General features: G+C 45.4%; 1 protein-coding gene across 8 annotated transcripts; it reads right to left on the reverse strand.

Moving 5' to 3' along the window:
- Positions 1-5,529: 5,529 nt before the first annotated feature.
- Rubcnl (rubicon like autophagy enhancer) lies at positions 5,530-55,534 on the reverse strand. 8 transcript variants are annotated; one of them, XM_052190943.1, is made up of 16 exons: positions 55,475-55,534; positions 51,835-51,948; positions 37,012-37,138; positions 32,260-32,895; positions 28,699-28,778; positions 28,011-28,212; positions 26,151-26,252; positions 25,693-25,753; positions 19,596-19,728; positions 16,538-16,716; positions 14,488-14,552; positions 10,828-11,066; positions 10,415-10,476; positions 8,323-8,476; positions 7,834-7,924; positions 5,530-6,037 (listed from the first exon to the last, which is right to left on the reverse strand). In XM_052190943.1, the coding sequence occupies exons 4-16, from the start codon at positions 32,861-32,863 to the stop codon at positions 5,925-5,927; spliced, it is 2,085 nt and encodes a 694-aa protein (XP_052046903.1). In that variant the 5' UTR covers positions 32,864-32,895; positions 37,012-37,138; positions 51,835-51,948; positions 55,475-55,534; the 3' UTR covers positions 5,530-5,924. The 8 variants fall into 8 exon arrangements, with proteins under 8 accessions (XP_052046903.1, XP_052046905.1, XP_052046902.1 ...); XM_052190945.1 differs by lacking the exon at positions 55,475-55,534 and having other exon boundaries at positions 37,012-37,111; positions 51,835-52,014; XM_052190942.1 differs by lacking the exon at positions 55,475-55,534 and having other exon boundaries at positions 51,835-52,014.
- Between the last annotated feature and the right edge of the window lie 16,555 nt (positions 55,535-72,089).

The raw sequence follows: 72,089 nt of genomic DNA on the forward strand, positions 1-72,089 counted from the left end.
GACCTCAGCACACACGTGAGGTGTGCACAGAGGTGTGCACCTGCCATCCCACACGGGAGGGGGCCGCTTGATCTTACTGTCTGGCCAGTCTAGTTAATTAATGAGCTCCAGGTTCTGTGGCAGTGCCTCTCTTACAAAGCAAAATAGAAAGCATTTGGGAAGATGCCTGATATCAACCTCTGGCCTCTACATGCAAACACATATGTGTACGTATGCAACTACTACAACACACAGGCTTGCATCATGCACATATACACACGGGCATAAATTACACACACACAGACACACACAAAATAATGTGTGTTCAGTAAGAGAAGACATGCCGTCAAGAGTATGGTCCCACTGTGTGTACGATGTATCTTAGTATGACCGGTGTCAGAGGTGGGGAGCAGGGAACGTGACAGAAAAAGCCAGGGGTGACAGGGTGCTAAGCACACGCCCCGGTGCCCTAATCCTTCCGACTAGGATCTCGCCTCTTGCGGTTCCTGCTCCACACATAGCAGCACTATCATCGAGGTGTTCAGGCTCTGTGCCCACAGGAATACTTCACTTTCAAGTCACAACAGAGGTGACCTCCCCAGAGCCTTCAGAGGTAAGGGGGTGAACTGTAATGTCACAGTTCTGGGGACCATAATGAACAAAGAGAAAAGGGAAATGGTTTAGCTCCAATACCTGGTGGCTACAGTCAAGCCCTTCCCCCAAATGTGTCTTCAAGTGCCCTGCAATAGTACTTGCTCAATAAACTTTGTTAGTTTCTTTTTGATGTTAAAATGTTCTTTAGGTAAGTGGGACTAGGAACCAATAAAATGATAATAAATGATAATAAATAGACATGGTGGCAGAAGGGACACTTTCCTCTTAAAAACAAAAACAAAAAACAAAAAAACAAACAAACAAAACATCTGGAGACTTCTCTGCCTTGGTCCAGGAATGTGGCTGGGAAGTTACAAGGTGAAGACTCATCTGTATGCTTGGTGAGTTAATGCATCCCTTAGCCTCACCCGGGGCCCCAGCTTCCTGTTCCGGCTGAAGAGGTCCTTGTGGGCCTATCTGCAGGCATGTAGGATGTTAGTCCCTGCCCTTAGGTCTAAGCCTGTCCTGCCTGACATCCCTCGACTGCCGCTCACGAACTCAGCTCGCTCACAAAGGGGGACAAGGCAGAGAAACGCTTTCTCGCTGGCACCGTCCCTCGTGAAGGGTGCTTCCCTGAAACAGACATTTGAAGACCCTGTCTTGAGAAGTAATTTCTTAACTGGTTTGAAAAGGGGAAACCCTAGTTCCCTTTTCTCATCCCCTAACAACTAACATGGTTCTATTCTGAATGCTGCTGCGGCAAACAGACTCAAACAGAAATCGGAACTCTGGCGTGCAGAGGAGACCTATGGTCTCGCATCCTTGAGTGTATGGGCAGCAATCCTAGCCATCGGGCATCAGTCACATAACTGAAGTGCATGAGGCAGCACTGACTCGTTTTCAGGTCTCTCTGCCTGCCTCTAGCCTTCTGTCATCCCGAAGTCTCATGCTCCTGCCTCAGCCCACTAGTTTCCTGCCGCTATGGTCTGTCCACGTTAGCCAGTGACCAGGCTTTTCCTGTGAGCCAGGAGGCTGATGTCTTCGCTAGGGCCTTTCTCCTGCTATCGGGGAGACAGGCTATGGGGCCACGCTCTCCACAACTCCACTCGCCTTTAGAATGAAGCTGTGCGTACCTGGGAACCCAGAAGTTCCTGGAATATGGTTCCAAGGGGGATTCTGAGATAAAACCAAATTATCACGGGGAGGGGCCACCACGGTCCCAAGAAGAGCAGGAGACTTTGAGATGCAGAGCTGCTCTCTCTCGGGTGCCAGTGAAGGGATGGTCATAAGGTAGGAGAAGGCTTCCATTTCACACATACGGTCTGTGTGAGCCCGTGTTGGTACTTTTTAAAAAGGTTTATTTTTACGGGGGCTTGGAGAGATGGCCCCGCACATAAGAACACTTCCTGTTCTTGCAGAGCCTGGGTTGAGCTCTCAGAGCGTACCCACTTGGGTGGCTCGCAACCATCCTTTAACCCATCCCAGGGGACCCAATGCACCAAACACGTACCTGGTACACTTGTGTTCAGGTAAGCGAGGTAGTTTGGCTCCGCCTTCCCAGTAAAGATACTTAAGTGTGCACAAGGAGTTTAGGGACTGAGCTATCTCCCTGACCCCTGACATCACTTTTTAAAACACCATTGAAGTGTGGCTTGTCGCTTTGGGGAGTCCCTTCAACTTTATACTAACAGACCCTGGTTCTTCCTGCCTCTCCAAGGGTCTCCTGCCCTCCCTTTCTTCTGTGGCTGCCCTAGCACATGTAGGCCTTCCTATGTCAACCAGGGAGCCTCCGTCTGTCCTCAATGAACCCAGCACCCAACCCCTGCTCCGTCTTCCTGGAACAGAGGCCCAGGTGTGTCCCCCGGGATCCTTCTTAGCATTGAGCTATGAGGACTGCAAACACCTTCCTGTCAGTGTGCTACATGTCATTGTCACAGTGCTGCATGCTGTGGCCTCGACTTTGCAGCTCCAACCCCCACTAAATTTTTCTATTTCCCCCCCCCCTTGTTTTTTGGCAAAGCCTCCTGATGCTCCCGCCTCAATGCATCTGGGCTGTCGGTCCTCTCAGAGAGCTGCCCCTCTTCCCTACCCTTCAATATGGAGTCTGATTAGCCTTTGGGGACCCTCCTCCAGCTGCAAGAGGAAGCCATCTTGCATTTTGACAGCACCTCAGTGTTAGTGAATCTGCAGCCCCCTCAGCCCTATCATTCTTCCATCCGCTCACTAGAAAACCCCAAGGGCCCTGGAGCAGAGCCTGCACCTTACTGTCACCCAGGACTGGACAGCAGCCTTGTGCTAGCCACAAGCTAACCTTCAGCCCTTCTCCTGACCCTCACTGACATCTGGTTCACTCCACACCCAGCCTCTGACTCAGATCTGCCCTCACAGTGTGTTCTGTCTCTCCCTCCATTTGTTAGATATCCCAGTCATGCCTCAGACTTGATTGAAAAACAGTTTTCTTTTAAACTGACTTATTTCCCAGGGCCACACAGAACACACCATGGCTGTATCTCTATCCCACGTCCACAGAGTGGCCTGCGCAATACTGTTGACGGGCAGTGATCTCTTCTCTTTTATCCCCATCCCCTACCTCCCATGCGAGGCTAGGAAGGAAAGTGTGGTCTCTCACAGACTGTCCTCCAGAGTTCACTATGAGGCAGCTCAGGAAAGCCCTTGGCTTTTAATGCCTTCTCCAGAAGGCCTATGGAAATGTAGCTGCTGTTGTTGCCAGTACTGAGGAAGGACTGGAGGGGCCAGTGTTAGCCTGCAAGCCCGCTTGCCCAAGGACAAGATAATTTCCTGGAATGCTAGAGGCAATAGTTCTTGGGAAGTAAGTCACATGTTTTCACTCCCCTAAACAGTCTGTTTGAACTAACTACACCAGATGTGCTTGATCACACGTAGGCAGGGCAGGAAATATGTCAGGACGTGTGCTGGTCCCCGATTGGACCTGATTAGAAAGGGGGTGAATTATGGGTTTTGTCTTTTTAAGCGTCTTCAAAATGTGACTGGTTCTCTGGTTCATGGGTGGACCTGACCGGATTCCATCTTCTTGGTTAGTATTTAATTAAAGCTTGCTTCAAATGTGGCTCAAAATTGTGGAACTGGTTTTTCATCAGTGAATCTTAATATTCACAGGACCTCTGAGAGGGATTTAAGTCATGAGGTCTCTGTTTCAGGAAGGGACTTATTCTACTGAGAGGGAAGGAGTTAGGTCGACTCTCTGGTAGGTAAACAGGGAGAGGACATTGATAGAGGTGAATCTCCAAGGTGGCGAATCCCCAAGATGGCTGCTTCGCCCTCACCATCTTGACTTGAGACAAAAGCCTAGCAGCTTCTGTCTCCCACCAACAGGCTCCCTTGCTGACTGACTGGCTTAGCAAGCTCAAGGCCCCAACAACCATCCTAGCTGTTTTCAAACTGACTAACCCTAAAGGAGGGGAGAAAAATTCTTCAGAAGTTTTAGGAAGGCCCCAGGCCTTGAGAAAAGATTGGGTTTTCTGCTTTCAGAGTCTTTCTCTGTGTGTCTGATGTGTACATGTTTCCTCTTGTCACTCTGTCCACACTCAGGCCACACCAGGCTTGGTAATCACATACACCCCATCCCACCCCCTGAAGCATATAACAGAAACAGTTGACAGAATGTCCAGACAGAAGCCAGATGGAAGCTTCAGTCTGTTCAAGATTATCTCACTGAAAGTCAGCCTCCTCCTCCTCCTCCTCCCCCTCTTCCCCTGCCCCAACACAGACAGTAAGAGACACTGGTGGGTGGGGCTGGGAACATCTGTAGCACAATATCGACTGCCTTTGTTGGGCATGAGTGCCAGGCAATGTGATACCCACGTATTACTGAGAACTGGTCAGCCTGAAGATATTCCAGGAAGGGATTTGGCACTAAGTCTCCTCAAATAGGAGAAAATAGGCAGGAAGTTTCATGATCCACTGAACTCGGTTTCTGTGCAGAGTGCCCCCATGTTCACACGAGGTTCTTGTGTTTCAATACTTGCTCTTTACCTGGGAGAGTTGGAACCTTTGGGGCCAGCTTATCATTGGGGTGGGCCTCTGGAGGTCTAGCCCAACCTTCACTCTGGGCTAGCTCTCTGCTTCCTGCCTGTTTTGTGTGAAGGAGTGTGTACCATTTTCTCTTCCTTAAATTTTACTGTTCCTTCCCTGTTCCAGCAGAGCTGAAACTATTAGATTCCAATCAGGTTTTTCTCCCTGACATCGGCTCTGATGGGTATTTTATCACAGTTGTGAAAAAAGCCGCCCCTATGCATCTTAAGGAATGCCTCCGTTTTGAAGTGATGACTGAGAGCACGCTGTTTGTTGAGAGCGCTTTCTTGCTAGGGGTAGTGACGGTACACCTCTAGTCCTAGCACTCGGGACACAGAGACTGGAGACAAGTTCCAGGTCAGCCAGGGATTCATAAGACCCTGTCCCACAAAACAAAAACTGAACAAAAGAAAAAATATTTTATCCAAATTTACTTGTTTTTAAAATTCTACTCTTTTTCAGATCAAAAAAAAAAAGTACAGGTTGCATGTGATTTTCTATGTTCATATAGAAAGTCTTAATCTTTGCCTCTGCTTCCTAAATGTGGGGATTACAGGTGCACGCCGCACCATACTCTACTTTCAGAGTCTCTAGGCTCATATATATATATATGCCCATGAAACTAGATCATGAAGGACTAGAATGGAGTTGTCCACTCTGGCTCCCTTGGTTTTAGCAGGGGCTATCAGGACTAGAGGAGGAGGTTGGGAGGTACGCTTGTAGGGGATAGCAAAGTGGCTGAACCTGCTCTCACAAAACAGTGCCATCTAGAGGCAACTGTCCCACATGACAGTTCACCGGAACCTTCGTGGGCAGCTGAACCCATCAACTAGAAAGGAATGTAAGGGCAGAGTTGGGACGTACTCTACCCAAACCATGGAATGAATAAAACAGGAAACTGACCCAGTCACAAAACAATATTCAATAGTAGTCTTTAACAAAAACTCAGCCAATCCATTTCACAAACAACATGTTACCTTGTCAGTTACAGTTCATAAAAAAAATAGGTTCTGTATTTAGCTTAAAAAAACTATCCCAGTGCAACTTAAGTGAAAAAAGACTTCTTTACAAAACAGCCAGTAGCAGCAAAACAATGTCAAACATTTGTAAACAAACCCTTATCAATAACCCTATACCCAAAACAAAACTTCCACACTCCTTAAAAGCATTGAACACATACAAGAGGGGGATTTTGGTCGTCTTTTTCTTACTACAAAATACTTAGTATCTGAAACAATGTTACCAGGAGCAGACACAATTTGGTAACATCATGAGAGGTTTAGAACAACTTTGGGCCATCATGTCGCTGCAGGGGACAAACTCTCCAAATGTTGTCTCCGTGCTGTGATCCTGGCACAGCGGGGGCATCTGGAAGACTGGAAGCACTGTTTGTGGAAGCAGGCCCTGCACCCTGCAAGCGAGAAGATCGGTAGTCAGCAAATGCACTCCTTAATTTCTCACATACATATGGATGCTCGTTCCCATCCTGAGGAGGGAGGAAACCTGAGTCCAGAACCCTGAGGCTTACAGAAAGAAATCAACCAAGCCAACACTCTCAGGACCATCAGTTACCCAACAGCTCTTGGCTGTGAGCTCAGGAGCCCAGTGGAGGTGGTTGATACTGCACGCTTCCAGATCGGCCGGAGCACTTAACTTGATGGCTCATGGCTCTTACAAGGTGGCATTGCTTCTCTAGAAATGGCTCTAAATGGGCAAAGCTGCCTCATCCAAGGTCATGCACTTTTCCCGGCACCAGCCTGTATCCAGAGGCTGGTTGCTGTGGGCTTGGAACAGTGCTGAGATGCTGCCTACACTGCTGGCTGGAGCTCAGTGAGTAACCCAGGGCTTCTTGTAGACACAGCACCATTGACTATCTCCCACTGTCTAGGTCAGCTGCCTCCCATCTCCATGGTGCTCAGTTACTTCTGGCCTGGAATTGACTGGTTAAGTTCTCTTTTCTGGGACCCCTGTCCTGCAAGACTAGGGTATCCTAAAAAGAATCATGTTCACACAAAAGATGAGGACAGGGCCCCCCACCCAAACCCTTCCCATGCAACACAATCAGCGATCACGGATTCTCTTCGCAGTCCCAGTTGTAAAGAGACAAAGAATTGGTCCTAGGGGAGGGCTCAGTCGGTAAAGTGTTTGCCACATGAACATGAGGGCGTGAATTCAATCCCCCAGAACCCATCTAAGACACATACGTATGACCATGTGTGTCTGTAACTCAGTCAGAGACTGAAGGATCACAGAGATTGGGGGCCAGATTAACCTAGTTCATGAGTTCTAGGCCAGTGGGAGATTCTGTCTCAAATATCAACATGGGTTGTAACAAAGAAATGACACCCAAGGTAGATAGATCTCTGGCCTCCACACAAATGCACATTGGCATGTGCACACAAACACACACACACACACACACACACACACACACACACACACACACGAGTCAGTAGCAAATGTTTGGACTTTGGTAGCCATATGGTCTCTGTAACAGCAAGCCCACCCCACCACTATGGTTTAAAAATAGAGATAACTCTTCGGTGTTAGATGGGATAGTAATGTAGTTGAGCCCAGTGGAACCATTAGCTCCACCCAAACCCTGAGAGATTTCATTCTTTATCCCAGTCCTGCAAACTATTTCTCACTGTGGGCCCCAGGCTGCACTGTCTCCAGTCTACCTTCAAGTACACACTGCATCCCTGCCCTTTAAAGACATAACTGTACTGGAGTGACTCACTGTGCTGGTTTGAATGAAAACAGCCTCTAAGGGCCCTAAGGGAGTGGCACTATTAGGAAGGGTGGCCTGGTTGAAGCAGGTGTGGCCTTGTTGGAAGAAGCATATCATTGGAGTGGGCTTTGAGGTTTCAGATGCTCAAGCCACGCCCAGTATCCCTCTTTTCCTATATCCAGATATAGAACTCTCAGCTACCTCTCCCAGACCATGTCTGCCTACACAGCACCATGTCGTGATGATAATAGACTCAACCTCTAACCTGAAAGCCAACCCCAGCTAAATGTTTGCTGTCCTTTATAAAAGTTACAGTGGCCACAGTGTCTATTTATTTATAGCAATAAAACCCTGACTGAGACACCGAGATATTCTTCAGTTTAAGTTAGCATTGTGATTAAGCTATTAAACTTAAATTAACTTTGCAATTAAGTAAAGTAATTATGAAGCTGATGTTATTAAAGTCATTTCAGTACCTGCACATCTTCTGCAAGTCATGGTCTGAAATGGGAAGATGACAGTCTTGCTCTGGCAAAACTCACAAATGAAGCCCTTCCCCTGGCACAGCTGCAAAAGAAGGCATCTATGGTCACAAGGTGGCACTGCTCCATGTGCTGGGGAAACTGGGCTGCCATTTACACAGAACCGTGGAAGCACCTGTTTTTCAATGTCTATGATTTTAGCCTTTAGAAGGATGGATTAGAACAATCACAATAACAATAGAAACCACACTTCAAAATGGCTGCTTCGGGGCAGAATGGCTTTCTACAGGGTATGGGCTTTCAAACCAAGAAGCTACAGGGTCCCATCTTGAGTCCCAGTGGGATGTCTTCAACTAGTTAACTCGGGGCTATGAGTCAATGCTCTCCATGCTCAGGGCTAAATGTGATCAAGAGTCACGTGAGAAGAAACTCCTCCCTCTCTGTATCCTGGCACTAGGAGGGGAACCTATGGGGAACCCTTACCTCACAGCTGTCCACATGGGCAAGAGAAGCTCTCAGGATGTCCTTGAGCACAGGTGCCAACAATCCTTTCTTGGTCCTGAGGAAGTCTTCCATGGAGAATATGTGGCACTCATCAGTCAAGTGGCTGGGAACCTGCTCAAACTCCTTCAGCACACTGCCAGAGAGGAGACAGTTCCCTGAGGTCACCTACACTCCGCCCCCCTCCCCAACCCCCCCCTCCCCGGGTTAAAAAGCTCTCTTGGGGCTGGGGTGATGGCTGAGTCAGTAAAGTGTTTGTGGTACAAGAAGAGAATATGAGTCCAGATCTGCAGCATCCCCACAAAAACCTGGGCACTGCAGTGCATGCCTGCAGTTCCAGTGCTGGGAGAGACAGGAGGGTCCCCCACTGGAGCTAGCCAGTTGGTGAGTGAACTCCAGGCCAAGTGAGAGACTGTATCTCAAAAAAATAAGGATGAAAGCAATTAAAGAGACACCCAACGTCAACATCTGGCCTCCACACGTACAGAAACAGTGCACACACATGCACACAAGTACATATATAAAACTGTATCTACAAACTTGTATTTGATAATGTATATATGATGTAAATTTAGCTACTATCCTATTACTGAATACTTTGTAGATTTCTATGTTATTTCTTGTTTTAAACGTATATCTTAAGTCAATTTCTTCCCATAAGAACCCTTATCCCCAGAGTAAGCTTTGGGACGTCATTTCTGGAAGCCATATTTCTTAGATGCATACACTTAGTGTGCATCCTGCCTCTGCATGAGGCCATGGGAATCCTCACAACAGCACTATTCACAGGAGACAGAGGCAGCCCCTTTCCTTCAATTGGCAGATTTAAAAAAAAAATCAATATGCACACACAGTGGATATTACTGAACTGCGAGAAGGAAGGGGGGGGGGGGGTCCTGACACATGCTGCAATGTGGATAGACCTTAGGAAAATTTTAAGTAAAATAATCCAATGATAAAAGACACACAGTCTATGATTTATATCCACGAGGCACTGAGAGTGATCAAATCGATGGGGAAAGAAAGTGGGTTGCCAAGAAGTACACATGGCTCCAGCTGCATATGGAACAGAGGATGGCCTTGTCGGGCATCAATGGGAGGAGAGGTCCTTGTTCCTATAAAGGCTCCATAGATGTCCCAGTATAGGGGAATTGAGGGTAGGGACTTGGGAGTGGGTGGGTGGGTGGGTGGGTGGGTGGGTGGGTGGGTGAAGGAACACCTCATAGAAGCAGGGGGAGAAGGGATGGGTTTCCAGAAGTTGGGGGAAACAAGGAAAGAGGATAACGTTTGAAATGTAAATAAAGAAAATATCCAAGCTGGGTGGTGGTGGTGCATGTCTTTAATCCCAGCACTTGGGAGGCAGAGGCAGGCGGATTTCTGAATTCAAGGCCAGCCTGGTCTACAGAGTGAGTTCCAGGACAGCCAGGGCTATACAGAGAAACCCTGTCTCAAAAAAACCAAAAAAAGAAAAAAGAAAAGGAAGGAAGGAAGGAAGGAAGGAAGGAAGGAAGGAAGGAAGGAAGGAAGGAAGGAAGAAAATATCCAATTAACAACAAAAAAATAAAATGGGTTGCCAGGGACTGAGATGCAGAAGGAAGGAAAGGGAAGGGAAGATGGCTAGAGATTGGATTCTGCAAGAGATGGAAGTTCTGTAGATGAACAACAGTGGTGGCAATACAAGGAACCCCTTTCCATGTCCATGAGCTTAAAGTGGGTGCAAGAATAAAACTGTTATATGTGTTCATCACACTCTATCGCATTTACTATATTTACATTGTATCTACACTATAGCCACTGGCTAAGGTATTGTATTTATTATATTTACATTGTATCTATACTATAGCCACTGGCTAAGGTATTATATTTATTATATTTACATTGTATCTATACTGTAGCCCCTGGCTGAGGGATTGACTTTTATTCTTGTCCAATCCCTCCTATTAACTCGCTTTTGTTTCTTTTAGTGTTGGAGGCCAAGAATAAAACATTCTGAAAAGCCAGAGATACTTTTTGAGCCAGGATCAGGAAGAATATTCCAGGCAGGGGCACAGAGCATCCCCACTGGGAATCATACCTGTCAGCAAACCTGCAAGTCTTCAACAGCTTCTTGATATGAAAAAGTTGCTCCTGGATGTCCTAAGGCAAGAAGCCAATCATCAGGATTGAGATGTGTGGCCACTGACAATGTGCACAGCAAACCTTAAAGTCATTCGAAACACTGTGCTGGAGAGCAAAAGCAACTTCCAAGCAAACAACCCCTTCAGCAAGGGCTCATAACTGAATCCTTTGAGACATGAGTCCTGAACAGACACAGGTTTAGTTGGGCCTTGGAACGGAGCCTACACAGGTGAGAGGTCCTGGGATCATTCACCCCTCAGTCTGTCTGCCTTGTGAAGGGCCTGGGGACACCCTGAAACCAGAGAGGCATGCATTTCCTACCATGGGACGCCTAACCTCCTGGACCTATCCATGAAAGTCTCAGCTCACCTTCACCCTATCCAGTTCCTTAGCTTTTGCATAGAGGCTGTGATGCCCGCCTGACAGGTTGAAGACAGGCTGATGCCATATGCTGTCCAGCAGCCATTTTGAGAAATCGCTGACTTGGTACTTCCTGAAGTCCCACGCCATCAGGATCCGAGCAGGGATACAGGACTCTGCGGATGAGTGGCAGCTGTCACAGAAGTACTTCCCGAGATATTCACAGTACCGGAGCCGCTTCACAAACTCTGTAGAGGGCAGGAGGGTGACACCATGTTCACGATGCTAAGATCTGCCCTAGGCTGCCGCCCCATTCCTATGCAAGGTTCACACTCAGATGAATGTGAACTGTGCTAAAGACAGATTCTATGGTCAGGCAGCACAGCTCTGGTATTGAGACTTGAGGATTTCACCTGTGGCCATTTGTGGTGTGCTGTGATAAGACAGATCCCAAAGAAAGAGAATCCTCCCAAACACTCTTGGATATCGAAGATGGGCACAGCAAGCTGTAATGCAACAAAACCATTCCATGTAGGACCTGGGGATCTAGCCAACTGTGCAGATGCTACCTGCTTCTGGCAGGAACTCCAACAACAGCTCAGAATCTCAGGCTAACAAAATGTAGCACAGAACTGGGTGTAGGGATAGCCCACATATGAAGTGCATGTTCTAAGTGCATGCACAGTATCAGGATGTAGCTTCAAAAAGAGGTTATACATGTATATGTATGTATATGTATACACACATATATATATCAAAGAGAGAAAGGGAACAATATCTGAGAGAGAGAGAGAGAGAGAGAGAGAGAGAGAGAGAGAGAGAGAGAGAGAGAGACCCAAACCCCAGTCCCTAGATCCCCAAAGAGCTAAAGATACACATCTCTGCAGCATGGGGAAAATTATTTCTTTCTTGTACCTTTAAATTTGCTAAAACACTTGGTGCTTCTGAAGTTTCTCTAGTAAAACATTCTGATGGATAAAGGATGTAGGGACAAAGGTGGTAATACTGTGTCCTCACTATCTGGGCTAAGAAGGAAAACAACCCAGCCAACATCTCCTGTGCACCATCCCTCAGCATTAGCGCCTGACATGACCGAGTTTGGTCTTTATCACCCCTGGTTTGACTTGCATCTCTTTGTAATTGAGATGACACTGGGTGGAATTCAGTTCTTATGTCCTTTAGATTCCTGGTGAGAAAGGACGACATAATGGGTGGGAAGGCAGCGACTACTCCCTGGCACACTGTAGATAGATACAGATGACCATTTTCTAATTAATGCCTTGAAGAATAGACAGGAATAAGTCTTCACTAAGCACTTAGTCTGTTTCCCAAGCTGGTGAGTGGTTAATGTATGTCATTATACGATTCTAATTCCATGATACAGGAACTTATATTTCTCTCTTTCGTTGAGGAAAACAAGACAGTGAGGACAAGCATCACATTGGGGCAAACAGACAATGAACTGGGATGCACAGGCAGACAGCTGGCAGTTGAAATCCAGTGTAGCAAGCATATCCTGCTCCTTCAGGTGCTGAAGGGCAAAGTGAGGAGTTCATGTCTCTGCTCGTAATGAATTATCCTGCGCGGAGAGCTATTCTCAACAGTCAAATCACCAACACACCAAAGGAACAAAATGTATAGTAGTGAGCATGTCATTTGGGATGGTTTGTATATGCTTGGCCCAGGGAGTGGCACTATTAGGAGGTGTGGCCTTGTTGGAGTAGATGTGTCACTGTAGGTGTGGGCTTTGAGACTCTCATCCTAGCTCCTTGGAAATCAGTGCTCTGCTAGCAGCCTTCAGATGAAGATGTAGAACTCTCAGTTCTGCCTGCACTGTGCCAGCCTGGATGCTGCCATGCTCCTGCCCTGATGATGGACTGAAGCTCTGAACCTGTAAACCAGCCCCAATTAAATGTTGTCCTTATAAGAGTTGCCTTGGTCATGGTGTCTCCTCACAGCAGTAGAATTCTAACTAAGACACTGATATAACTTACCTTTCCCAGCACCAGCATCTCCACCATTTCAGGATTCACTCATTCATTCACCAAACTTCATCAAATGCCCACTGTGCTATCATCAGTACAGAATAAGTCATGCCATCCCTCTTCCTAAGACCATGAGGACAGACAAAAATGGAAGCAGATTCCGTGAGAGCAGGACCTGGAAGACCCCCTGCCGTACTGCAGGAGCTCAGGAAGGTACCTAACTGATTGGTGGAGTCGGTCGTGTCTATGTGGTTTCTGACCCATGCATTTGGCATTTAGTATGACATTAGGATGTACAGTTAACAGTATTTATGTACAGATGTACAGAGTCATTTAAAGAGGACACACTGTGATTGTCATTAATGTGTAGTGAGATAGAGGAAAGCTAGAGAGATGACTCAGCAATTAAGAGCACTGACTGCTCTTCCGCAGGTCCTGAGTTCAAATTCTAGCAACCATATGGTGGCTCACAACCATTCATAAGGAGATCTGACTCCCTCTTCTGATGTGTCTGAAGACAGCTACAGTGTACTTACATATAATAAATAAATAAATCTAAAACAAAACAAAATAAAAACCTCAGTTATATAATGTGACTATGTTTAAAAAAAGAAAAAAAGAGCTAGAGAGATGGCTCAGTGTTTAAGAGCACTGATTACCCTTCTGAAGGTCATGAGTTCAAATCCCAGCAACCATATGGGGGCTTACAACCATCTGTTACAAGATCTGATACCCTCTTCTGGAGTGTCTGGAGACAGTTACAGTACACTTACATAAAATAAATAATAAAAAGAAAAAAGAAAAAACAGACAAAAACTATAAGAGATAGAGGAAACCCTGGCGGATTCTGCTTTCAGTTTTAATGTCTTGAAATAGACATCTGTTCTGGAGAACAAGCAATCCCCAGGTCCTGGGTCATGAAAGTCTTGCATGGTGTCTCTTGGGGAAGACTAGTTTGCAAGACCTTGGTCATCCCATAAATGAGTCACCAGGTCCTCAGAGAATTCTCTCCAGGACCCATTTGCTTACTCTGTGGGTGTGCCTAGAGGACTGTCTTCGCAAGCACAGCCATAGAGGCTGGTGATAAACAATGACCAAAGGCAACAATGCTTCTGCCTTCCCGGAACGTATGGTTTGTGATGGAGATAGTCTGCAAATAAAACTAAGAGTAGTCTAGGGATGGATGCCATGCTGAGAGCAAACCGTATGGAGGATGACCCCCATGAAACACACACGCGACTGTCTGTGCCCAGATGGACGTGTTCCACAAGGCAGCCATGGAAGATCCCGGAAAAGGGGGAGGGGAAGAAGTGGAGTGGGGAGAAAAAAAAAAAAAAGAATAAAGATGTGTAGAAAGCCAAGAGTTGCAGGGAAGGAAGTCTACAGGGAGAGCATTCTGGGAAGAGGAAACAATAGTTTTGACCCCCTAAGTCAGAAATAGCTAGGTTCTCTGAGTCCCCAGCAGAGAAGCAGCCAGGATGCTGGCCCTCCAGGCTCCTGGCTAGTCCTGCAGCTTTGTGGGTTAGTGTGACCTCCCGGGAAAAGACAGAGCCACCTCCACGAATCCTTCACAACACGCTCACACCAAAAAGTCAGTCTCACACTAAAGCAACGCACAGTCCATTTCTGCTGATCCTCACTCTGTTATCACAGAACAAGCAATCAGCGCACGACCTGTACTTACTGGGCTGTATTGGAGTCCCACATCCAGCACAGAAGAAGTTCTGGGCCACTACTGCTATGTCCCTCCTGAGGACAGAAAATGGCAACTGTTAGGCACTTCAGAGCTGGTTAGTAGGGCATAGAAAAGCAGTGGAGATCGTGGTGTGCTTCTCGGCTTTTTTTTTCTTTTCATTTTAAGAAAAAATTTATACTTATCAAATATGGTCTTCTAGTTGAAAACTGTGGGCCTTTAAAAGCTAGAACTCTTTAAACATCTAAATTGTCCCCAAATTAGAAGTCAGTGTGTGTGTGTGTGTATGTGTGTGCGTCTGTGTTGTTGTTGTTGATGACAATGACGATGATGATAATGATGATGATGATGAGGAGGAGGAGGACAGGAATTTAAAAAGAAATGCATTTCCCATGAGTTTGGAGGACTTAAATTTATGGGAAGTATTTGTGTGCTGAAGCATTATCAGTATCACATATAAGTCTTCTATTATAGAGTCCTTGGGGCTTCCTACTGCCCAAGGCACTTGGGTCACAGAAGCCAGGGTACACTCGAGGCAGCCGAGGAGACACCTCACAGTCTGGCGTGCTCAGAAAGGACACACATGAATAGATGCAATAAAGACATTAGAGTAAGATGATGTGAGACAAATTCCTCTCGAGGAGGAGTGCTCTGGCAACAGCTGTGCCCTGACTTCAACAGGGACCTAGAATTATGGGTAAAATGGTAAATTTTTATTGCAGTTCAAGGTCAACAAAAATAGCCAAGATTGAGGAAAAAAAAAACATGTTAAATCTCTGTCTATATGTCTTACAGAGGATTCTGGGAAATGAGGGAAACGATATCCTATACAATGAGAACCGCATGGCTCGGTGCCTAGAGGACAAATTCTGCCCAAGCAGTCACAACTTCCTTCCTGGCATCAGCTAGGCCTGACAGCAAAGACAACGATATGGTGCATAAGAGATCTCCACAGAGCACAGGGAACATGGCTTCAGAACCTTGAGTTTACACGAGGGACCAAGAGAACAGAAAGACTGCACACAGCTAAACTATGTTCCCATAGTCTTCACCTGTAATCTGTTACATGTTCTCAGAACAAATTACAATTAAACTATTATGTACATACTATAAGCATGGCTTTAGACACACATACCATAGAAGCTAAGTTCTCTCTCACATAATTTCAGCTGTCTCTGAGCTTCTGTGGTTTCACAGAATAAAGATTATATTTGCATCCTGTTGCATTTCTCAATAACAGGTAATCTCCTTGAAAATTTTATGCATTCATTTATGTTTATTGCACACTAACTAGTTTGGAAAATAGAATGGTCTCACCATCTTAAATCATTGTATTTGATTTCTGCTTCAGTATTAGCCACTTTAAAAAAATCTCTTAGGCCTTTTAAATCTATAAGTGCTATGTAATGTTCATAGCTGGGGAGGCAGAGTGTACTGGCTGGTTTCAACTGGCTGGTTTTGTGTGTCAACTTGACCCAAGCTGGAGTTATCCCAGAGAGGAAATGCCTCCATGAGGTCCAGCTGTAAGGAATTTTCTCAATTACTGATGAAGGGGGGAGGGCTCATTGTGGGTGGAGCCATCCCTGGGCTGGTGGTCCTGGGTTCTATAAGAAAGCAAGCTGAGCAAACCAGGGGAAGCAAGTAGGTAAGCAGCACCCCTCCATGGCCTCTGCATCAGCTCCTGCCTCCAAGTTTCTGCCCTGTGTGAGTTCCTGTCCTGACTTCCTTTGGTGATGAACAACAATGTGGAAGTGTAAGCTGAATAAACCCTTTCCTCCCCAATTTGCTTCTTGGTCATGATGTTTTGTGCAGGAATAGAAACCCTGACTAAGACACAAAGTTACATTTTTAACCTGAGTACTTAGCCCCACCCCCAAAGCCCATAACAGACAGAGTGCTGAGGAGACTAAGCCGGAAATGCACTGGCTCTGGTCCCTCAGCACATTGTTTTCTCTTCATCTGTTTGCAGAGGAATTAGGTGGGACCCACCACAACATCTCCCAGGTGGAACCTGGGATTGCAGGCAGCACCCCTTACTTACTTGATTGGCGGGTGAACAGTAAGTATGATTTGACCATAAAGGGGCACCCAGTCTTCAGTCCCTGGGATCCTAGACTTAAGCATGACTTCCTGTGCTGCATCCACACTGGAGTCAAAGTCTTCCTCAGTATGTTCTTCATCCCCAGCCTGCATGGCACATGAGAGGAGTTCAGGGCTAACCTCAGAAGGCACAATACAGAGGGTTAATTAAAAAAAGACTCCTAAGTGTGTTTCCCATTAAAATTTACCACCAGAGTTTACCACTGTTTTTAAAATTTACCACTGTTTTTAGCTGAACTAACGGTCTTGGCACAGGTGCCCTACTTCCCACTTAACCTACTCTTATTCTTATTTTTATTTTTGAATGACTGTGCACATGGTGTCCGAGAAGAGGGTGTCAGATCCCCTGGATCTGGAGTTATATGCAGTTGTGAGCCGTCTGATGTAGGTACTGAGAACTCTAGAACGACCTCGCTCTAACCACTGAGCCTGAGCCTGCCTTTTTTAGTATTTTTGGCTCACTTGTTTCCAGACTTCCCATGTGATGGGAAGGGCTCTTTGACCAGGAACACTCCATGAAAGAAGCAGCGTCCGGTGCGTAGAGCAGCAGCCTTTCAGAGTTTGGCTGTGGTCTTGCTGTAGAACCCTGGCTTACAAAACTCAACAACTTACCGAAAAGTCGTACATTTTCCTATTGTTGTTTAACATCCAAACTCTTCCAATCAGCATCCTGAAAACCTCCACAATTTGGCTACTATCACTCAAGCCTGTTCCCATGAATTCCGACCCCAACACACACACACACACACACACACACACATTGTCCAACCACAGCTAAATTTCCCTGCTCATCTGAGTTCCAGACCGTCTCCATTTGTGTTCTAACAGCTCTTGCTAAGAACCTTTCACCACAGACTCAAGACTGTATGTATCTGCCCCAGCACTCCCTAGCTAATTAACACCTGGCTTGGGTCAGCTTTCCAGTCAGCTCTCCTCAGTTCCTCTGATAGAATTAGATGCCTGCCCACCCTGGCCCTTCCAGGGGGATTTTTTTCAATTCTTTTTATTATTATTATTTTCTATATTCTTTGTTTACATTGCAAATGCTTTCCCCTCCCCATAAACCCTCTTCTCTCCACCCATTTCCCAATCACCCCTCTCCCATTTCTCTATTCTGGTACTCTCCTACAAGGCTGGATCAAGCCTTTCCAGGACCAGGGACCTCTCCTTCCTTCATCTTGGGAATCATTTGATATGTTAATTGTGTCTTGAGTATTCAGAGCTTCTGGGCTAATTAATATCCACTTATCAGTGACTGCATTCCATGTATATTCTTTTGTGATTGCGTTACCTCACTTAGGATGATATTTTCCAGTTCCAACCATTTGCCCAAAATTTTCATGAATTCATTGTTTCTAATTGCTGAGTAGTATTCCATTGTATAAATATACCACATTTTCTGTATCCATTCCTCCATTGAGGGACATCTGGGTTCTTTCCAGCTTCTGGCTATTATAAATAAGGCTGCTATGAACATAGTGGAGCATGTGTCCTTATTGCATGCTGGGGAATCCTCTGGGTATATACCCAGGAGTGGTATAACAGGGTCCTCCAGAAGTGTCATTCTCAGTTTTCTGAGAAACAGTCAGACTGATTTCCAGAGTGGTTGTACCAGCTTGCAATCCCACCAGCAGTGGAGGAGTGTTCCTCTTTCTCCACATCCTTGCCAACATCTGCTCTCTCCTGATTTTCTAATCTTAGCCATTCTGACTGGTGTGAGGTGAAATCTCAGGGTTGTTTTGATTTGCATTTCCCTAATGATTAATGATGTTGAACATTTCTTAAGGTGCTGCTCAGCCATTCAAAATTCTTCAGGTGAAAAGTCTTTGTTTAGCTCTGTACCCCATTTTTAATAGGGTTATTTGGCTCTCTGGAGTCTACCTTCTTGAGTTCTTTAAACTTTGTAATTTTATGAGGTCTCATTTGTCAATTCTTGATCTTAGAGCATAAACTATTGGTGTTCTGTTCAGGAACGTTTCCCCTGTGCCCATGTCCCCAAGGGTTTTCCCCAGTTTCTTTTCTGTTAGTTTCATTGTATCTGGTTTTATATGGAGGTCCTTGATCCACTTGGAGTTGAGCTTAGTACTAGGAGATAAGAATGGATCGATTTGCATTCTTCTGCATGCTGACCTCCAGTTGAACCAGCACCATTTGTTGAAAAGGCTATCTTTTTTCCACTGGATGGTTTTAGCTCCTTTGTCAAAGATCAAGTGACCATAGGTGTGTGGGTTCATTTATGGGTCTTCAATTCTATTATTCCATTGATCTACCTGCCTGTCACTGTGCCAATACCATGCAGGTTTTAATACTATTACTCTGTAGTATTGCTTGAGGTCCGGGATACTGATTCCCCCAGAAGTTCTTTTACTGTTGAGAATAGTTTTAGCTATCCTTGTTTTTTTGTTATTCCAGATGAATTTGAGAACTGCTCTTTCTAACTCTATAAAGAACTGAGGTGGGATTTTGATGGGGATTGCATTGAATCTGTATATTGCTTTTGGCAAGATGGCCATCAACTCTTCTTTTAGTATTTGCTACCACCAGGGGGCTCAGCATTCTTGGAGAACAGCATATCCTGCAAGCAAAGTCTTGTATGTTTTCATATCTGTCAGCTAGGTATAGCATCTGCTTTACTATTGCCCTGCACTGATAAGATCTGGGCCCAGTACATTAAAATAGTAGTAATAAGAGGGAAATCAGCTGAGTATATCAGCTCAGGATACTTAGGAGAACTGCATTTTTAGCAAGCCTGCAGGCCAGAGCAAGAGGATTCTGTAAGTTAGAGACCTGCCTGTGCTACATAGCAAGACCTTTTCAAAACAATAACAACACAGTGTGAATTGTTAAGAACATGCCCCGATGTTGAATGACTGTTCATATCTATTTTGAGACCTCCTATAAACATCTATAAGCCAGACAAGGAAACAAATATTTGAATGGAACAGACCAACGAGAAATTAAGAACATTTCATTCCTTATCAAGCAATTTCCATACTTACTTCTGAGCTAGCTGCTGTCGGGGAGCCTGGCAGCTGGCAATTGACTTGTGACAGCATCCAGTACTTACAGAATCCCTGGAACAACTCTCTGGCTAAGAGCCCAGCAGTACTGAGGTTTGACTCACAAGTTGCGCTGAAACACGAGAGAAACAGGAGACAACTGTGCATAAGGAATGTGTCAGGGTCTTTGGGGTTCCAGCTGTGTGTGGAGGAAATCATTGTGTGAGACTGATAGTCAGCTGCAAGCTGGGCATCTAATGCAACAGAGTTCACCTGAGATCAGCAGAGAACTGAGACACGGGGTAAGGTGAAAACGGTACTAGACTTAAAGTCAGAAAACCAGAGTTCAAATCCTTCTTCTGATGCTTAGTAGCATTTCAAGGATGGCCCATCCTTTAAGCTGAACACTGGGGTGGCAGAGGCAGGGGATCTCTGTGAGTTCAAGGCCAGCCTAGTCTATCTAGCAAGTTCCAAGACAACTATAGCTGCATAGTAAGACTCTGTCAAAAAGGGTTGGGGAGTGCATTGTGACAACCTTTTATAAGGCCCAGTTTCCGCCATATATATAAAACAGGGTTCAAAATTAAATGCACAGAGGCTAGAAAGTTGGCTTGGCAGTTAAAAGCACTCATTGCTCTTGCAAGGGACCAGGGTTTGGTTCCAACCTCTACATGGTAGGTTACAACCATCCATAATTCCAGTTCCAGGGGATCTGAGACCCTCCATGGGCACCTAGTATGCATATGATACACGTATATACACACTCATAAAATATAAATCTAAATTTTTAAATAAATGCATAACTACATTTGTCAAACTTGCCCAGCCTCCTTGTGAGGTTAGATGAGGACATACACACTAGCCTTTCAAGCACTGTAACACACGTTGAGGATGGGAGGCAGTGTCTCCCAAAGACCCAGGTGTAAGGGGATTGGCTCCCAGAGAGATGATGGAAGCTTGGGAGGTGGAGCTTAGCAGAGGTCAGTGTGGGGGGCCACACCATTCGCCATTACAAGATGGCGCCGAGGAGTGTGGTAAACAGCTCATTTTGGACCATGTCCCAGCATGAGTCTGCCCAGCAACAGCAATCAACCTATCCCGGCTTGACTAGCTTATCTATAGTAGAAACATCCTGTCCTGCCTATATAAGCCGTTCCCTTTCCTTCTCCCTCGCCTCTCATCTTCAACTCTCCATTAATCCATCGGTACTCCAATAAAGGTGTGATAAGAGAAGAATCCTCGTGTCGGTGGTCTTCTTCCCTGCCGGTCAGGGGGGCTCGCCACAGCTGGTGCCGAAACCCGGGAAGTAGGTCCAGTGGACACGTCTGAGGGGCCCAAGAAGGATTCAGAACTCTACACATGGAGTGAGTAAGTCTCCCCAAGTAAGTAGTATGTGGCTCGACTACCCTGCTGACCCTTTGATGTTTGCTGGATTTTTCTCTGTGCAGTCGTGGTGATTCTTCTGTGCTGTTTTTGGCTTCGCTGTCATAAACCTGGCGAGGAGTGCCTTTGTTGGATTTAAAAAAAACGAAAGTAAGACCGCTGTAAATATAGATAAAGCGGCGTTTCTTACTGTACTGTAAGTCCCTCGTAGATAAGTGGGCAGTGTGGGCAACAACTTGGGGGCTGGACCTGGCACCTGTGACTTTGCAGCCCGTATACAGGGTCTGCTAAAGCAGAGAGGACTGAAGATATCATCGCGCACAGTAGAAACTATAGTGAAGGATATTGATAAGGCAGCGCCGTGGTTCGCTGTTTCGGGCGATTTTAACCTCGACTGCTGGGAAAAGTTAGGAAAAGACCTTGAAAGAGCAAAACAGGAGGATAGAATTGGCCGAGGATCAATTCCTTTATGGAAGCTGGTCCATTCGTGCCTCAAGGACAGTAAGAACATGGAGCTGATTAAGCAGGGGCGCAAAGTTTTGGCTTCGCAACAGGATAGTCTCTTGGAAGCGGAGTCAAAAGGGGAGGAAGACAGGCCTGCAAAATACAACAGAAATAAAAGGGAAAAGAAAAGAAAAATAAAACAAGGGGAAAGTAAAAAGGAACCCCTATATCCAGTTCTGGAAGAGTTTGCAAACTTAGAAATTTCAGATGATTCGGTAGTAGAAGGATTGTCGGAGGAGGACAAGGAGGAGCTTGAAGAAACTGCTGCAGAGTATGAGAGCGATCGTTATGGGCGGTAGCCAATTTTGAACAAAGCCAGAGTAGGCGCGGGACCAGTGGCCCGTATCGCCCTTCCAGTGGTTTATTCGATATAATTTATTTACATTTCAAATGATTTCCCCTTTTCTAGCCCCCTTCTCTTCCCCTGTCCTCCTTTTAAAAGCAGCTTTTTGCTAGCCTGCGCGGTTATTTGGGAAAGCAAGAGCTTGCTTTAAGTATAGCCCTCTTAAAGGAGCTCCACGGAGAGCTAGATCACACCTGAGGAATTTATGCAGCCTATTCGAGCTAAATTCTCTAGAAGAAAAAATTTATTCTTTAAAAGTCAGAGACAGTTAAAACGGCCGGACAAAGAAAATCCTGGGCTCTCCCCCCCTCCTACCTCTCTCTACAAGGTCACTGTGTTTTTCTCTACAAGGTCACTGTGTTTTTCTTCCCTTCTCTGGCAGAACTCCCAGAAGAAAAGAACATAAGAGGTTAACTCTTAAACAAGAGAAAAAGCAGGTTTCTGAAAAGCAGTTTTTTCATGTATAAGACATAGTATTAAAAGTATAATAATAATAATAATAATAACGGTTAAAAGCTAACTTTAAAACTTTCCAGGAAACAGAAGAAAATGGGAGACGTCCTATTTTCTCTCTGAATCCTTATGGAGATATTCTTAGTTCTGGTTAAAGTATTTGGATCCTTTTGGGGACATTAAGTTCCATTTCTGTCTGTTGCCTATTTTGGTGCACCAAAAACTTGTCTATATGTGTGTCAATTTATGTTGTCTATTGTTTGAGTGGCTGAATGATTGTTGTGTTTATGTTATGTGTTAAAAAGAAAACATAAAATGGTAAAAAGGGGGTGTTATTTACTGGCAGTCCTGTCAGTTTGCAATTTACACAGAAGAAGATGATTAAAGGAGCTTCACATTCTTAACTATGAGTTAAACACAGCTGGAGAAAAAAGCTACTTTTAAGAAGCCAACAGCCTCAAACTTAATGGTTAATTCTCCTGAAAAAATTTCTACCATGGTGATGGTTGGGTTCAAGGTGTTTTATTCCCCTGAAATTACAGCTGGAAAACGCGCCCACCACACTCTTAAATCTTACTTAATTAAACAAAAAGGGGGAATAGCTGAACATGCTACCCCACGAGAAAGAACATCTCTAGCACTCTTTACGCTTAATTTCTTAAATCTTAATGAGTCCAATACAACTGCCGCTGACAGGCACGTAAATTCAGTTCTATCTCCTTGCATGCACGTCATGTGGAAAGATGTGCTGGACAATAACTGGTATGGACCGGATCCTATTTTAATAGGATCCAGGGGAGCTGTTTGTGTTTTTCCACAGGACCGAGCTGATCCGATCTGGGTTCCAGAGAGGCTGACTCGCCGAGTTGAAAGCCCAAGAGAGGAGGATTCGAATCCCAATGACAAAGATGTGGAGAAGAATAATGATGCTGTGGTGGCTGACTCACCTGACGATCGCCAGTGAAAGTTATTTTTGGTCTTTTTCTTGCACGTGGCCAATACCAGTGCCTGTGCATAATGAATCCAATGTTTTTCCTCAATTTTACTCCACCCGTTGCCATTACGGGGTACCCTGTAAATCTAAAGATCAGATCGATCTGAAAATGCAAGTTTTTAACCAGACTCGAGTTCCTTTGGCAGGAACACTTTGTTTTTACTGTCTGCCGCGGGCTGGTATTACTGTTATAGTTGGTCTGTAAGCTCAGAACCCAAAGCAAATGAGATAAAGTGGTCATTGCGCAGGCACTTGCGGCTCTGGAGATTGGAACCTCCGCAGAAGTATGGCTGCCTATCCTGAGGCAATAGAAAGCCGGTCCAAACAGCTCTTGCACGCCTGGAGTTTAGCTCATTGCACATGGCAGAGTGTCTGGACTAGCGCCTGGGAAGGTTGTTGAACGAGGTATCGCATGGAGGTTAAATTACCTCCAGGAGGCATATCGTCCAGCATAGGGGTTACCTGCCCAAGTCTCCCCTCTCCCAACAAAACGGCAGAGGACAGGTCGAGGATACCCCGGATGTGGCAAGGAGTCTAGGGGATATCCCCGTACATGGTCTAACTTGATTTAATTACCAACAGGGAGGGACGATCTCTGTCTCCACCTTCTAACCAGGTTACCTGTAAGCCCTCAAATGGCGCCTACTTCCTGTTTTTGTTGAGCCATATACAGGCTGAGTGCGCATGCACGAACGGAGCTTCCTACCACTGAGTCTCTGCCTATGAGATGATGAGTCACAGCCAACCAGGGTATGCCACGTCCAAGGCAGGAGAATTTTTGTTCTGGCCTTCTGGCCTAGTACCTTGTTCAAACAAAAGAAAAGGGGGAAGTGTGGGGGGCCACACCATTCGCCATTACAAGATGGCGCCGAGGAGTGTGGTAAACAGCTCATTTTGGACCATGTCCCAGCATGAGTCTGCCCAGCAACAGCAATCAACCTATCCCGGCTTGACTAGCTTATCTATAGTAGAAACATCCTGTCCTGCCTATATAAGCCGTTCCCTTTCCTTCTCCCTCGCCTCTCATCTTCAACTCTCCATTAATCCATCGGTACTCCAATAAAGGTGTGATAAGAGAAGAATCCTCGTGTCGGTGGTCTTCTTCCCTGCCGGTCAGGGGGGCTCGCCACAGGTCAGTAGGTCACTGGAGGCAGTAACTCCAAAGGGTGGTGAGAACCTCCCCTCTTATCCTTGATCCTGTCGTGCAATTCCAAGGCATACTGCCCTCAATGCCAAAGAACATATCACGTCTTTGAGCCAGGTGGTGGTGGCGGCGGCACACACCTTTAATCCCAGCACTTGGGAGGCAAAAGCAGGAGGATTTCTGAGTTCAAGGCCAGCCTGGTCTACAGAGTGAGTTCCAGGACAGCCAGGGCTATACAGATAAATCCTGTGTGTGTGTGTGGGGGGGGGGGGGGGGGACACGTCTTAGAGCCTCTGAAACTGAGAGGCAAATAAGCCTTTTCTCTCAGTAAGTTAGTTGTCTCAGTACTTTATCATAGTAAATAAAACTGCTATTATAGAGGTGACTTCTAGGTGATAGTCTTATATTAGTTTCGTTTCCTGTTGCTGTCACAAAATACTCTGATAAAAGTAGTTTATGGGGCAAAACACTGAAGCACATAAATAAAAATAAAAATAAATAAACCTCGAAATAACCTAAAGGAGGAAGGATTTATTTTATTTTGTAATTATTATGTTTTTAATATTATAGATATTTCTCCCACCATTTCCTCCCTCTACAACTAACTTACTAAACCAGCATATCCCCTAGCAACGATCTATAAACATTTGCCTCCTAGGTTTAGTCTTCACCCCTCATCAAAGACACTTCTCTTTGCAACAGACCACCACAGAAAACCACAACCAATTAGACTGCAGAGCTGTGGAGCCCAGACCCAATGGATAGATGCCTCTACAACACTCCCACGTGTGAGGCTGAAAGATTGTTAGAGCCAGAGGGTCAGGAGGTTGGCTGTGAGGTGGTGTCTCCTAGTGATAATCAGAAAGGATTACTTCAGCTCACTCTTCAAGGGATAGTCCATCACGGTGGAGACGCTGAGGCACCAGGAGCTTGCAGAAGCTGGTCGCATTACACAGCCATCAGAAGTGAGCAGTGAAGACAGCTGGTGCTCAGTTCTTTCTCCACTCATCTGGCCCAGGTTTCCCCACCCAGAGGATGGTCTCATCCACAATAAAGACGGTCTTTCTACATCAGTTAACATAGTCAAGGTAATTCCCATAGGCAGGCTGACGGGCCCAACTCTTCTGGAATCTGGCTTCTGTCAAGCTGACTGTTAACACTGGCCATCGAGGGTCCCCATTTGTGACTAACCCTGCCACAATATGTGCTGTCAATGGCACAGAGGTTTCAAAGAAAGCCCCAGGGGTCTGTGGTCTAAACACAAGAAGACACATACCTCTTTAAAGAGTTATAGGAGCGTCTACAGCCTTCTGTGATGTCATTAGATTTCCCAAGTTCTGTGGGAGAAGGAGAGAAAGGGTGGTGGGTCTTTTAGCCTACCTCACTCAGTGAGTTTTATAAGAATTCAGGGAACCTACAGTGGCTGGATACCTACAAACAACAGTATGAGACTCAAGCTAACCATTGGAGATGAGAGGTTATACAAACCTCATCAAAATAGCACACCAAAACCACACAGCAAAACTAATGCATGTCTGCATTTTTGTTCAGCTCTGCAAGATGAATAACTGTCTAATAGAGACAAGGAAAACAGCTTTTCCTTTGAGTAGTGGGAACATAAGAGAGAGGTTTCCTCAAAAGTCTCCTCAAGTCCACATGGCCTTGGATGTGAAGTCTGTGTGGTGTGTGTGTGGTGTGGGGGGGAGATGGGTACAAGGAGGTTCTAAGTCTCACCTAACATGACCAATTTTTTCAAGTCATGTTTGTAGGCGTCTTCCGCCACAGGACAGTAAGAAAGGGTCTCAGCCACTGGGCTGACCTGGAGTTCAGCACAACCTGAAGAGAGAAGGGAGACAGATTTCATGATCTTCTTACAAAGCAAGGCTGGGGCTGGAGATATGGGTCAGTCGGTAGAGCATCTGTTGTGCAAGCACAAGGACCTGAGAGTCCAACTCCTAGAACCAACAGAAACAGCTGATCCTGGTAGTTTGTTCTTGTAATCCCAATACGGGAAAGGGGCCGGAGCAGGTGGATCTTGGGAGCTCTTTCGAGTCAGCCTGTTCTAGCCAGAATTCCAAGCCAAGTGAGAGGGTTTGTCTCAAAAAACAAAATAAAAAGGGGTGTTGCTGACAACCAAAATTGTCCTCTTCCTCTTCCTTTCTTCCTCTTCCTCTCTCTCTCCCTCTCTCTCTCTCTCTCTCTCTCTGTCTCTCTGTCTCTCTCTGTCTGTCTCTCTGTTTCTCTCTCACACACACACACATATACACACACATATACACACACATACTATACCCACATGCACACAGACACACATGGATACACACAGGAGCACACACATGCACAAATGCCCACACTTGTACCCTCATTCTTACATGGACAAGCACGCACCTGTTTACACAGATGCATGAATACCACAATGAGCAAAACTGTATGTTCAGACCAGTCTGAAGAGGAGGAGGAAGAGGAGGACAATGAGGAAGAGGAAGGCAGAGGGGAGAGGGAAGAGGAAGAAGAGGAGGAAGGAGAGAGAATGTCACAGCTCCCCACTGACAGGGGGAGGAGGGGCTAAAGCTGCAGCTCCGAGCATTAGCCGCTGAAGGAAGCCAGCTTAGGTTCTCTCACGCACTATAACTAAGTCAAAGAGGCTGATGCAATTTGTTTACTTTCAGATAGGTTTGATATTTTCCCATTATAATACAAAGTTTAAAATAAAATTAAAGAAGGCTAAGAAAAGAAAAGAAAAAGCCAGCCTTCCCATCAGATACATAGTCCAGAGCATGTGGTTCTACTGGGTTAACTCACGTCCCTCCAGTGTTCACGTCCACCTAGAACATGTGAATGTGGCCTTTCCTCCAGAAGGAACTCCCTGGGCTCCCAGCTGACCTTGCTTAGTGCCTGGCTCGGACCCTCACCTCTGCCATGGCGTTATCCCTCTCACTTCCTTGGCCCCAGCTCCAGGGCTCCTGCTCTGGGGAGAGTGAGTATCTTACCACCGCCAAGTCCCAGCCATCACCAAGAACAAGCATGCAGGTTTACTACTTGCTAAAGGAACGAAGGTGGACGCCTTGGGCAAGGAAGCAATATGGAGGAAGAAGTGGGAGAATGCTGGGTGGTGGGAAATGAAGCAAGATGGAAGACAGCAGCAACCTTGAAAAGGAAGAATAAATTCCAAGGAGAAGCAAAGCAAGATCATACTCAGCATTCAAGCGTCCTACTCAGCGCTGGCCAAGGACAGAGCATGAGCCGCAATCACGAGGCAAAATGGCAGCCTCGCTGGAGATGTCTCCCGCACGCTCGGACTTTTCACCTGCAAAGTGACATTATCACTAGTCCACACCGAAGACCCTCAAAATTAGAGTCACTGAAAATAGCATACACACACACACACACACACACACACACACACCTCATAATGTTCTAAGTTAGTTTCTCATTCTGAACTGAGTCACATTCATGCCGATCCTGGGATACCTGCGGCCAATGGACCATGGGTTGAACACATCTTCAAAGGGTGGGGAAAATGTCCCTCTTTCAGGACTAGACAGAGGACACGGCCTGAGTTGAGATCAGCATTCAAGCATTTTCTCAACTTGCCTTCACAGCCAGTGTGTGAAGAAGCAGAGGAGCCCGGCTCCTGCTTTGCTTGGGTAGAGAAGGTCACCTCGGCTCCAGTCCCACGTGACCTGCTGGTCTCTTCTGTGCCGCAGCTCTCTGACTGCTGCTGACTCAGGAGACCGCACTTCATATTCTCTATTACTGATATAATCATGTCTGCAGCATAAAAGTGGACATTTTCCTGCAGGGAAAAAAAAGAAGTCAATTCAAATAGGAACATAATCAACTTTCCTTCGGAGTATGGATTAGATTTCAAAACTGGAGAAATGCATTAACTTAAGTGACTACAAATAGGGATAAATATAAATTGATCTAAGTAGATTAGGATGAAAAATACATCCGGAGACATAGATATACCAAACTGAATTAATTTATTTCTCAGGACTGGAGATTAAACTCAGCATCACATATGCAAGGCAAGTGCTCGACAACTGAGCCCCATCCCCAGCCACTAAGTTGCAGGTCTTGTGATAGAACACCCTCGGTGGGTGGAGTCCAGGACCTAGCAGTTCCTCAGTCATGGACAACTGCACACACCCACTGTGCATGACGACTCCTCAAATACTGAAAAGAACCCTTAGGCTGTGCCGCATCAGGGTGGTTTCCATGGTCACATCAAGCAATGCTACTGAGAGACTCAGGCCCTCTCTGGCTGAGAGGCACTCACCTTTTCCACGCCAGCCGGCAGCATGAACGTCTCTAGTGGGAAGAAATTCCAAGCATGGCTTCTGCTGCTCCGAGCATCACCTGCCAACACAGTGAGCCATTAAACATGGAGAAAGGAGATGGCTCAGCCAATCACGTGCTCGCTGGGCAAGCCTGAGGACCTGAGTTCAGTCTCCTAGAGCATCAGGCTCATGTCATCCCCCTACAGCAGAGGTGGAGACGGGAGGAACCCTGGGGCTTAGTAGCCAGCTGGGTTAGAAAATCAGTGAGCTAAAGATTCAATGAGAGTCTCTGTCTCCAACAGTGGGGGTGGGGGAGAGAATTGCAGAGGAAGACACGTGACATTGACTTCGGGCCTCTACATACACATGCGCACAGGTGAACACACAAAGTACAATAGAAAAAAACATGGGGAATATTGTTGTCAGTCTTTCTATGCTCAGCCCCTCGGTTGCCTGGCAACAGCCAGGTAAGCCTTACTGTGTAAAAGGGCTGCTTGTCTCCGCCTCTCTCTCTTCTCTTGTTCTTACTCCCTTCCTCTTTCCTTCCTGTCCCTACTCTACCCATTGCCCCCCTCTCTCTCCACATGGTCTCTACTTCTCTCTCTCTCTCTCTTTCTCTCTCTCTCTATCCTCCTGTTCTTCTTCCTGCTCCTCCTCCTCCTCCTTCTCTCTCTCTCTGCCTTTCTCTGTTTCTACTACCCCCTCAACTCCCCTTAGGGAGTATAAGTAACTTTCCACTGGCCATTCCCATTGCCTCTGGTGGCTTTTATTCTTTCCATATCTATAGGTTTCTTGTGTAAACGAGACCATGAATCTGCCCTTTTGTAGGCAATGGCTGTTTAAGGCTGGGCCTGCAGAGGCACCCCCTTCCTGTACACTATTCCGTGCCTCCACCAAACATATCCCTGTCTCCTCTTTCTTTTTTTATAAAACACAACAAAAATAAAATCAAAGATTATTCAATTAAGCAAAACCAATCGTAGGGTACAAGTCTTCAAAAACATCAGGGGAAAGAAAAAAACCCAGCATAGCTCTAGAATGATGTAGGTGATAGAAGAGGAAAGAGCCTTCTGATGACAAGGCCTGTAGACACAGCCTGCTGCCAATCATTTCTCCAGAAAACTAGTGGACTGACTGAGAGGTAGCCTCAGAAAACCAGAACGGAGGGGCCAGTGGGGCAAAGATGGTGGGGAGAGGCCATGGGAGATGGGAAACTCATGAGAGATGGGAAAGTGGTCTTCAGAATTACAGGATCTGCTGGAGAGATGGCTCAGTGGTTAAGAGCACTGACTGCTCTTCCAGAGGTCCTGAGTTCAATTCACAGCAACCACGTGATGGCTCACGACCATCTGTAATGGGATCTGATGCCCTCTCTGGTGTGTCTGAAGACACCTACAGTGTACTCATATGCATAAAATAAGCAAGTCTTTAAACAAAAATAATTACAGGATCATTTCCCCAGCACTTCCTCAGCTGGTGGCAATCAGCCCCAAACTTCCTGTTGCACACACAAAGTCGTCTGACAGCAAACAGGGCTCCAGTCAAGCTCAGGCCACTGTGCTGTGTCACACAATCTTACACTCTCACCACTCCTTACGGGTAACAGGCTACACCAAAGCAAGTCGTTCCTATCACATAACTGCTAACCTCAGCCTGGGAAGGAAGTGAGATTTCGGGACAGTCCTAAGAGCTACGTTGTCCTGACCTGAGAAATTAAAGAGATGCTGCCAATGTCCAGGGGCTGTGGATTCTCAGATGTCAGACAAGGGCAGGAAGTGTCATTCTGATACTTCCTGTTGAATAGTTGGTCAGAAATGGAAGACTGGGGACCCCTTGGCTGGGGTTGGTAAACATTTTGGGGAGTTGCAGGTGGCGCCATTCATCATCTCTGCCAACCACCCTGCCACTGTGGATGAAAGTAAATTTCTGGTCTGTCTTTTTAAACAAAAATAGGAAGCTGGCAGGATTTGGCCCCTAAGTCACCTGTAAACACCTGAACATAGAGGAACAAGCAAGATAAGGCAGAGGGGTACCCAGGACTGACCCGTTAGGCCTTGGTCACGAATTCCCTTCTGCTTTGAGTTAGGATTATTACCTGTTATTACATAAGGGGGGGTGGCAAAGGTATTTTGTAAACATGTAGATTCTGTTCAAACAATAGAATCCAGGAGATTGTTTCTACAGCTTCAGGAAATGCTTCCATTCACACCTGAAGGCCCCACAGCAGTCATTAGAGATATGGCGGCCCTAAGAAAGCCCCACAGCAGTTGTTAGAGATATGGTGGCCCTAAGAAAGCCCCACAGCAGTTGTTAGAGATATGGCGGCCCTAAGAAAGCCCCACAGCAGTTGTTAGAGATATGGCGGCCCTAAGAAAGCCCCACAGCAGTTGTTAGAGATATGGCGGCCCTAAGAAAGCCCCACAGCAGTCGTTACATATGGCAGTCCTAAGAAAGCCCGTGCCTTAGTGGCCAAGATTTGTTCCCCTTTATGCTGCTCTACACTAAAGGAAGAGAGCCTGTAACTCTAGGCTTTTATTTCTTAATCCCATAGAGTGAATCTCTTGAGAGTCTTGTCGGGAATGATGGCTCACACCTGTGATCCTGGCACACAGGAAGCTAACTGAGAGAACTTCTGGCAGCCTAAGAGCAGCCTGCTATACAGAGGGAGAGCCCAGCTCAAAAGCAAACAGAAGAAAAAACAGAAGAGAAAACAGACTGCATGGGAGGACAAGAGAAAGACAGAAAGGAGAAGCCTGTTTTGAGAGGCATTTTGCTCAAATTTGGTTGCCTCAAAATTAGCACTGACAGGTAGTAAGAAATAAATATATATATGTACACAGACACCAGGCAGGTGACAGCTTTTAAAATCATTTTGCAGCAAATGACAATGAAATATTTTCCCAACTACTTGAAGTAGAGCTCAGAACTCACAGCATGAATATAACATAAGAATCCTTTAAAATAAAATAAAGACAGCTAACTGAATCTTGTGTGTTACTCCGAGTGGACTAAGTCATTCAGAAGTTTTACTATTTTAAGAATATATACACTACTTCACAGCAAGGGGTGCCCTTGTTTGCCATACCCAGAGGTTTTGGCCTTTGGGGAGTATCGTGGCTACTGTTTTCAAATTTGCTATTTTCTCAGCTCTCTGTGCTAGAATTAAAAGAGGTGAGGCACATTCATCTGCCTGAGCTCTACTATACAGTGAGTTCCTTTTGAATCTGTAATGCCATCCCCATCTGGTGGCTGGATGTTCCTAATGTTTCTACCTGTGGAAAACTAAGGATTCCAAAGATGCCTCCTGGAACTGATTGTTAACTCTGCTAAGCTAAAATGATGAGCATCCTCTTCTCAGTGAAAGATGATATCATATCTGCCTGTTGTGACTCCCACAGAGTCTGGGATGGCGCTAACATTAAATGAGCCCACACATTGGTTTCTGGTCAAGGTAGAAGGCCGTGAACTTCATTTCTCACGGCAAAGACAATAGGCAAATGTTCAAGCCACCCAGACAAACACAGAGATGGAGAATAGAGGAAGTCACCAGATAGGGTTACCGTCATCTGTAGAAGCTGTCAAATGAAGAGACTCAGAAGGGGCACACTCCTCCTTAGGGCATGGGGAAGTGGCCACAGTCTTGGGGTTTTTGAGCGGAGATTCCTGCTGAGGAGGAACCTCTTGTTCTTCTGTAGCCAGGAAGAAGTCATGCTTTTTTCCCCCGGAGCAATGAGTAGACTTGCTGCAGATGACATCAGCAGTATTCTCAGACAATGGCATCTCAGCCAGGGAGCCCCTGTAGGAGGACAATATCGAAAGGCCCAAGGGAGAGGAAGTATCCACCACTTGGGCCGCACTGTTCTGCGCTGTTGGTCTTTGGGGGCATAATTCTTGCAGTGGCTGCTGCACACACAGTGGGTTGATCCAGGAGGCTTTGTGTCTCAGGAGCCTCACATCTAATTGGCAAGCAGGTTGGTCAGTGTCCAGGAGGTTGGGCAAGGCATCAGTGTCCTGAAAGGCATGGCTGGTCCCTTCACAGGGGTCCACAGGACAGTCTCCCCGGCCTGTGGACTGGGACACCATTTTTCCAGGTATGGAGTGAATGTGCTCAAAACACAGCTCTCTAATGGCCATTGTACCACTGGGCGCCATCCTTGAATTCATCACATGACCAGCTGGAGGTCTGAAGAGTTTATCTGCAATGAACAAGAATCATTCCAGGTAAATAAAGAACCTAGTCACGGTTTTTTGGTTACAAACTATTGTCAAGAAGCAAAAAGTATCGCTGAGCAGTGGTGGTGCACGCCTTTAATCCCAGCACTCTGGGAGGCAGAGGCAGGCAGATTTCTGAGTTTGAGGTCAGCCTGGTCTACAGAGTGAGTTCCAGGACAGCCAGGGCTATACAGAGAAACCCTGTCTCAAAAAAACCAAAACAACAACAACAACAACAAAAAAGAAGCAAAAATATCATTTCTTTATGCCTTGTATTCATTTCTCCTTGTATTTGCAAGTGAAAAAATGACTAAATCAGACCAGAAACAAAACAAAACAGACCACTAGTAGTAAGCTTAGCAAGTTTGATGCAATAAGAAACATTTTTCAAGTGTGAACTTAATTGAAAGAGCCACAAAGATCAACCTCAAAATGCAAATGGCAATATGTCAAAAGTACTATGATAAAATTTCCTGTCAAATCAAAAATGGGCATGCCATGTAAGAGTAAGACACGTTGACATCACCTTATGGAGTTTATTCTAGTGTTACAGGGAAGCTGCTGCACATCAGAATGAAAGAAGACAGCCACTAAAAAACCTTTGTGCCAAGCCACTCACATTAACTTGAAAATTCATGACACCTATAAAAATTTAGCACTAGCCCAGAAGTTCGGAATACCCAAGATACAATCACAGACCATACGAAGCTCAAAAAGAAGGAAGACCAAAGTGTGGATACTTTGGTCCTTCTTAGAAGGGGGAACAAAATACCCATGGGAGGAGATACAGAGACAAAGTGTGGAGCAGAGCCTGAAGGAAAGACCATCCAGAGACTGTCCCACCTAGGGTTCCATCCCATATACAGACACCAAGCCCAGACACTAATGTGGATGCCAACAAGTGCTTACTGACAGGAGCCTGATATATAGCTGTCTCCTGAGAGGCTCTGCCAGTACCTGACAAATACAGAGGTGGGTGCTCTCAGCCAACCATTGGACTGAACACAAGGCTCCCAGTGTAGGAGCTAGAGAAAGGACCCAAGGAGCTGAAAGAACTGTCAGCCCCATAGGAGGAACAATATGAACCAACCAGTACCCCCAGAGTAACTAAACTACCAACAAAAGAGTACACATGGAGGGACCCATGGCTGCAACTGCATATGTAGCAGAGGATGACCATTTCAGACATCAGTGAGAGGAGAGGCCATTGGTCCTGTGAAGGTTCGATGCCCCAGTATGGGGGAATACCAGGACAGGGAAGCGGGAGTCAGTGGGTTGGTGAGCAGAGGTGGGGTGGGGTGGGGTGGGATAGGGTGTTTTCCAAGGGGAAACCAGGAAAGGAAATAACATTTGAAATGTAAGTAAAACATCCAATAAAAAAGAAGAATTTAGCATTAGCTGCTAATGTTTCTTTCCTTTTTTTTTCTATATTCTTTGTTTACATTCCAAATGATTTCCCCTTTCCCGGTACCACCTCCCCATAAGTCCCATAAGCCCTCTTCCCTCCGCCCGTTCCCCAATCAACCTCCTCTCACTTCTCTGTCCTAGTAATCCCCTATATTGCTGCATCAAGCCTTTCCAGGACCAGGGCCCTCTCCTTCCTCCTTCTTGGGACTGCTAATGTTTCTTAAATGATGCTGTGAATCCACCTTTTAAATGGTTCTGACTGATTCCAGCTGTCGTGAATGGGATTGTGAATGTTGTGAATTTCAGATGTTGTGATAGGATAATGGTTGAGATGTTGATCAGCACTGTGAGAAGCCCTTTATCATAATCTTTCCAGGTCAGCCTTCACACAGTCCATCTGGGCAAGTGTATCCCAGATGAAGAGTGCCACAGTGTGTGGGGTTAGCTTTCCGTCTTTGTGACCAAATACCTGAGTGAAAAGCTACTTAAGGATTTATTTGGTTCCTGGCTTCAGCAGGTTCAGTCGTTGGTCACATGAGTCATGTTACTGGGTGGAGTGACCCAGGTCATCATGGCCGTGGCAGTGTGTGGCAAAGTCAGAGATAAGAAAGAGCCTGGGCAAGACGTACCCTTCACAGGCAAACCTTCAGTCCCCTGCTTCTCCCAACCAGCCCTGCCTTCCCATAGTTGACTCAAATTTTGAATCTATCTGAGGGTAATCCATGGATTGGGTCAAAACTCTCAAAATCTAATCCTCTCTGAAGACTGTGTCACAGACACACCCAGGGGTTTGTTTTGTCCAATCCAGCTGACAAGCAAGAGTATCACATGCCATATACCTGTGACTATAAGAGTTGACTCTAGCCAGACAGTGGTGCATATGCCTTTAATTCCAGCACTTGGGAGGCAGAGGCAGGCAGATTTCTGAGTTCGAGGCCAGCCTGGTCTACAGAGTGAGTTCCAGGACAGCCAGAGCTATACAAAGAAACCCTGTCTCAAAAAAACAAAAACAAAACAAACAAACAAAAAAAAAGAGTTGATGGTAGAGCTTTAAACATCATTGCTTTGTGTGGAGCTGACTCCTACATGCACATTTCTACCTGACAACTCCAGACTACAGGTAAGTCTATCAAATTACCTATTTGACATTTCCCAGAGACTCTCAGTTTAATATGCCTAAATCAGATTCTGATGCACAACCCCAAATCTGCTGCTCTCCTACTTCCCCTATCCCAGGAAGAATATGTCTAAATCACTTGATTCTAAGATTTAGGAGCCAAGTGTGACTCCTAGATCAGCAAATTTAGAGCCAGCACATTCTTCTTAGCCACTGTCCTCTTCATCTTAGATACACAGAACATCACAGTGGAAAGCAGTTCCTCTCCTTCTGCCCTTCCCCATCCACAATCCCAGGCATTCAAAGAACCCTTTATACACCTAAACTGACACCCCATTCTCCCAGTCAAACCCCAATGACTTCCCATCAAATCAAGAATAAAATCTACACCCCTTACCGGGTCCTTAAAGCTTGATGTGGTCCTGGCCCTGAAGATCTCTTTTATCTTTTCTCCTTTATCTTTTCTCAGCCTCTGTAAGCCCCAACAACACAAAAAGCTCTTGGACTCTCAGTTTTCACCACCCTAAAGGGTGTGGTTCACCTTCTGCCTGAAAGGTTCTTCCCCAGGTGAACATAGCCTGGCACTCTCTTGATATGCATGCCTTAGTTTATGAATTACTTAAGGAAGTATCATCGCCTAGGTAAAGGCAGGTCCCTGGTTTCCCCGCCCCCCCCCCATTATGTCACTCGGTTCAATTTTGACACAGAAAACTCACTTCCTGATTCTTTCCAGTTCCTTCCAATGAGTCTTCCTCTGGCCCCAACTATAAACTCCAATCACTACAGCAAGGGTTTTTACCTGTGCTCTGCCACATCATATCCCTGTGTCTTTGGTTACATGTAAGATAGCAATACATGCTTATGGAGCAGATGGACATATTGGAAATAAAGTCAAGAGATAAAAGCCTTCTTTGGTATAGTTGTTCAATTACTGGAACACAAATATTTTCCTAAGAATTAAAAGTGAAGCCGGGCATGGTGGCGCACGCCTGTAATCCCAGTACTTGGGAGGCAGAGGCAGGCGGATTTCTGAGTTCGAGGCCAGAGTGAGCTCCAGGACAGCCTGGGCTACACAGAGAAACCCTGACTCAAAAAAAAAAAAAAAAGAATTAAAAGTGAACATATGCCTCCCAAAGATATGAAATTTTTTCTCACCAATATTGACATTAATAAGATATAAATTCAAATACACCAAAAGAAACTACATATGAAAATTATTCTAAAAAGTCTTTATATTTCCATGATTTATTTGGAGGCCATGTGCCTATATCTGCCTGAAAAAAACTGTACAAGTCCCAAATCACTACTGAGAAAATATCACAGGACAAGAGCGCCCATAGTAACTGCCAGAGCTCACTGCCCCTGAGTGTTCTACCTTCCGTTTACCTCAAATCCCACCTGTGTTTCAATTTCTCTTTGTCATGCATCTTTTCTTGCCTGGTAACTTTGGATTTTATTTACAAAAGGACATAATTACTAGATCCTATAAAATTCCCTGGATTAGCCAGGGCTTTCTAGAGTCACAGAACTCATGGAATGTCTCTCTATACTGAGGGAATTTATTATGATGACTTACAGTCTGTAGTCCAAGTCCCCAACAATGGTCAGTTGTAAATGGGAAGTCCAGGAATCTAGTAGTTGCTCAGTTCCACGAGGCTAGTTGTTTCAGCTGTCTTCTGTGGAAGTAAATTCCAAGAGATATTCTGGCAATAAATGCAAGCAGGCAACAAAAAAAATGAGTCTTCCATCTTTTAATGTTCTTATGTAGGTCTCCAGCAAAAGGTATGAACCAGATTAAAGGTGTGTATCACCACACCTCGATCTGGGCCTTGCTTTGTCCCAGGCTGACCTTGAACTCAGAAATCTCCTTGCCTCAATCTCCTGTGATTAAAGGTGTATACTACTTTGCCCGAGCCTAAACTTCTCATAGCTACTATACCTCAAGATCTCCATGCCACGATCCAGGTCAGAAACTTGTGTCTTCAAGCTTCAAGATCTTGTTCACAGGTGAGCCCTCCAATTCTGGATTGTACTTCATTCCAGATATATTCAAGTTGACAACCAGGAATAGCCATTACGTACCCCAAACACAGAACCCCAGAATAAAACATATTTCCATCACTAAATGCTTCATGAACCCTTCTTCAGCCCCGCACATGACTGATGGCCATCCTCTTCCTCTCAGATACCTTGCAATGAATGATCATACCTATGTCAGTTCCAAAGGTTTGTTTTGTCTTCTTTTGCAAACACACACATTGTATCTGTCTTAGTTACTGTTCCCGTGCTATGAAGGTACATTATAACCAAGTCAAAGAAAGCACTGAACTGAAGGCTTGTTTACAGTTCTGGAGTTAGTCCATGATCACTATGGCTGGAAACAGGTATAGTGATAGAGCAACAGCTGAGCGCTTTACATTCTGATCTGAAGGCAGTGGACAGAGAGACAGATTGGGCCTACTATAGGGTTTTGAAACCTCAAAACCCACTCCCAGTGACACACCTCCTCCAATAAGGCTTTACCTCCTAATCTTTCCCAAACTGTTCACCAACTGGGGACCAAGCATTCAAAGATATGAGCCTATTGGGGCCATCCAGTGTCATTCAGATCCCCCATGATTTTATTGTGGATATATTCTATACTCATTCTCTTTCAACAGTGTATCTTAAAGATTATTTCACAGTCATCTTAACTTCCTTTTAAAATTATATATATGTGTGTGTATATGTATGTATATGTATATGTATATGTATATGTATATGTATATGTATATATATACACATATAGTTCGAATAATTCTTCTACATATATGTCTGTTCACCATGTGTATGCCTGGTCCCTGTGGAAGTCAGAAGAGGGTACAGGTCCCTGGAACATGAGTTACAGGCACCTGTGATCCACTGTGTGGAAGCTGGGAACTGAGCCCCAGCTTTTTGCAGTAGTGCTCTTACCTGCTGAGTCATCTCTCCAGCCCCTCATCTTAACTACAGTTTATGCAGCCAGACCCAGACCCAACAGACAAATATTTATTTCCAGCTTTTCAATACTATGAAAAACACCTCAGTGAGCAACTCCGTTCATAATATTTTTGGTGACTTCTCTTGACTTCTCCATTTCTCAGACAAGTATAGAATGGCTCAGATCTTTTGGATTTGAGTCCATGTTTCAAAATGACTACATTATTTCCTGGAGGATAGAGCTATGTAAGTAAGCCATGCTTTGCTCCCTTAATTCTCTGTATACTGTGTTTGTTTATGTAGTGGGGGCGGGATGATTACACGAGTGGAGTATGTGAAATGTGAACAGTTTCAAATGGTGACATTACCCACCTATTTGTTGTTTTCTTGCACTTTGAGCAGGGACGCACTAAGTACTCCTGTCTAGATTGTTGCTGAACATCCCATACTTCTTCCTTGGCCTCTCTGGGGACTGTGGTGGCAGGTGTGTACCAAGACCAACTCATGGTGTTTTCTACACATTTTATTTTCAGATACAAGTTTGAAGTTAAGTTAGGTCAGCTTTAGCGACGGTGGTGGCACACGCCTTTAATTCCTGCACTTGGAAGGCAGAGGCAGGCGGATTTCTGAGTTCAAGGCCAGCCTGGTCTACAGAGTGAGTTCCAGGACAGCCAGGGCTATACAGAGAAACCCTGTCTCAAAAAACCAAAAAAAAAAAAAAGACAGGTCAGCCTTACTTGCAAGCCTTTTGTACAGAGAAGTGACCATAGATCACCAAGCAAAAACAAACTTTCTCTCTAGGGATTTCCAGGGCTTTACATTTTTCACTTCACACAAATGGCCAGCAAGTGCTGGCTTGGCTTGGTTATAGAACTGGGTCATATTAGAACTGAACAGGCCCATAGAGCCTCAGTATACCTAAAGTCACAAGCAAGCAGTGACACTCATGAGAGAGGAGTGGTCTCTGTGAGATAGAAGACAGGGCTAGAGAAGAAGTAATACATGCACATACCAAATGAAAGAAATTTAAATAGAATCACCAAGTAACTGGAGAGACACTTGTCAGCAAGTGAAATCTCCAGCGCCAGGTATGGGTGATAGTTAATTGATGGCCAAATGAGCCCCATAGAAACCCTCAAACAACCCAGGTAATTGCCAAGGTAATGCGTGGCTCTCCACAGACTGAGAATAAGGCCTATTGCTGAAGATAGCACCTATATAACTCACTGGACACAGAGTAGTCAAGCGGGTACCCAACTAGAGCCTTCACTCCTACTGACTAGGGTTCATGGTAAGAAAGGTAAACAACAACCCAGCTACAAACTCTGATCTACTACAATGACCTCCCTAATCCATGAGATAAAGCCCATGCTGAACTCTGCTTCGTTGGCCAAGAACATGATCTTGGTCAACCAGTGACTAGTCCAACTTAAGGCCCATGCCAGGAGAGTGAACACTGCCTGGATAGCCAAGAACCAGAGACAGGGACCTAGGATAGAACCAAACATGACTTGGGGGAAAAGCCAATAAAATGATTCCTAAGGATATCCTGCTGTGATCACAGTCTGGAGCCTAGCATAATTGTCATCAGAGAAGCTTCATCCAGCAACTGATGGGAGCAGATACAGAGACCCACAGAAAAACATTAGGTGGAGCTCAGAGAACCCCTCAGAAGAGGGAGAGGAAGGATTGTAGGAGCCAGAGAGACTGAGGACACCACAAGAACACGGCCCACAGAATCAATTAAGAAGGGCTCACAGGGACTGTGAGCAACAACTAGGGAACCTGTATGGTTCTGAGCTGGCCCTCTACATGTGTTATAGTTGTGTATCTTTGTGGGTTTGTGGGTCTCTGACAAGAACCAGCCTCAGCTTGGAGAGGGGTTCTAAGGAAGGGGTGACTGGGAGCCTGGAAAACAAACAACTTGAAGTCAAATCGGGGGTCTAAGCTAGCCACCTATGTTCTGCTCAAGATAGCTTTCTGGACTGCTTTCTCTCTACTCTGTTTTTTTCTGGATATCTCCAGACTCAGCCACCCTCCCCCCCCATCCCCCATTCTGCTCATGACAGTTCTCCAAGCAGCAAGCAGCTCTTGTTTGCTATTTTAAAAAAAATTCTCTGGATAGCTCAACTCTTGCAAATCATTAATCCAGTCTTTATTGAATATATTGAGAGACCCCCAACTCAATGTTTTTAGACCCCTAAACAACTAACCCAGCACAGAGTAACTTGTTTTTCTGTTTTCAGCTTGAGAAAGATAGCCCACCCTATCCCAGGAACTAGCGCACCACATTCTTGACACAACTGATGACTGGGCCAATGTTTAACTATACAAAGCCCCAAGGATGTTTGCTCCAGATAATCTCTAACCTTCCTTAAGGCATAAACTATTGCTGGACTCCTGTTTCCCCCCTCCCCCCCCTTACAATATCAATCCAAGTCATTTACTTCAGGTTTCCCTTAGAGTATCCTATGAATCAGCCTCTGGTGACCCAGCACCTTGATTCTTAGGAGACAGCAAACACATTTTCTTTTAACATTGCAAAGCAATTCAAGAGATCTGCCTGCCTCAGTTAAACCCATTAAGCACAGAAGATAAAATAGTAGGGTGGGACCCAGCCCTGAAATTAGCATTTCTACCACACCTGGGCCTAACCTTGCTCTGTCCCAGGCTGACCTTGAAATTAGAAATCTGCCTGTGTAAGCATAAGCCAAAAAAATTTGTTGGGTGGGACCTCCTGCAATCACCACTCCCTAAATCTCTTTATCTCCTTCCTTAGTATCTTTCTGACAAACTGGATCATTAATGCAGCTGCTTTTATTCCTGTAGATCCTTGAAGCCCCTTGTAAAATTCATATTGCATCCTTACTTTCAAGAAATTATATATTTTTGAACCCATATTTTTAGAATTCTCTTCCATAGCCTTAAGGGCCGCCCTGAGGACCCCAGTGTTTACTATTTTTGTGTGATATTAGCCACACCTTTACCTCCTGGACTCATGCTGTCTATGATTATCATGGAGTTATTAATGTTAACAGGGAGGACTTTCTTTGTCTGAGGAATGTAAAATATGTACATTATTATACAAACAAGCTTTATGCCCACAGCAGCTGATGAAGACCCACTCCTGCTGGCCCTGTCCCCGGGGCAGGAACCATGTCATTCTATCCCTACCAAGGCCATGCCAGACCCAGCAGGTCTCCTAATAGTGTGACCTCTGACTCCTGTCTGTTCTTGGGACTCTTTCCTTCCTGCTGGGTTGTCTCAGCCTTGACTCCTGCCTTGATATAAGGGTGTTTGCCTAGTTTTGTTGTAACTAGTTATGCCATGATGGCTGATATCCCTGGGATGCCTATTCTCTTCTGAAGGGAAATGGAGAAGTGGATCCTGGGGAGAGGGGAAGTGGGAAGGAAGGACTGGGAACAATAGAGGGAGGTGAAACTGTGGTTAAGATGTAATATATGAGAGAAGAATAATTAAAAAAAAAAAAGAATAGATATTACCTTTTAGAAGAAATCCTATCACAGCCTAAATGCCTGCTAGCCCTTTTCTTATAATAAAGGTGTTGGAGAGCAGAAATTACAAAAAGAGACTTGATGGTGAAAGATAACATATTTTATTTATCTTTCTATTTTATCTATTCTTTATTTATTTTACTATCTATCTTTAATTGAAACAAAAATATGGACTGGAGAAATGGCTCAGCAGTAAAAGTATTTGTCACTATTACAGTGCATACAGATTCAATTCCAAGTGAAGATTCTTCCCAGATGGCTCTAGCTTGTGTTAAATCAAAGAATAACTAACCGGCGTGCATTCTTACTTATATTTTGTGTGCCTGGTATGGTAGCATGAGCCCTTCAGACTCATATCTTTTAACACTCAGTTCCCAGTGAAGAGAACTGTTTGGGAAGGATCGGGAAGTATGGTCTTGTTGGAAACGAATGTTACTGAGGCTTTTAGGTTTCTTGTGATTCCCAGCATTCACTCTCTGCCTTGCTGTTGCAGACCAGGATGTGAGCTCTTGGGTGTTGTTTTTCTCTGACATCATCATCTAATCCTCTGGGCCATACGCTGAATTAAATGCTTTCTTTTATAAGTTGCCTTGGTCATGGTGTTTGATCACAGCAATAGAAAGTAACTAAGGTACATGGTGAGGACACTTGAAACATCCAGTCATTAGTTATAGAATGTTGTAGAACAAAGCTCTTGAGCTGATTCTTCCTGTCTAAGTGAAGCTGGACACCTCCCCAGTTCCTCTTCATCCTCCAGCCCCTGCCAACCACCATTTTCCTCTCTGCTTTTGTGTGCTGGACTATTCCACATGTGAGCGAGCTATATGCTGTTTGTCTTGCTGACTGGTTTGTTTCACTTGGTACACACAGTACCCTTGACGTTCATGTTGTCAAAAAGGACAAGATTTTCATCCTCTTTCAGGTTAATTACATTCTGCTGTGTATATATACTGTATTTTTAAAATTTAGTCATCTATTGATGGACATTTAAATTGGAATGATGGACATTCCAAATCTTGGCTACACTGAATAGCCATAATAAAGAGAATGCAGATGCCTCCAGCAGGATGATTTCACTTCTTTTGGATATTTATCCATAAATAAGACATCTACCTCATTTGGCCGTTCTGTTTACAGCGTTGGCTGACCCTCCATCATGTTCACATGATGGCAGTGCTGTTTCATTAGCACCAAGAGCATACAAGGTCCCCCTTTTCTACATCCTCACACAAAAAAAAATTATTACGGCCCATTTCCTGTTGTTTTACTAAACATACCCAGTTTGGCAAATGTGGTTAAAAGTGAGTAAATCTTCAAATGTAGCATGTGATCAAATTCAGGGACATTTCCCTATACCCTCTTCAGTCTCTCTCCAGGTCTACTTCCCTTCAGACTCTGACTTCAACAACCATTCACATCCCTCTTATGCTAGCAGACTGAATCTATCATGTCAAACAGAAAACATTAAGATGCCCAGCAACATAAAGCCCAAGCTTCTATGTAGCATCCAGGATCAAAATAAACAGAATTTAAAAGGTCAAAGCTTTACTGTAACTGGTGAATGTTATCCTATAAGAAGGTCAACAGGAAGGACATTGTGTCTTAAGCAGTGGCTGCTGGGTGATGTCATAGGTACTCCTCTTGGTTCAAATGATTAGTAATAGAGATTTGCTAATAGCTCTGTAGGTTTGCTGTCAGAAGCACAGGAGCAATGATTGTCAGCTGTTAAAGTAATAGGCATGGTGACACATGGCCCCGAGGATAGGAGAACACCAGATATTCTAAAGAACATCTAGTTGCCCAAGATTCTCAAGTGACCAACTTCCTATGGCCATTGCACATTCTCTTTCCCAATGTTGCTCAGTAAAAACTCACATGAATTTAGGTGCTAATGTGTCAACCTGAGAAATGAAATGAGTGGAGAAGAGACTTGCCCAAAGTTTTACTCTGGTAGTCAACAGAAATAGGTCAAAAGGAGAGGCTGACTCCTTCCATGTGGATTCACCTGGCCCATGCTGGTGACATTAACAAGAAACCCTCAGTTTCTAGGCAATGCAATCTTAAGAATTTTCCTACCAGATTTTATTTAAAATACAGAATTTTAATGCAGGCTGGAATGTGTGGCTCATGCCTAGAAATTCAGCATTTGGGAGGCTAAAGCAGGAGGCTCTTAAATTACAGGATAATTTGCTTTATTAATGAGCTCCAGGTCAGTGTGCTGCATACACCGTGAGATCCTGTCTCAAGCAGCAACAGTAAAAGCAAGATCAAGAACTGAAGCGCTCACTGAGCATGGGGTACACGCTTGTAAGTCTCGCTACTCAGGAGGCTGATGATTCCAAGCTGATGAGCAGTGTAGGCAATGTGTCAAGGTTCTGTCTCAGAAAAAAATTTAAAGAGGCCGTGGCTGTAGCTCAGGGCACATTCTCCACTTCCCCACAAAAGAGTTTCATTTATATGCCTCATACTTTCTCAGCTACTTTAGCATACTACATCATTAGAAAGCACATGTAAAAATAAAACATTATTTTTGCTTTTCAATGAATATTCTTGGACCTTAAAAACAGCCTGCATTTGGGAGACCACTGCTCGAATAATGTTCCATTTTTAAATGTTAGAGATGGGAAAACAATAATAAACAGTCTGTAGCTCTAGCGGTCAAGAGACAGAGGAGGGAGGAGAGTCCTAAGCCTGAGGCCAGCCTGAGCTACATATGTAGCAAGACTCACAGCAAGTCTCAAAAACAAACAAAACCAAACCATAGAGACCAGCCAACATGATACAATAAATACACCTGAGCATAATCAAAAACTAAATAAGACTTTGAAAAATATCTATTAACCCAGAAACATTTGAGTTGATACTTGTACTTGAAAGATAATCTAGATTTTCATACATGAGCAAAATAAAATAAGGAGCCATGTTGAAAATTGTTTGGCATATCATCAAAGTTAACACCATCCTATCATTTGATCTAGGAATTCTTATAGGTACATACCTGTAAGAAATGTATAGAGATAATCTCCTTTGTACTGTATGGTTGTATCACTTGTCAATTTAAAAAAAAAAAAAACCTATGGCCTATAGGAAAGGGTAGAATAGAAGGTGGGACATGCGGTAGGCAGAAAGGATTCTGGGAAAGAGCCAAGCACAGAGGTTCAGCCTGGGAACACGGAGAAGTTCAGAAGCATGGGAACTGAGCAGAGTTAACCAGCCACGTGGCAGAACTTAGAATAGATGGTATATTAAGCTATGATTGAATTGGGCAACAACCAAAGTTTATGGCGCAAGTGTTTGTAGATAAATTTTGAGTCTCAGAGTTGTTATTCTGAGAGCTTGGGGTCAGGAGGAAAAACTCATCTTTTAGAGAAATGAGAAAGGGTGTTCAGCAAAACTAGCACTTGAGTGTAAGAACAGCATTTACTCATCACAGACAAAAGAGGAAATACTCCAAATGTCTACCAATTAATGACTACATAAACAAAGGGTTCCGGTAACCATACTGTAAAGGCTTAGCCATAATTAGAAATGAATACCATCATGAATGAAGCCAAGAAACAGAAGTCAGACACAAAACACATTTCCCATTCCTAAGTATCTATATAAGGACCCCTGACAACGGGCGAAGAGACACTCTCTGCTGTTGTTCTTACATCAGTCAGGGGCTGATGTAAAAACTGTAGTCCTTTGTTCATCCTAACTTGATACCCTGCTTGGAGGCCTAAGCTGTTTTATGCCTAGAACACTTAAAAACCAAACCAAATCAAACCCAGGCTGCCTAGTACAGAAGGAGGAAGACAGACAGAGACTTGTGATGCATTCCGCTACACCACACAGTGTGGTTTCCCACAGACCTCTCGGATAGGCCATAGATACACAGAGCCCCACTTACCAGCATGCACTGCAGCATGGGAAGAGGAAGACAGACAGAGACCTGCAGACCTGCATGCCACCCATAGGCCTACCCTCCAGCACGAGGTACAGTCGGGCTGTAGACATCCGCTTGCCACCACACCAAGCAGCACAAAGGATGTCACACCAGCCTGTGGGCAGCCAGAGTCACCACAATGTGTGAATAGGCGGTGGCCAGAAGGGAGAGGAAGAGAGGAAGAACACATTGCGCATGATGAAGAGAGATGATACTGGAGACTCGAGGGTGCAGAGGAGTAGCCAGTTATGAGTGGCCATCCCTGCCACCTGGGGCCATGGTGAAGTCCTAGCACAAGCTGCCCCACTGAGGGCCATGTCTGGGTCTGTGGCTACGCAACAGCAGGTTTCAGAGTCAATGTCCACGGTTCATATTTCCACTAGAAAACATGGGATCTCCTGTTCATGGCAGCTGCTGGGGACCAGTGGGTGTCCAGGGGCTCCGGAGAATTGGCCCTGCCCCTCACTTGCTGCAGCAGTCTGGAAGGTTAGCCCATCTCTCACCTGTAGCAGCACAGTGGAGCTGGCCCTGATGGTGAGTTGTGGGTGAGCTGGCCCTGGGGTCATGAGAGTGGGTGAACTGTCCCTGTCCCTAGACGACTGGAGAGCAGGCCCTGCCCCTGGCCTGGGCAGCACAGTGGGGCTGGCCCTGGTCGATGGGACATAGATGAACCTGCCTGAGGGCAGGAGAGCAGAAGAGCTGACCCTGCCTCCAGCCAGTGACAGCATTGGGTGGCTGGGCCACAGCAGTGCTGGAGAGTTGTGCAGCCCAGCATCTGCACCATCTGCATACAGTGGGACTTGGGACAGGGCCAGGCCAGAGCTGCAGGGTCTCCATGACAGGGCAGCAACAAGGTGACCCAGAGGAGTCCTGGTGAGGATCCAATATTGATGGTGTCACAGAAGCCAGAGAGCTTGAACTAAGTGCATTACAATGAACATTTGCAAGTGAAGATGTGTGGATAGAGGGATACGCTGCGAGACACACTGCGACATACTACAGCTTCCATGGCTAGAAGCTTTCTAGGCCTTTCTTTGTTTTGTTTGTTTTGTCAATGGTAGTGTGTGTGTGTTCCATTTGCAGGGAGGTGTTGCAAAGAGTAAAGGGTGGACATGAGGGCACAGGGAGATGGTGGAGACTGAGGTGCTTGATGTGAAATATACAAGGAATCAATGGGAAACTTTTTAAAAATAAAATGAAATTATTTAAATCCCACAAAAAAGTATTTTTATAAAATGTCCAAAACAAATGAATCCACAGAGACAGATCAGCTCTTAGAATGGAGGAGAAGGAAAGGAGCTGACTAAAAGGTAACAGATTTACCTCTCTCTCTCTTTTTAAAGATTTATTTATTTATTATATCTAAGTACACTGTATCTGTCTTCAGACACACCAGAAGAGGGCATCAGATCTCGTTACGGATGGTTGTAAGCCACCATGTGGTTGCTGGGATTTGAACTCAGGACCTCTGGAAGGGCAGTCAGTGCTCTTTTAACAGCTGAGCCATTTCTCCTGCCCACAGATTTACTTCTGAGGTGAAGAAAATGTTCTAAAGCAACCACAGTAACGGCACCCACTAAAGTCCATTGACTTGTACAAGAAACGAGTCACATGGCATCTGAATCTTATATTGATCTCAGCAATGCTCTTTTTGTATTGAAATAGGAAGACATGTCCTTCTCCCTTCAAGAAGACCTAAGGAAGACTAGAGAGAACTGACGGATCAAAGAGGGGTCAGAGGATCACCAGCTGCAAGGCTACTCATGTCCTGGTTTGGTAGGAGAAGACAGGAAAGAGAAGTAGAGCGTATAATGAATTCACAGAGGGTGACCGTGTGCAGCTAAAATAGCGCACTCAAGGAGAGGAAGTAAAAGTGGAATCGCCACAGCAGCACTGTCTGGAGAGAAAAAAGGATGGTGAAGAAGACATCATCAATTCTGTCACAGACCCTGTCTCCTCGAGCACCCCCACACGCTCACACATGTACCCCATCTTTCAAACAGCACTACAGGAATGAGTCCTGGCCTGTTTAACAGAGAGGAAACAAGGTCCCAATGCTAAGCACTGTGGTGCATTTGGCTAGGTGCCTATCTTTTAGAAGTACATACAGAAAGACTTAGAAATAACAGAATTTCTCACATTGCTTTCAAATAGTGCCAGAAGGGATGAATGTGGAAGAGAGACATTATCAACTACAGTGTAACTGCCAGAGTTGGTAGAAGACAGAGCTATTTGTTACACTATTCTAAGTGGAAATTTTTCCGCTTAATTTTAATTAAATGATTGAATTTTCTTTTTTCTTTCTTTCTTTCTTTCTTTCTTTCTTTCTTCCTTTCTTTCTTTTTTCTTTGAGACAGGGTTTCTCTGTATACCCCTAGCTGTCCTGGAACTTATTCTGTATTCCAGGCTGGCCTTGAACTCAGAAATCTGCCTGCCTCTGCCTCCCAAATTCTGGGATTAAAGGCATGTGCCACCACTGCCCGGCTTTTTTTTTTTTTTAAAGATGTATTTATTTATTTAGTTACTTACTTACTTACTTACTTACTTACTTACTTACTTATATGAATATACTACAGCTGTTTTTTCAGACACACCAGAAGAGGGCATGGGATCCCATTACAGATGGTTGTGAGTCTCCATGTGGTTGATGGGAACTGAACTCAGGCCCTCTAGAAGAGCAGTCAGTGCTCTTAAGCATGGAGCCATCTCTCCAGCCCTAATTCTCTTATAAGTAAACATTTTTAATAAGACTCTCAACATGTCCTACACATATGACCTATGACCTCTCTGACTTCCCTCTCCTACCTGGAGCACACTTGTTCCTCTATCACTTCAGCATCTGGGTCTCTTCATGCAAATGGACCCATCACCTTTCAATCACCTGGAGGTGTGCCATCCCATTTCCCACCCATTTTTTCCGTATAGCCATTTTCTTCTGAAGTCATCCTCATCAGCTCACAGCTGACACTTAGCATTTAGAGACACACTTGGGAGGTGAATGTGCACGTCTCTCTTAATAAATAGAAAGTCAGAAGATCCAGTCTTAGAGAGAGAGAGAGAGAGAGAGAGAGAGAGAGAGAGAGAGAGAGAGAGAGAGTGATGATTTTCAGTCCAAGTCCTGGGTGAGTCAGGTTCTTTTGAGTGGTTTCATGTTCCATTTGGTTACCATGTTACCCAGATGCCACATGACAAAACCACCAAATCTGAAACCTCCTTTCCCCCTAAGAAGTGGTTTTTCTTCTCAGTTCATGCTTCTTGTTCTGGTAGCATCCACTCAATATGGGAATATCATCACTTCTTCATGGATCAGAAAACTGAAACCCATAGCTGGGAGGTGTGGGGGAGGTAGTGAGCACACAGCCATTCAGTGACTCTGGAGAATCACCGTCTGGAAACACAGGCTCCAGACTCTCCATTCTCAACCCCTAGGCCACCTCTATGTGTGGATAAAGCCTGGGGCAGAGGGCACACACACACACACACACACACACACACACGCATTTCCCAGTCAGACAATTTTATGGCAGTGATAAGATATTTATGGGCTCTGTGTCCTTGACCAGGGCACAGAATCTCTCAGCGCTTCATTTTCATTTCCAGTCTGCTGTGAGAACTTACTCAATTGTAGCCTGTGTGCCTCTGTCTGGCACACGCCGTTCTCTAACAGTTAACTTTGCTATTATTGCTGTCATTGTTGCAGAGTGGGTTCCGGGTCACCAGCAGACGGATGTTAAGGAGCCCTTGATGTATCCGGCATCCTCCAAGTCTCCCTTCAGTTCCCCTTAACTAAAATGTACAAACCAGCCAGAGATCTTTTAGGGGCACAAGGGAATGATGTAATAGGATTAACAGGCACCCGAGGCTCGGGTTTATTCCAGAGAGAATAAATGGTTCCTTAGGAAGAACTGCTTAGACGTCAACAGTCACCCAGTCAACCATGCCAATCTCTCTACACTAGACTTATGAATCTATTTTTAGTGACAAGGGAAACTATTCAGATTTTCTGTTGTGTTATGCGTGTGCATTCAGATGAACCCGGGCATGGTCCAGGAGGCCTCTGTCGCTCTTTAACGCTTGACTTAGCTTTCTACTATCAAATGAAGTTCTTTCCACATGAGTATCTGTCCGTGGCTCCCACAGACTCTTGCCTGCATAAAAACAAACAAACAAACAAAAAAACAAGGGGGCTGGAGAAATGGTTCAGTCGTTAAGAGCATGTATTGTTCTTGCAGAGGGCACAAGTTCAAGTCCCAGCACCCACCTGGTGGCTCACAACCACCTATTGTTGGAAGTTTGGAGGCCTTCTTGTGATCTCCTTGGGCACCTGACCAACACTTGGTACACAGACATAATGTAGACAAAACACAAATACATAAAATAAGTCTAATTTTAAAATCAAGCAAGAGTACAGAATGAAACTAATCACATCTAGGCCTCAGTTCTGTGCCCCTCAAATTCCATCAACATTTCTTGTACCCTCTTCCCCAACTCTATACAGACTCTGAAGAAGTGAAGGAGAAGACACAGTTCCTATTATCTAATAATACAGGGCTGTGAGGAGCGGTGCAGGTGGCACGGCAGCAAAGAGGAATTGAGAGCCGCGGGGATGGAGAAACAGGCGCGCTTTGACCCTTGCCACACGGAGTTACAAAAGCCCAAGCTTGCACGGGGCTTCTGCAGGCCACTGTGGACAGGAGCCGTGGCCGCAGCACTGGTCACTTTCTTAAGGCCACACGTAAGGCTTTTCCAGGATACCTCCCTCCCTTCAGTTCATTACTCTTTCTAACTCTCCGGGAAATGGAACCCATGTTCTCTCCTCTCACCAAGGGAACTGAGTGAGGGTCAAGGGGGTGTCTCGACGACTGTTTGGACTTGAGACTTGGCTAAGAAACCCTAAGTTTGCTAACTGGGTCCCAATCCTTTGCTCTTTCGAACCACAACTTCAACAGAAGGATCTGACACGTGGCACTGTAACCTGCCATAGAGGCATCTCCATTGTACATGTTTTGGGGTTTGTTTTTTTTTATTTTGGTTTGGCTTTTTTTTTTTTTTTTTTTTTTTGAGAGCCTAGGTTCTCATTAGAGTAATACCTCTTCTCAAGCGTTCTCAGTTCCGTGGGGGAATCCACCACAATCCCTCACCAAGTCAGGGACTTGCTCCAACTCCAGGTCAGTAGGTAGATGGACTTCAGGTGGAGTGTGCTTGCTTACCTTGGCAAAATGTTTTTTTGCCACCTTGACAAGTTCGGGCTGGTTGCGTGTGAGGATGGAGTTCTCAGGGTTCATGTAAGAGCCTTTGGGGCATTGTGAAGGGCTGGGGGATGCCTGGGTGCAGTGTCTTTACTGTCCCAGTGAGGATGGCTGGCTACCAGTGCCTCTCACTCCAGGCCTTTTCCCTCCCTCGGAGAGCACTTGTTTTGTAAAGTCACACAGCAGAAATCCTCTTCTCTCCTGAGGAACAACTACAACTCCCAAGTAACCGTGACACTGTCCCGACCACCTCCAGGCACATAGGTCACCCTAAGTCACCTCTCACTAACCCAGGGCTTCTCATCTGCACCAAGCTTTTCTTGCCACAGTCACGCCAATAGAGCTCGCCAGCGGAGCCTTCAGGGGTCACTGCGTCTCTGAACCTTGAGGACACGCAGCTAGGACAGGGATGCAGCCAGGACGCTGCCGGGACGCCAGTTATCTTTGTTTCCCTCCGCCCGCGACACGACACTCGTGATCTGAAAAGCTCCAGGAAAGCTAAATCTGCCGCTGCCCACGAGAAAGCGGAGACACGGAGACGCGCTACCTAGTGGGCGTCTTAAGACCCATGCCTCACGGACGCAGTCTGCCCTCGGTGCCACCGAGCCGCCACCCCTGGGTGTAATAAACACGAAAAACAAATTTGGCACAAATGAGCTCCCCGCCCCCAACTCCCAAGCTGCGGCTTCCCCCTCCACTCGGAAGTGTCAGAGCTCAAGTCAGCAAACCTCGCAGGGACCGAGCCTTACCTCCGCTTCCTGACCGTTTTATCCACCTAATAGCCACCTTGCCCCGTAGCAGTGACAGATTCGGATCACTTCAGTGTGCCAGCAGCTCCGAGGTTCTGATGGTGCTGAGAGAAGCTGCCAACGAATACAGAAAGTTTTCACCAATAGAAACCCAAGTTCTCTTGACTCAGCTGAACGCGCAACCGCCCTCAGCCCCTCTAGGTGGCGCAGAGTGCTCTTTGGGGAAAGGATTGGGACTCTTCTGCACACAGCTCCAGCATCCCAAGCCATCTCTGCAGTTGGGAAGTGAGTGGGTCGCTTACAAGGCTCCCCTCTCAAAACCTACCTCCATCACTTTTGACGGTTCCTTGGTTTTGCTCATTGTCGTTTCCAGGTCATGGAGTAAATGCAATGATATTTTGGATTATTTCTCTAACATCTCTGTCTAACACCTTCAGTCCCTGGTATGTCCTAGTTTAGAGGGTTTAAACTTAACTAGTTGTTGCCTCTTTGGAGAAAGTTAGACATCAGTAAGACAAAGTCAGGTGAATATTAGCTTTCCATCATTGTCTTCCCCTTCCCTTGTGGTCTTGTACTTGGGGGGTTAAACTGGGTTAGACCTGGAAAGATCCTAAGTTAACTGATCACCCCCTGGGAAAACCTTACATTAAAAAGTCAGAAAGAGCCAGGCAGGGCAGTGGTGGTACACGCCTTTAATCCCAGGATTTGGGAGGCAGAGGCAGGCGGATTTCTGAGTTTGAGGCCAGCCTGGTCTACAGAGTGAGTTCCAGGACAGCCAGGGCTACACAGAGAAACCCTGTCTAAAAAAAATCAGAAGGAGAAGCAGGTGTGGAGGCAGAATGATTGCCACTTTGATGCCAACCTGAGCTACATGACAAGACTAATTCAAGAAAAGTCAATAAGCAAACAGTGTGAGTTAGTGCTGATATTGTTGCTCAGCTGCTGTGCCTGCTACCGTTTTTGTTTAAGTATCCTTGAAGCCACCCCTGATGGAAACAAATCATTGTTCCTGTTTCAAAATGGCTTGCAACAGTTGTATAGGACTCATCTGAGGTCCCACAGCTAGATAGCATAGTTTTAAGGTAGGTGTATCTGGCAGGAGATCTTATATCCAATTTCTATGAAGCATACAAATAAGCAGACAAATTATGAAAAGGGGACTGTGTGAGAAACTTGATTCAGGAATATCTGAAAGGAAAGAAGTCAGAGGGTGAGATCTTCCAGTGAACGTCATGCCGGGCAAATTAAGGTTTGAATCTGAGATGTCCCCTACAGGGTTTGTTGGTTTGTTTGTTTTTAAACGTGTTCCCCAATGGCTGGTGATATTTTGGGAGACTCTGGAACCTTTAGGAGTAGAACTGAGCTGGTGGAAGTAAGTCACTAAAAGTTCATGTTAATACCCAAGCCCCAGACCCACCGCTTTCTGCTCCCTGCTCTGCTCCTAGGGAACAAGCCTTTGCCTCCACCACCCACCGCAGAAGATTTGGTACCTGCAATTCCAACCTCCCCTGATTGAAACCCATCTAAAGCTGTAAATCTTTCTGCCCTGAGTTAACTCTGCCACGAATTGGGCCACAGTGACACTACTGGTCAAGGAGTTCTGGAAGATGGGGGTGAGGCTCGGTAGTAGAGATGTGTGTCCTGAGTTCAGTCCTCAGCTTTGAGAGAATACAACAGCCAGATGGCAGACTAAATGATGTCCTAGTTAAGAAAAAGCCCCTTGGACTGGGGATAGCAGGTGTTGACCTCTGGTCTCTTCATATACTAACACATAAACTCATAGGTGCACACACACAAACATACACACACACACACACACACACACACACCTCCACCCACACACTGTCACAAATGCACACATATACAAAGAACAAAAATATTTAATAGCTAATCACAATGGAAGTCTACATTTTTTAAAAGAATCTTAAGAACTAAGAGGAAGGTTCAAGGACACTTAATTTGCAAACAGTTTCCAGACCAGTGGTTCTCAACCTTCCAATGCTGCAACCCTTTAATATAGTTCATCATGTTGTGGTGACCATAAATTTATTTTTGTTGCTACTTTGTAACTGTAATTTTACTAGTTATGAATTTTAATGTAAATATGATATGCAACTCCTGTGACACACCCCCCCAAAGGGTCAGTATGCACAGGTTAAGAACCACTGCTCTAAAAATTTTCCAGGTCCCTTCTGAGATGTTAAAGAACTTCCCAAGCATTGATTACATGGACTGGGCTTCCTGAGACTGCCGAAGTGACCAGATAGCTCTCAGTCACCAATTACTACAACTGAGCATCGCCCAGGGGAATCATAGGCCTGCCTGGTTCTTTCCTATCCCTGGAGAGGGTCAAGAGCAAGGAGGTCATAGTGCCCTCCAAGACCTAGAGTGGCCTGTGAGACATGAATTTCAGGGACAGCTTAGCACTTCAGTGGGCCAGTACGGGATGAACACACACACACACACACACACATACACACACACACACACACACACACACACACACAAAGCTGCCTTGTGGCCAGAACATCTTCGTTGTTGAGAGTAAGAGCCTGGCTGCCACCCTGCAAAACTTAGCCAGGCTTCACAAGAAGCCATTGTGCTGTAAGCAGAGCTTTGACCCTGCATCTGAACTCGGCTGATCCTGTTGGCAAAGGAGAAATCAGTCTGTACAAAACAGGAAGGAAGTGAGATGAACCAAACTCCATGCTAAGCCACCAGATGGAGCCTGATGGCGTCCCGATGCAGGAGGGAGGGAAGGAGGATGACTCTGTACAGGAGAGACACCACGAAGCATGTGCAGAGGGACAAGACCAACAAGGGAAGCAATGTTCAAATGCTCTGCTTCTGCTCTTCCTGCCAGTCTGCCTTAAATAGCCATTACCTACAAAATGACAGATTCGTGGTCTGGCTTACACAAGAAACCTAGAAAAAATCCATAAAGAATAAAAGCCACCAGAGGCAATGGGAATGGCCAGTGGGGAGTAACTTATTATTTAGTGAGTGTAAAATTTCTGTTTAGGATGATAAAAATGTGAGACTGGATCGTAGTAGTGGTTTCCAGTACCTAAACAGAGTCAATGTGGCTGAGGAGGGTTGGAATAGTGTATGGCATGTACACTTTACCATAAAGAAAACATACATGTGCACATACTTGTTAAAACCCATTAGCACAAGGCAACACTCCTTTGGACTAAAAGCCAAAGGAAACATAGTATGCCTGAGAACCCCTAGAGTCTCTTTCCTTGAGTTTTAACAAATCCTGCATTATTTGCTTCCTGTTAGAGGCACCAGGGCCACACCTCTGGATTGTTAGACTCCCCCATCAGGAAGGAGCGTGGTCTTAACCTTTTGAGGTTTGATTTGCTTGTCTTGATAAGGGTTTCACTCTACCAAGAAGGCCTTGACCTCTTGGGCTCATAAATCCTCTTGCCTGAGCCCCCTCGGTAGGTAGAACTGAAGGCACACACCACTGTCTGTCACTGCTCTGTGCACCTCTGCTCAGTGGCTTGGAGCACAAGAGAGCATGCTCAGACACAGGCCACCTTGGAGCACAAGAATGCTCAGAGACAGCCCACCTTGAAAGGGGTTCTTTGCCTTTAAGAGACGGAGACAGTTAACAAAGACAGCATGGACTGACCCTAAAGCACAAGCACAGGTTCAGGCTACCCCCAACCCCTAGGGCTGGTTCCCAGAGGTGACAGGACATGGAGCATGTGAGTTTTTGGTTTTTGGTTTTTGGTTTTTTGTCTGTCTCATAACAAATAAACCATCCTTCAGCCCAGCCCCTCTCTACAGTGTAGTTTCTATTTCTCCTCTCTACAAATATTTTTAGCTAGACTAGTAGAGCCAGAAGCTACATCCGTTTTCTGGTCTATCTTTATGATTAGAATGTGGTGATATGGAGCAAATGAGGGTTACACATGAGTGCAGCCCTGATTTTCTATTAGAACTAAAAATATTGCATAAAAAATCCACAGCTAGCCAGGACTGCAGAGGCAAATGCTGTACCCAAAAGAAAAAAGGAAAAAGAAAAAAAAGAAAAGAAAAACTAAAGTCAGCCTGGTGGTGCATACCTTTAATCCCAGCACTCCAGAGGAAGAAGCAGGGAGCTATCTGACTTTGAGGCCAGCCTGGTCTACACAGAGAGTTCCAGTACAGCCAGGACTCCATCTAGAAAAACAAAAACCTAAAGACAAAAGTAGAGAACCAAAACAGATGAGGGGGGTCCTGGTGGCAGAGTTGTTGCCTGGCATGCACAAGGCCCCATTCACTTGTTTCTATCCATCTGCTGTGTTATGGCACCACAAGGGGCTGTTTCCATCGGCCTCTCTTCCCTTGGATCTCCCCTGATGACCCTGGGTCTAACATTGTACTTGGGGGCATCTGGTCATTTCATTTCTGAAGAAGAGAAAGGGGTGTGAGAAGGAGGAGGAGGAAGAAGAGGAAGAAGAAGAGGAAGGAGGAGGAGGAAGAAGAGGAGGAAGGAGGAGGAAGAGGAAGGAGGAGGAAGAAGAGGGAGGAGGAGGAGGAAGAAGAGGGAGGAGGAGGAGGAAGAAGAGGGAGGAGGAGGAAGAAGAAGAGGGAGGAGGAGGAGGAAGAAGAGGGAGGAGGAGGAAGAAGAAGGAGGAGGAAGAAGAAGAGGGAGGAGGAGGAGAAGGAGAAGAAGGAGGAGAAGGAGGAGAAGGAGAAGAAGGAGAAGAAGAAGAAGAAGAAGAAGAAGAAGAAGAAGAAGAAGAAGAAGAAGAAGAAGAAGTAGAAGAAGAAGAAGAAGAAGAAGAAGAAGAAGAAGAAGAAGAAGAAGAAGAAGAAGAAGAAGAAGAAGAAGCAGCTGGTGGTCTCTCCTGCTCCTAGCTGATGTTGCTGCAGTTTGATGAGAAGCTGGAGATATCCTGACAAGATGAAGACTGGACTTCCCCCCAACTATGCCCCTACTCAGCAGGAAGTAATATAAAAAGACCTATGCCCCCCTTTCTTCTGTAATCTTTCTCTCCCACCTACTGTTGGGATGTTGGAAAGGATTGGGGTGGAGAATAGTAGTTGATATAAGAACCCAAATAAAGTAGTTTTTAAAATGTGCCAACAAATTGACACAGAAAATCTACTTTTGTTTTTGTTTGTTTGTTTTTCTGGTTTTTGGTTTTTGTTTTTGAGACAGGTTCTCTGTGTAGCCCTGGCTGTCCTGAAACTAGATTTGTAGACCATGCTTGCCTTGAACTCACAGAGATCCAACTGCCTCTGCCTCTCAAGTGCTGGGATTAAAGTCGAGCGTCACCACCACCCGGCTAGAGAATCTATTTTTAAGTAGAGGATGGCTTGGTGTACTGGCTGGTTTTGTGTGTCAACTTGACACAGGCTGGAGTTATCACAGAGAAAGGAGCCTCCCTTGAGGAAATGCCTCCATGAGATCCAGCTGTGGGGCATTTTCTCAATCACTGATCAAGATGGGAGGGCCCCTTGTGGGTGGTAACATCTCTGGGCTGGTGCTCTTGAGTTCTATAAGAAAGCAAACTGAGCAAGCCAGGGGAAGCAAGCCAGTAAGAAACATCCTTCCATGGCCTCTGCATCAGCTCCTGCTTCCTGACCTGCTTGAGTTCCAGTCCTGACTTCCTTTGGTGATGAACAGCAATGTGGAAATGTAAGCCGAATAAACCCTTTTCTCCCCAACTGGCTTCTTGGTCATGATGTTTGTGCAGGAACGGAAACCCTGACTAAGACACTTGGTAAATCAAGCTGGAGGACATTAGTGATGTCAAGGTGAACGAAGAGAAGCTAATGCTGGATCAGTGTATTCTCTGGAGATGCAGCTTCTACACAGACAGGCGACCAGTGTCTCCTGGCATCCATCTTACTGGTGTTTTAGAATTTTGAACATCTGTAGCTTTGAGGTTTTCTGTGGGTGATAATTGATTTATCAAAGAATCCATTTTCATTCCTGTTGTTTCCCAGCAACCTCTGAGTCCAGTGTGAGCATTCTCTTACTTCCTTCAGCCTGGCAAGGCTTTGAGTCCTCCAAGGTTAAGGGATTCCAGATTCAGCAAAACTGTGGCTCTGTGATATGACACTCAACACTGGGGCTCTGTGAAGAAGGAGAGGTAAGCCAAAGAGACATGGCACCACTGGTCCGCTAAGAAGGGCTGATCTCATCACTGTGGTATAGGATCTGGTCTCAGGCAAAGTCAGAGTGACACCAGCGGAAAAGACAGGTACCTCCTTTCCTCTGTGCCTCTCATGCTGAGTGACAAGGGCTTTGTAGCTGGAGCTATGCACCGACCACACTGACCAGGCTGCATGGGGAAGGGATGTTCCTTTTGCATCTGCTGTTTTAAAGAAGTCCTGTTAGTTAAACTGATGAAAGTGTGGACCGGCTAACAAAAACACACGTAACACAGAGCCAAAGGAAAGCCTGCTGGCTTGTGCTGCAACCCCAGGTCAAGCTTGGCTGGACTATTAGAAGGAAAAGTGAGGAGGTTGGAGATGAATCACAGCCTTGTGCCAGGAGCAGTGGGGCTGCTCAAGGGCTTTGAACCTCAGGATATGAGCAAGCTGAAAACCTACTGAGAGTGAGCACCACCACCTCGCCATCCCCTGTAACCCGAGGCTCTTTAAGGCAGTGGTTCCAAAACACCGACGGGCATAAAATTATCTGGCAGCCTTCAGTCTCCACCAGTAGGCCTCGGGTGGAGCGCTGCACTGAGCAGCTGCAGGCTCTTATATACAGCCTGTTGTTCTCTGAGCATGAGACTTTTAGAGAGACATGCTGGTTAGGTATTTTAGTCAGCTTGACTCAACTTAGATCAAGGGACAACTTGGAAGAGGGGAACTTCAACTGAGAAAATGTCTCCATCAGATTGGCCTATAGTCAAGCTTATAGAACATTTATTATTATTATTAATTATCATCATCATCATCATTAATGATTGATGTGGAAGGGCCACCCCTAGGCTGGTGGTTCTGGGTTGTATTAGAAAGCAGGTTGAGCAAGCCATGGGGAGCAAACCAATATCAACATTCCTCTGTGGCCTCTGCTCCAGCCCCTGTCTCCAGGTTCCTGCCTTGAGTTCCTACTCTGGCTTCCATCAGTGATGGACTATGAACTGTCAGCTGAAATAAACCCCTTCTCCCCAAGTTGTCATGGTCTTCATCACAGCAATAGAAACCTAAGACAAATGAATTCTTGTGAGTATCCACCATTGACTTCCCAGCGCCTGTGAGAGGTGAGGTTATGGCTAGAAGTCTCATAGGATCTGAAGCTCTTTTCCACTCAAATACCTGTGGTTCCCAGGGGGAGTGAATAGCCTGTGAGAGAACTCTCTGACAATTTCATTAGCTTTTATTCTGAGCACTTCCGTTCTTCTGGACCTGTACGTAGGCTCTGTACTTTCAGTTCAGAATTCTGTGTTTCATCTGTCTGTGTTCAGTTACCAAAAGGGATTTGAAACTTCCTTTTCCTGCTGTCTACAATGAAACTGGCCCCTCCCACTTCTTGAGGTTGACATCTGCTGGCACAGAAAACAACTTTCACCTCAAAGGGATAAGGGATCATTTATAATGGAGTCAAATTTGTGTGACTACGTACGGCCCAGGAAACAGGGAGTTAGGATACCTCGGACTCCATGTTCCAATGAGAAAATAGTTTCATGGAGTTTTTTACATAACTATAGAACAGAGCTATGAATCAAGACTTTAAAAAATAAATGATAGAAACATCAGTGAGGGGGTTACAGTGAGAGGGGGGAATCTCCCTCCACAGGCTTCAAATGCTATCTTATGATACTTTTAACCTTGGGCTTGGGTCTGCTAACTAATGGTCTAACATTAAACTCCAAAAGCTTTCTATCTGTTAGTCATAGGATGTTAGGTCTGACACAGAGGTAGGCAAGAAATGTCTGTTAGGAAGCCAAAGCTATCTCAGGATGAATTATAATTGCATTTGAGACCTGCAACATTCCAACCTCTCCACATCAGCACACTTCTAATCAGTCGGTTGGTCTTGGCAGACACAGATTCTCCCTGAGATTTCTTGTTTACTCATCAAACACCACCACCAGATTCTTCAAGTGTGACCACTGAGTCTTGATTTGGATGGTTTTAGAGACTTGAAGAGAAGCTACAGATAAATAAATTAGTCTTTCAAATTGGTGTTACATTGAAATAAGAGTCTACAAGCTTTTGTGTGTCTATACAGAATATATGTGCACAGTACATAGTGTAAATGAGGCTGTGAAAATTGTACCGAGCCAATATCCACACACAGGAAGCATCTGACATAGGTACCTATTACTTCCCAAATGCATCGTCTTAGTTAGGGTTCCTAATACTGCAATGAAACACCATAACCAAAGGCAACATAGGGGGAAAGGATTCATTTGGGTTATATATCTTGAATCATCCTTCATTGAGGGAAGCCAAGGTAATCAGGGCAGGAACTCAAACAGGAAGCTGGAGGCAGAAGCTAAGGCAGAAGCCATGTAGAAATGCACCTTATTGGCTTGCTCTCCACAACTTGCTCAACCTACTTTCTTATAGAACCCAAGACCACTAGACCAGGGATGGCACCACCCACAATGGGCTGGACTGCCCCCCCCCCATCAATCACTAATTAATAAAATGGCTACAGGCCTGCCTAGAGACTGATCCTATGGATGCATTTTGTCAATTGAGGTTCCCTCCTCTCAGATGAATTTAGCTGTGTCCACATTGACATCAAACAATGCAGTACACACATATGTTACAGAACTGTCGTAGGTGCTAAGTAACATGTACAGAGCACTGAGAAGCATTCCGGCACACGGCGGATGCTGAGCATAGCAGCGACCTTCAGGATGGTGGTGAAGAATAGAGGAGAGGATGAAAAGGGAGAGGAGAGGAGAAAGCCAAGTGAGAAAAGGAGAAATGGAGGGGGCAGGCTAAGAAGGAAGAGCACAAGACGGTGATTGGCTCAGAAGCTGGGAAAGGGTCTCCTGAAGCCATTAACAGTAGCATGCTGGCAAATATTTAGCAGCTGATATTCAGAACAACACTGGGTAAAGGATACGGTAAAAAATTAGTCCCTAGAAACTCCAAGGTTGATGTGCTGAGGGCATGAGTAACAGAATGCTGGAATCTCCTGTCAATACTGAGGGTACCCCTTTTGTTAAAATGGTAACCCTTATTTTATGTAATTACACATATATTGCCAAAATAGAGCAGTTTAAATTTAAAATCTAGGAGTGGTAAGGTGGCTCAGTTTGCTGCCAAGCACAGTAATCTGAGTCTGGTTCCCTGGAACTGAACTGATTCCTGATTGTCCTCTGACTTCTGCACACACTGTGGTGTGTGTGCAAGCATGCACATGCAAGCACAAATAATAAATAAATAAATAAACGTAAAATTTAAAAGGAGGAAAAGTGGTGAGATTTGCATACATTCTTTATGCCAGGAGCAGTAACTCTGATCCCAGCCATCTGAAAACCGAAGCAGAACCACTGTGAATCAATGTCATCATTTTCTTTTTTTCTTTTTCTTTTTTAAAGATTTATTTATTTTTATTTATATGAGTACACTGTCGCTGTCTTCAGACGCACCAGAAGAGGGCATTGGACTACATTGCAGATGTTTGTGAGGCACCACCTGGTTGCTGGGAATTGAACTCAGGACCTCTGGAAGAGCAGTCAGTGCCCTTAACTGCTGAGCCATCTCTCCAGCCCTTATTATTTTCTAATAGTAGCAAATTTCTTCATATCAAAAACATAGCAAAAATACCACACCAAAAACCCAAAACAATTTACATTAGTATATGGTATTTGTTTTTTTGACAGTGCACAGGATGTTTAAGCAATCTAAGCCTCATTTTACTTGCTTGCTGCATATACAAGTGACTATTTTAGTGGGAAATTTTGAATATTAAAATAACATGATCTTCTGATACATTGTAAGAGTTTGGCAAATGTTACTTTTTTGAAAAAAAAACCTCTATAGTAGTTGCCTACTTTTACAAGCCTAACACACAGACACACAGACACACACAGACACACACACATACACACACACATAAACACACACAGACACACACACATACACACACACATAAACACACAGACACACACAGACACACACACAGAGACACACACACAGAGACACATACACACACACATACACACACACAGACATACACACACAGACACACACGCAGAGACACATACACACACACATACACACACAGACACACACAGACACAGACACACACAGACACACACACACACAGACACATACACAGAGAGACACACAGACACACACACAGACACACACACAGCACACACACAGACACACACACACACACACATACACACACACAGATACACACACATACACACACAGACACACAGACACACACAGACACACACACAGACATACACAGACACACACAGACACACACACACAGACACACACACACACAGACACAAAGACACACAGACACACACACACAGTCACATACACACACACACAGTCACACACAGACACACACACACACACACACACACACAGAGCAGGGGCTGTATATCTGTGCAGTTCCCCATGGCCAGCACTGATTCCAGTCTACCAGAACAATCTATCCATTGTCCCTCTGCAACCTTTGGGATTCTGCAGAAGCCTCATGTCCAGAAAAATCATCAAAGTTCCTGTGAAGATTAATTTGAAAATTCTTTTTAATTCACCTTTTTTCCCCTTTATTTGAAACTTCTGCTTGATGGGGAAAAGATGGTTTCTATTTATCCATCCTGTGTCCAAGGATTATTTCCTCCGCATCCAAATGGCTTTATACATCATCGCTTGACCCATAAAGGCCTTTGTGGTGCTGTTCTCGTCCCTTCTAGGCTGTTCCTCCAAGACTCCTGTCATTGACCATCTGATCACAGCCCGGCTGGCCTCTGTCCTCAGCCGCCAGCTCTCAGCTCATCTTTTAGTGAAGCGGACACGACATCCTTTTTTCCTTTCAGCTGACTTTCATACTTAGAGTTATAAGTACCTTGATACTGTGGCCCAATACATGTCTTTTTCTTTTTTTTTCTTTTTTTTTTTATTCGATATATTTTTTATTTACATTTCGAATGATTTCCCCTTTTCTAGCCCCCCACTCCCCGAAAGTCCTGTAAGCCCCCTTCTCTCCCCCTGTCCTCCCACCCACCCCTTTCCACTTCCCCGTTCTGGTTTTGCCGAATACTGCTTCACTGAGTCTTTCCAGAACCAGGGGCCACTCCTCCTTTCTTCTTGTACCTCATTTGATGTGTGGATTATGTTTTGGGTAATCCAGTTTTCTAGGTTAATATCCACTTATTAGTGAGTGCATACCGTGATTCACCCATGTCTTTTTCTTTAAACAACTATGCTTCTCTGTAGGTTGCTAAATACAGCAACTACTCAAGACACGTTTTCCAGCCAGATACTTGGAGCAGAGGACTATCAGAGCCAATTACCATAATCTGGGTTGCTTAAAATAGCAATACTGTCTTCTCATTGGTTCTGCTGGAAGTGGGGCTAAAACCAGGTACTGGGCGGGGTTGGCTTACTTGAGGACACTCCAGGAGAGACTCTGCTCCACGCCTCAGTTCTAGTGTCTTGTGGTTGCCAATAGTATTGGGTGATCTCTGCCTTTAGAAGCCATCAATTTCCATCTCTAACTTCGTATTTCATCTTTGTGGATATTTGAATAAGATTGGGCCCCATAGGCTCAGAGGTTAGCATGCTTAGCGCCCAGTGATAAACTGTTTTGGAAGTATTTGGAGGCATGGCTTTGTTGGAAAAGGTGTGTCTGGGGGTGGACTTTGAGGTTTCAAAGGTCAGCACCGGACCCAATGTCCTACTCTCTCTGCCTGATGCCCGTGGATCAGTATATAAAGCTCTCAGCTACTGCTCCAGTGCCATGCCTACCTGCTTCCCACCCTAAGCAAGGCCTGAGTTAAATGCTTTCTTTAGTAAGAGTTGCCTTGGTCATGGAATCTCTTCATAGCAATAGAACAATAACTAAGACAGTCTTCTTCCCTAACACGTGTCTCTATGTCCAAATCCATGCCCCTCCCCTATCCCTCCTTTCCCTTCTGGTCCCCCTCCTCTGAGATTTGCTCCCAGATTGTTTGTTTGTTTGTTTTAAATTAAGTCTTGCTCTACAGTCCAGGGTGGCCTCAGCCCTTTCTCGTGGGGATTATTGGCATATACTAGCATGTAAGGCGTCAAATTTCTCTTTAAGACCACTGCCACTGAGTACAGCCTAAGGTAGCAGGCCCAATCACAACTTAATTACGATGGTAAACACTCTATTTCCAAATAAGGTCATGACAAAAACTGGGTGGGGTTCAAACTTCAGTATGTGGAGGTGGAGACAATTCAACCCACAACATCATCTAAAGGGCAGAAAGAACCAGTGGTCTCTGGATGGACACTGCTGGGCTGGGAAGGAATTCTGTGCTCCTTCCAGCCTCGTTCCTGGTTTCCCCGATTGTGTTTGTGTTAGTGGTACTTCCGGCACACTTCCCACCTGAAGAACATCTCATCTTTGCAACTTACCTCCACAAGCCCACATTTCTTTCTGTGCAGCTATAACTTACAGTCTTTGAGAAGACCATGAGAAACACGCTCTGGACCAGTTTCTGTGACATCTCTCTTCTCCTCAAGGCTTGGAGCTCTGGTCACTTCACCCTTTCTCCAGCGTCCACTCAGGCAGACCTTGTTTCTGTAACTCACTGATGTAGGGTGGTTAGCGCTAAACCCACACATCCTGGGTACACCGGGGCATATGGCCTTCCTGACTCACTGGCCTCTCCAGCCTGCTTGCTTGTGTCCTGTCCTCTGTTGGCAGAGAGTAGCTGTGACACATTTACAGCTTTGCTACAACTGTGGGATGTCCCGGCTTGTCTTTATCCAAGCCCAACACGTGGAATTACTCAAGGAATGTGGTTTTGTGCTTTGGGAAAGTCAAATGTTCTGTTCTGAAGAGCCACACCTTACTACCCACACAGTGGTCTGAGGACATCATAAACCTCAGGATGACGCAGCTGAGATCTGCTGTGGCCTTACTTTGAACTGGGCTCGTACATAAATCTGGAGCACCCACTCCCGGCCCAGGCTCTTCGACAATATGGAGTTGTCTCTGCTGCCTCTCTCCTGCCCTTTTTTTCTGCCACAGGCAGGGCAGGGTCCCCACACCTGTGTGAAGAGAATTTCCGAAGACTGACAGAGCATTGGCATGACCAGCTTTCAGAGACAACGCCCAGTAGAATGGACGACATTTAAAAGCCTATCCACATTGAAGTCTGGAGAAGATGGAGATTTGGAACACTCAAGCATTGCTGGTGAGAGGTGAGGATGCAACTCTCAAACTGGGAAAACTCTGTTCACCTGGGACTCCACTTTGCTTAGTGACACACACACACACACACACACACACACACACGTGCACCTACAAATGACAACATGAACACACACAGGCTTGTCTTAAATTAAAAATAAAAATAAACTCACATTATTTCAATGCAATTTTTTATGCAAATTGTACTTCAGTAAAGATGTTTTAAATTCCATATGCATGAATAAGACCCACATCCCTTGACTTTCTCCAGTGTTCTGGGGAAGCCAGGGACGTCCTGGAATGCCCCTGGCTTGGCTTCAGAGGTTCTCTTCTCAGAGTCTCTTCCTGCTACACCCCCCATGAAGTAAGGCGTTCTATGATTGGGTGAGGGTCTATATTGGCATTACATATGGGATTCTGGAGCTCGCTGAGATGGAGCTATTTTTCCATCTGTGTCAGGAGCAGTTAAAGTGTTGGGAGAAAAGTAGATACATTTTCTAATCAACCCACAAATGCAAATGTCTCTAGGAATCTGTGTGTCCTGTGATGCCAGAAAAGTGGGTGGGGGGGAGATTACTGTCCTTGGGGATCACCCTCAAGGATAAAGAATAAGAAGAAAAGACAGAAGATACTAAGAACCAGCTGCAGAAAAAAAAAAAAAACCTACTCTGTTTGGGTGTGCCCCTGAAAGCCACCAAGATAAGGAATGGATTCTAACCCATGCAAAGGATGGGAGAAGGCTGGGGTAATAGGGGGGAGGGTTGGGCGACTTGGGTAAAAAGCATCTCTGGTTTGATCCCAGGGCCCCATCTTTACTCTGCTCACGAAAGAACAACTTTCTACCCTCCAGTCCTGTGCCCACATACCCAGCGCCAGAGGAAACACGGCTAAATCTCCTTCAGATTGTCTAGGCCTTTCCACGCAGCCACAGGGTAGCTTTTATGAGATTTGTGGCCAGCTTAACTTTAGTTTGCTGATAGATCCTCAAATATTTTAATGGCACGTACTTATTTAACCAGTCACCACATACGCTTTGAGTTTCTTCAAAAGACAAAGTCCCCCAGAATGTGGCTGTGGAGTAAGGCTCCGAAGTACAATAATGAAGACTTGCCATTCCAGGCTGATGTCTAAAGACATCTCCTGCTCCTTGTGGGAGACAGCAGGGTTAGGCACTAGCATGTGTCTGTCTTAAGTTCCACTCTTATTACTAAGTTAGGGGTTGTCATCGGTTGTGGGGCAAGTGAAACTGTGTCACCAGACATACACTAGGAAGGTTGAGCGGATTCAGAAAGCCCGGTATTTCTTGTATCTGAGAATGGTACGGAGTTTCATCTACTCTGACCAGGTTCCTGTCCTGGAAGACATGACCATGATGCCCCACGTGAGGATTGTGGCCACTAGTCCTGTAGCACAGAGCCCAGTTCTCCACGCTAACGAGGTATCTAGATAGGCCAGCCTGAGGGTTTAGCCAAAAAGCTTCCCTTCCTGGGCATTCCTTCCTGCAAAAGGTATTTAATCTCTGGTCCACACTGAGAAAGTTGTCTGCACTCATTTTCCTTGATGAACAATGAATAAACAGTTTAGACAAACAAAGACTGTCTCTCTCATCCAGAACCGCCGTGGGGAGAAGCCTTCATCTTACAGAGGCGCGGAGGGTCCCTCTGTCCACCTCACCCGCTAACCTAAGCGAGAGTTCCCCCTCCCCCAGCCCTGGGCCTGCATCGCCCTCTCATTCCCAATTCCCAGTGGTGCCTGGACGCCTGGAACCCCTGCCTCCTTGGCCTCAGCCTGCTCTGTTTCTCACCTGGGCTGGGGCCCCCATCTTAGCCTGCATCGTGCCACACCCACACCCCAATGGCGGTGGAGATAAAATGTAGCCTAGCATCCCTCCTTGTCATCTGCCCTTATGCAGAACGCAGACCCACAGTCAGAAACCATTAAATTAGTCACTACTGAACTGAATGTGATGGCTCACATCTGTGATCCCAGAAACTGTGCAATAGAGGCAGGAATTGAGTAGTTCAAGGCTAGCCTCTGCTATATAGTGAGTTCTAGGCCAACCTAGGCTACATGAGGCCCTCACACAAACAAAAGTATAGTTAATACCAAAATTAAGTGTGTATGTGTGCTGTGTGTGTGTTTAAATTCTCTGTGCTTCCAGGTGACTTGAATTGGTGATCCTCCTGTCTCAGCTTCCTGAGTGCTGTCATTACAATCATGTTTTACCGTTCTCACCCAAATATTACTTGTGTTTTGATGTTATGTGTTTACTAGTCATTTATCAAGAAACTTTAAGCTGAGCTTTTCAGTCAAATTACATCAAGAGGTTGACACTATTAAGAACTTTGGGTTCAAAGATCTCACTATAAAAATAGTCATTGACCCTTCTCCCTTTGGGGAGGGCATACTCAGAGAACAATTCCCCCGGGAAAGCAAGTAGGTAAGTCCTTTCTATATGGGCAAGCATGACAACCAGTGATATAAGGAGTTGTCTTGAGCCAGTGGCCCTCAGAACAGGAGTATAAACAAGACATACACAGAGAGATGCAAATGAGGAGAGAGAGAGACAGAGAGAGAGAGAGAGTGAGTTTGAGGTGATCCTGAGGCAAAGATAACACGGTAGATGTGGTAAACTTTATGAAAGAAATCACCCATCACAGTCTGAAGTTAGAACAAAGAAAAGCAAAATATTACACAGTGAAGTCTCTGATGTAAGCTGACCTGACCAGAGCCACACTTTAAGTAGCAATAACAGCTTAACTTAATGTACCAACTGCTGGCTCTGTGTGCATTAAACCTAAAAAAAAAAAAAAAAAAAAAAACCTAGCAAAAACTCAAATTTTAGTCTTAGTTAGAGGTGAGGACGCAAAGGCAGAGAGACCAGTTACAGAAGCTGTACAACTAGTGAACAGGAGGAGAGCATAGATCTCAATATCTGAGACTTTTGCACACCACTCCTGAAACTCAGTGTTGCCCAGGAGTATAATCTCAGTCTATTCATTAATTGGTGTTGGGAACCAGAGAGCTTGGCTCAACACCCCCAGCTGAGCTTTTTTGCACAGGTTTCTTGAGAGCAAAACATCCCGTGGCTTAGCTTGATTCCTGCCTTCCTGCCCGGTGTGGTACGGACTTCCCAGGTGCCTGACCTATGACTATAATTGTTTTCTTCTGTTCCTTCCCTGGCCTCTAGTATATATATATATATATATATATTGCTGGTCTCTCAGTAAAGCTTTGGCATTCTCCTTGCAGAATGACCCATGTCTGTGTTTTTTGTCAATCCCCCAGGCCTACGCCCGATACTCGGTACCGTGGCAGCGTGGGCACTGTCAAATTGGTATGATAATGAAGGCTGCTGGGTAGTGATGGCTACTTATAACATCTAAATAAGATTTTTAAATCTACCAAAGTGTTTTGTGCACATATGCCCACCTATCCAAGCAGTCTTCTCTGGTGAGTATCCCGCCACATTCCCATTTACTGAAATCATCCCTCCATCACTCAGAACACCTGGTAAAATGTGAGGTCTATGTAAGTGTTTTGTTAATTCTGCATTCTTTAGGAAAAGCTAGCAAAAAATGAAACCAGTGCAGGTTCAGTTATGTAGTAACTTAAACCGCATCCCTGAGTCAGGGTTGACTGAATCTATACGACAGATGATCTACTGAGCCTTCCTGCCTGTGCCTTGCTTCTGACACAAATCTGTGCCTTGCTATTTAATTGACACACCTGACGGGTATTTATCGTGCAGTGTGCTGAGCCTCGCTCAGGTGAATAGGAGTGAGCACTTACTGGCCTCAAGACTGAACTTGCACTCAAGGAACACATCTGTTGATGAAAGTCAGAAGAGTACAAGACGTGTTACTGGCCCTTAGAGATTGGGAAAATAATTATTTTAACTCAAACTTTAAGTCTTTTTTGGAAAACTTATACATGAATACTTAATTTACATCCTTTCCACCCTTCCTTCGTCCCTTTCCAATGCCTCCCACAACCCTCCACTTCCCCTCAAATGATTAAAGAAGACCTCTACTTCTTTATTATTAAACCACACACACATACACACACACAGAGAGAGAGAGAGAGAGAGAGATGCACACACAGAAATGCACACACATCCTCCTGAGTCTGCCAGTGTTGCTAGTATTTATATGATCATGGCTGATCACTAAAATTGGATAACATGTTATCAAGGGATTGACGCTGAAGTACCCTGTGTGCTGACTAGACTTTTTGTCATTTTTGGCACCAGTCCAGTTCATCTGGGAAGAGGAAGCCTCAGTTGAGAAAATGCCTCCAACAGGTTGGCCCGTGGGCAAGTTGATGGGGGAATTTCTTCATTACTGATTGATATAAGAGGACCCGCGTTAGTAGGGGCGCTGACATGGTCCCGGTGCTCTAAGAATGCAGATGAGTAAGTCATAGACAAGGAGCCAGGCAGCACCATTCCCCCATGGCTTCTGCTTCAGTTCCTGCCTCCAGGTTCCTGCCTTCAGTTCCTGATGGACTGTGATGGGACAAGTCAAGCAAATCCCGCCTTCCCCAAGATCCTTTTGGTTGTGGTGTTTTCACACAGCAATAGAAGGCAAACCAGAACACCTTGGAAGATGAGCAGCTAGTTGTCTTGGGAGTAAAGGGAGACCACGATAGAGGGGCTACCAGGAAAGAGACATGTACTAGGTTATGAATTCTTCTGACCTTGACCTTCTGAGACTGTGGAATTATAAAAGGATTTTTCATCTCTAGTCTCGTTATGCATTTACTAGAGCAACTTCATAAGCTCATTCAAAGAGATGACAACCACATATCTACGCCTTTAGCCTGTGGAATATTTTGATATGAAGTTGTTAGGAGACCTGCCAGTGATCGCAGCAATGGGTCTTAAGACAGCAGTTCCCTCAAGCCATGTATGGTATACAAATGTCCCAGCATCACACAATTTCATTACAGGTGTCTTTTAATAGATAGCCACAAGAGGGCGCCAGACTTCACCTTTCTTAAAAACAGCTACCAGTTTGAAACAGGTCACCTAGTTCAAGGGGGCTTGGGGAGGGGGGCTTACCCTTTAATGTATACCTCTGCTCTCTAATAAAAATGTAACATATATCTTCATATTAATTTTCATGAATGTGGATATTGATATTTGTTTTGCAAACTCAATATCTGGGCTAAAAAAAAAACAAAACAAAACCTAAATTATCATTTCTTGCATTTGGATTCAGGTCTAATATTCTAAGGCTGATGAATGAAGCAAAGGAACATCTGATTGCTTCTTGATGCTCCTCCTCCAGCCTGAGTGGCCTCTGCTGGCCCGTGGGAGGTTGGCTCCTTTGTTTATTTATTCATCCACTTAGCAAATCTTCCTTCGGGTTTGACTGTGTGTAGGCCAGCTGCTGGGTGTTGAAACATCTGTAAACCCATGGGGCCTGCCCTCAAAGAGTTTATCATCTGAGTTTGACCAGACGCATAACCAGACTAACAAGGAGTAGGCAGTGCTCTGAGGGTGTGGAGTCTGTGCCACTGTGGTGTCTGTGTGTTCCCAAAACCCCAGTTGTAGACAGCAGAGGGGTAAGAGGCCCGGGAAACTGTGAGCTAGACTTCAGTGTTAGTCCTGCCTGGGTCTCTGCTTGTGAGTTCTCTGACCTCATATACCTCAGTTTACCTGTAGAGCTCAGCTGGTGTACGCTGCCTGTTTGGTGGCCCAGTGTTTGAGAGATGGGTGTGTGTGTGTGTGGGGGGGGGGGGTTGTCCAGATTGAGACTGCTGGTCTCCCTTCTCTTCAGTGTCTTCCAGCCTTCCCTAATTTAACAACAGGGGTCAGCTGTTTTTGTCCACTGATTGGGTACAAATATCTGCATCTGACTCTTTTGGCTGCTTATTGGGTCTTCGGGAGTGCGATCATGCTAGGTCCCTTTTTGTGAGTGTTCCGTAGCCTCAGTAATTGTGTCAGGCCTTGGGACCTCCCCTTGAGCTGGATCCCACTTTGGGTCTTTTATTCCTCAGGCTCCTCTCCATTTCCATCCCTGTAATTCTTTCAGACAGTACCAATTATGGGTCAGAGTTGTGACTGTGGGATGGCCCTCTCTCCCTCATTTGATGCCCTGTCTTCCTGCTGGAGGTGAGCTCTATAAGTTCCCTCTCCCTACTGTAGGACGGTAGGGCATTTCATCTAAAGTCTCTCCCTTTCAGTCCTGAGAGTCTCTCACCTCCCAGGTCTCTGTTGCATTCTGGAGAGTCCCCCCCCCCCCCCAACATCCTATATCCTGGGGCGCGCGCGCGCGCGCGCGCGCGCGCGTGTGTGTGTGTGTGTGTGTGTGTGTGTGTGTGTGTGCCTCAGGGCTTCAGTCCTTTTTCCCTCACCCAATACCAGATCAGGTTCCCTTCTACCCGCCCCCTCAGCTCCCTGCTCCCTCCACTTTCCCTCCCAGGTCCCTCCCTCCCTCCCCACTTGTGATTGCTTTGTTCTCCCTCCCAAGTGGGACTGAGGTGTCCTCACTTGGGCACTTCAGCTTGTTGACCTGAGTTCCATGGACTGTATCTTGGGTATTCAGTACTGTTTATTTATTTGGGGGCGGGGGGGGGGGGGCTAATAGCCACTGATTAGTACGTACATACCATGCCTGTCCTTTTGGGCCTGGGTTATCTAGCTCAGGATGATATGTTCATAGCAGCCTTATCTGTGATAGCCAGAAGCTGAAAACAACCTAGATGTCCCACACCAGAAGAATGGATACAGAAAATGGGATTCATTTACACAATGGAATGCTGCTCAGCTATTAGGAATGAGGCCATCCTGAGGTTTTCAGGCAAATGGATGGACTAGAAAATATCATCCTCCTTTTCTAAGATGAGGGCTAAATCCCCAGAAGGCTTTTTATAGCAAATACCAAAATGACCACAGTCAACTAATACAAGGAGAGTCTAGCCTGCA

This window comes from Apodemus sylvaticus, chromosome 8, assembly GCF_947179515.1.
Source record: "Apodemus sylvaticus chromosome 8, mApoSyl1.1, whole genome shotgun sequence".
In the NCBI taxonomy this organism is placed as follows: domain Eukaryota; kingdom Metazoa; phylum Chordata; class Mammalia; order Rodentia; family Muridae; genus Apodemus; species Apodemus sylvaticus.

Bases quoted from the DNA above. Each gene is read 5' to 3' on its own strand.
- Rubcnl (XM_052190943.1), bottom strand. From the start codon at position 32,863: ATGAATTCAAGGATGGCGCCCAGTGGTACAATGGCCATTAGAGAGCTG. The intron at 28,213-28,698 runs GTGAGTGCCTCT...TTTTCCCTGCAG, and splicing joins TGCCGGCTGGCGTGGAAAAG to GAAAATGTCCACTTTTATGC. The intron at 14,553-16,537 runs GTAAGTAAGGGG...TTCTGTCCTCAG, and splicing joins ACTGTTCACCCGCCAATCAA to GAGGGACATAGCAGTAGTGG.